The sequence below is a fragment of the Delphinus delphis genome, chromosome 6 (assembly GCF_949987515.2).
Source record: "Delphinus delphis chromosome 6, mDelDel1.2, whole genome shotgun sequence".
Lineage (NCBI taxonomy): Eukaryota > Metazoa > Chordata > Mammalia > Artiodactyla > Delphinidae > Delphinus > Delphinus delphis.
In genome coordinates, this window is record NC_082688.1 from 85,591,523 (window position 1) to 85,649,507 (window position 57,985).

A 57,985-nucleotide genomic window follows, 5' to 3' on the forward strand; every position below is an offset into this window, starting at 1 on the left:
TTCCCAGGAGGGCTTAAAAGCATTGCTCATGTTGATTCTGCACACCCAGACCTGAACAGACAACACACAGGAGAAACGATTCATTAACTCCGAGTTTAGTGGCCAGACTGCCTGGGTTCATATCCCAGCTCTGTCGCTCATGGGCTGGTGACCTTGGGCAGATTACCTCACCTCTCGGTCCTCCATTTCATCAACTGCAAAATGGGTTATTCACAGTGCCCAATTCATAAGGTTGTTATGAAGATTAAATGAGTTATCTAATGATATAGGCATTAGCTGTTATTATTATTACTGTTATTTGGCACAAAGCAATGAAGACTTTTTTTTTTTTAGAAAAAGGAAGAATATGTTTATTTCTCCTCTATCCACTCAAAACATATCGTGACCATCTGTGGCATTACTGAGATAGCATTTTGGTTAGGCAGCATAAGGCATTACACAGCATTTGATGGTGAAAATATCCATACTTTTTATTTCTATGTCTAGGAATATCTGATGCACAGTCAGAATCGGGTAGCACCCTGTGAGATCAAAGGTCCAGATAAAAGGCAATTCTGTTTGGTGTGGGCAAGGCCAGCTCTTCATTTGGCAGCGTGCTTCTTATATAGCTCCAGGAACTCAGTCACGTCTTCAGGAGACCCCAAGATGATTGGCGCCCTCTGGTGGATGTCAGTGGGAACAATGTCCAATACAGCTTCCTTCCCAGTGGTAGCCAATCCTCCTGCCTTCTCCATGACATAGGCCATGGGGTTACATTCATACAATAGTCTCAACTGGAAAACAAGAGCAGCATTCTCAGAACAGACTAGATTACACAGAAAAGAGATCTGCTTCATAGCAAAATAGTGCAGAGCTGATCAAATGAACTGATACTTTCCCTTACTTTCCATCACAAGGTTGCATCTAAGACTGGATGGTTAATTTAACCATTTGGTTAAATTAAGCCATCCATCAAGAGCCAGCAATAGATTGCCTGATGCAGATGTGAGGCAGACCACCTGGGCTCAGGACCGAATGACATTTTGGCAGAACCGATGTTTCCCTTCTCTTTATAGCACGGAAACTGGACCTAATGAGTGATTCTGTGTGTGTTTTGGATGGACCTTTGCCTATTCTATAAGCATTTAAAAGTCCATGGTAGTGTCTGGCTGCAGACATCTGGAAAGCAGACTGGCTCCTCCAAACAGTATAATATTGTTTGCAACTCTGTACACATTCCTTTTACAATTCTCCTAAGGCTTGAGGGTTGGGATTTAGTATGTTATACATCTTGGAATTTACTTTTAAATATTCACTTTTTCATTGTATGCATTTTCATGCAGTCTGCCTACTGAGTAGACAGCTTTTTGCAGGTGTTTCCTGACTCTATTTCCATACAGGTGTCAGGGTCAGATTTGCAAAACTGAAAAAAAAGGAAAAGGAGGAACCTCAATATTTGTGTTAAGGAACAATTTTTTGAGGCATTAGAGAAAAGTGCTATAAAGCAGGCTAATCACATAGGTTGGGATGCCCGAGGTAGGTGGCTATGGTAAGAGTGAATGTTTTAATGTTTTCAGTGAACTGGACGCCACATGCCATAAACAGAGATCTGAGCACATCTGAAATACACCCATTTCTAACTATGGGGATTATTCCTATTCCTTCTCTCACATTAAAAATAAAATAAAATAAGAAAAACCTGTCTGTCCTTTGGGAAAAACAAAGGGACAATACTTGAGAAGGAAACACACTGTCCCTCTGTGTCGAAGAAAAGTGGGTGTCCCTTCTCCAGCATAAGCAAGCACAGCCCACCCCCTGGCTTGTAAGAAGGTTGTGGGCATGAGCCCAATGCATCAGTTGCAGCTTACCTGAAAGCTCTAGGTGTCCCCAGAGATGCTTTCCTTCCCTAGAAATGTAGCATTTTCTAAGCAGCAAATGTCAGCTCACTAGTCATTTCAATGTTATGCCTTTTGAAAACCATCAAAGAAGACCTCTGTTTGGGATGCATATGTGATTTGCTGCCTTGGTAATGAGGCTGGACTGTTTCATTTCATTTTATGAATGGCATTCATTTTGCCCAAGCCAAACCACGTGTAGCCAGTGGAAGCAGAAAGCACTTTTAGTACCCTCTGACCATAGCATCATCACTTACCTTTAGCAATGAAAGGGCTCTCAAGAGATCATCTTTAGCTGATATCACCTGGCTTTAACCAGGACAGCCTTTAATCTAGAAAAGAATATGCCACAGACATCCTTGGCACCCTACTGCAGAGCATAACAGCTACCATGACCTTTCTTCCTCAGTCAAATCTCCCAGGCTGCAAAGGAAATCCACTGCTTCTCAACCACTCTTCAGGGGATTTATTTACCTTTCCGTTGGGACTTTTCTTGTTAGCTGGGTACAAAAAGATCCCTCCGTAGACCAGGGTGCGGTGGACATCAGCCACCATGGAGCCCACGTACCTGGCACCGTAGGGGGCTGAGTTGTCCTACAAGGTTAAGACCAGCAATAGTTAGGGTTACAGAAGAGAGAGCTCTCTTCATGTCCTCTATGCTTATTTGATTCAATAGTCAAACAGAGCACCATCAAGGTGTGTGTTTGGGGCTGTGCTAGGAAATGGGATGAAAATTCTGTCCCCAAGCAGCAGAAAATGGAATCATGGAGACAGCCTCTTACATCTTACAATAGCTCACATTACCTGAGGAGGCCCTAAGGATTCAGGCTCCGGGGTGGGGCAGGCATTTAGCAGGACCCTGAAGGAGAAGAAAGATTTCGCAGAGCTAAGGAGAGGGGGCAAGGGTGGGGTTTTCATCTCTGCAGGAGCAGGAACTGCCCAGCCAAAGGTGGGACAACTAGAGAAGCACCTGCAGTCTGCCTTGGGCCCTGGGAGGAGCCTGGTGCAGCTGGGGGCAGGAAGGGATCTCTAGGGAAAGGTGGAAGGAGACATAATAAGGCTGGAGAGAGAGCCTGGGGCCAGCTTGGAGGGCCCTGAATGCCAAACCAACAACATCTGGGCTTCTTCCTCAGAACACAGCAGCCTTCCATGGCATTAAGCAAGAGTGAAAATGAGTGAGGCCCGGTGGGGCTCCCAGGCATGGAGGCCCTTTTGTCCCCCGTTTCTTGTAGGCAAGACTCCAGCCTCCATGACCTTCCCTGAGTTCCAAAGGGCAGATTTAAACAGTTGCTAATCAAGGGAGAAATGGCTAAAAAACCACCTGAGGCAAGATTAAAGGGACCAGAGAAGCTGGTCAAGATTAGGAAACCACCTGAGACGAGATTAAGGCGGGCAGGCCCTGCTCACACCCTAATCTTGTCAGAGACCCCAGCCTCAAACCACTGTTATATAACCCTCATCAAATCCTCCCAGGGTGGGACATATAGTTTTCTTTCTTTCTTTTTCTTTCTTTTTTCTATACAACTTTTTAAAAAATATTTATTTATTCTAGCTGAGCCGGGTCTTAGTTGCAACATGCGGGATCTTCACTGTGGCCTGCGGGATCTAGTTCCCTGACCAGGGATTGAACCCGGGCCCCCTGTATTGGAAGCGCAGAGTCTTACCCGCTGGACAACCAGGGAAGTCCCTGGGACACACAGTTTTCGAGGGCAGGAGCCCAGTGTGTCCCCCTTTGACTGGCACAGCAATAAAGCTATCCTTTTCTACTTCACCCAAAACTCTGTCTCCGAGATTTGCTTCGGCACCGGTGTGTACAGAGAGGCCGAGCTTTCAGTTTGTTACTCTTGTTGAGTAGGACAAGATTGGATATTCCTACATAGAACCGTCTCTACAAACAGCCATTTCTTCTCTTCGTGTTCAGTGATTTGTAACCTCTTTAGAGAGATGCCACGATGGATCCTCTGAGTCTAGAGGTGACGGATAGAAATCCTTCAGGTGCCACAGGGCTGGGGCCTGGGCTGCAAGGACCACGTTTCGTACCAACTGGGATCAGGGACCCCAGCAGTGAAGCATGTTTTGTTGCCATGACTTCATTCATCTGACGGACTTTACAGTCCTGATTTTCTTCTGCCAAGAGAAAGTGGCAAAGGGGTTGCCGTCTCAGGGCAGAGGTTCCAGTCCCCAGCACAGTGGAATCCACCCGCTTCTGTCCCTGCCGCCTTTCTCTCCAGGGTAGATCATGAATCAACACATAACTCAGGGGCCCTCCCCCAACCCCGACCCCGCAGCCCTCACTTACTGGGGGGAACTTCTTCCTCTGGACATACTCCGCGACAGCAGGGTCGAAGTCCTTGGTGTAGCCCTCATTGAGGCTGTAGATACTCCCTTTCTTTTTGATCTTCACATCCCTGTCCACCAAGATGAACTCTCCAATGGCCTGTGAAACAGGAAGGAAAGGTGGAGCCGTGACATCTCCTTCAGGCCTGTGGGAGGGGGTGGCGTGAGGCCTGAGGTCACGTGTGTCCTTCAGCACAAAGAGCTTGGTTTTTATCTTTTTGTTTTTTCAACTGACGTATAATTGACATAGCATTCTGTTACTCTCAGGTGTACAACATAATGATTCAATATTTGTAACATTGTGAAATGATTTCATTGTGAAATGATTTCTCCTTGGCCTGGGACACCCATGCCTTTGGGAAAAAAAAAAAATAATTGGTGCATACAGGAGGTAGGATATCGGGAGAGATGGGCAGCTGAGTTACACCAAAGTGTTCATGGCTGCTCTTAGCTTTCCATTTGTTCGTTTCTATCTTGATGTCACTTTCCCCGAGCACCGTGAGTTTCGATTCACAGCATATATAGCTTCTGGTGCCTTTGCTCACTGATCTACAGAGTGCTTCTCAGAACTCAGCCTCCCACAAAGTCCCAGTGCTAAGCTGATGCCTTTAAGGCTTAGGTTCTTCAAAGGAGATTCGAGCTTTGGAGTAAGGTGTCACATAACTCCTATAGCTCTGGACTGAGGACTGTTTGGGGCTCCTACGTGTCCCTGATAAGAGAGTGATTGAGGCTCCGCCCATCTGGGGAGGAGACAGAGTTAAGAAGGGAGGTCCCACCTTGGACACCTCTCTCCCCAGCCACTTATTCCCATAGCAAAGCTTGGTTCCTGTTGGAAGTAGAGAGGAAGTGGGGGAGGGAGAGAGGAGGGTAGGGGGAGAAAAGAGACTAGAATTAACAGTGGTCACTGAAAGGTGTCATTGTGAGTGATTCTTTTCTTTTTTTCTTTTATGGTTTTTTGGGTAAAAGTCTGGAAAATGAAGGCATCACACAACAGGTGCTCATGAAGCCATGCATTGCGGGCACCCCGCCCTGGTACCTGGCCAGAACATCCTAGCTGTGAAGGAGGTTAGTCCCTTGTATGGGAGAAAGAGACTGAAAAGCTTTTCAAACCTTAAAGCCTGCTAGAAATGCAAATAAAGCTGCTGTGGTCTTCTTAGCGGAAGCTGTCAGCCAAAATGAAAAGAAAGCACTAGGTTGACCCCTACCCTGCAGGCATTCATCAGCTCTGGGAGGTCAGCCAGCAGGGGGTAGCGCAGCCTCCAAACACTGAGTGGCCATTAAGTGTGAGGTGGACAAAAGACTATCAAACACACAGAGACTTACTCCCCGACACAAGGTCTGCAATCTGGAAATAAGAAGAGGTTTCATGTTTTCCACACATCTATCAACTGAAAGGTAACAGAGAAGTTACCAGAGGAATGTCTGGGGAAGCGGTAAACGCCTGCTGAGAGGATAAACCCAAAACATCAGTGATTTCGGAAACTGTACCCTGGGCTCAGAGTGAACTTCGCTCGGGTTCTGCCACTACTTTACCCTGAAATCACCTCCTTTGGAGGCTTAAACTCGTGCTGTTTCCCTACCCTTGTTGATTTATTAAGCTCGGGTGCTTCCAAGGAGGCAAAGTCCAGTTGTGCAAGCGTGCGGGAGACAGAGGCAGCCTACCTTCCGATTTCTCCCACCCGCCACCCACAAACCTCGAGGCCCCACCACCAGCAACCGGCCCCTCCCAGGATTCTAGCAGCTGACCGTACCTGGTGTTCGGTCTGTCAGCAAAAAGCACCAAATAAATAGTTTCATTAATGTCATCTGAGGACATTTCTAAAACTGAAAGGTATCTATAACCTCAATTCTTTTTCCCTTGGGACACTGGACCCAATGCACAATGAATGTGCCGACCTACGGAAGATGATTCTGTGGAGTTCATTTCAATGGTGGGTTTAGTTATGCCAAATATGTAAAGAGATTTCTTTGCTCAATTCATCTGCTCTGTCGAAACTATCATCTAACAGAATAAATAAAGAAGTCCAATTAATACACATGTGGAAGAAATTATCCACAAATTAAAAATTGTTAATGAATATTTTTCATGGCACCTTGGGCTCCTCTCCGTGAGGAATTTGTTTCGTTTTTTGTTTTCTGGCCGAACCACGTGGCTTGTGGGATCTTAGTCTTGTCAGGGACTGAACCTGGGGCCCAGCAGTGAAAGCGCTGAGTCCTAACCACTGGACCACCAGGGAGCTCCCGAGGGTGTTTTTCTCTATAAGTTGGACAGACTAAGGAATTATCTTCATTTCCTTCTTTATTTTCACTTCCTTGAGTTCGTCAAAGCCTTTCAAAACCACAAGGGTTCACTGAAGGTTTGCGTGCTCGTGCACATCAAATGAATTTCGGAGCTAATTTTGAAGAAATGAGGTGGTCCACTGCTTCAGCCGGGACACCCATTCACCTCAGGAAAATAAGCTAGTAATGGATAGCGTGGGTGGCAAACAGACCATCTATGGGCCCCATCTGGTCCACAAATGTGTTTTAATTGGCTAGCACAGTGTTTTACACATCCAGAAACATTACATTTTCTAAAAATCCAGTGTTTCTTGAAACATTGGAAGCCTTGGCAAGACTGAGCCTCTATTCCCAAGGAGTAACAACTGACAGACCTCCCCAGTTCCCCAGTGCCCCGCCACTGCCCTGCCACCACCCTGACCATCCTTTCCCAGCACACTCCACTCATCTGTGTGGCCTGCTCAGCCCAGTGGGCATCTGAGTCAGCTGAGTCACGTCCACTCTAAAGAATTCATTGTGGAAGAAACACTCCTTATGGACAGACACCATTTCTCACCTCGATAATCTTCTCATGGTGGTCCCTCCATCTCCCTTCCCCCCTTCCCCAACCCATCATCTCTGCCCCTTCACGGGCCTCATCTTCCACCTCTAGGTACTGCCTCTCCCCCAACACACACACACAATAAACACTCACTCACAGCCACCAGCGAAGCACCCAGCTTCCCCTGGGGTCTCTCACCGGGTCCAGCATGAAGCCGTTGACTCCATTCGCCGTGGCCAGGACCAACATGGTGGCACTGCCGTAGAGTGCATAGCCAGCAGCCACCAGGTTCCGGCCGGGCTGCAGTGCATCCTTCTCAGAAGGGTCATCCGTTGAAATCTAGGACGAGAAAGAAAACACAACACGTTTTTTGTTGTGTTCTGTTTTGTGGTTCTTTTTTGCAGTTCATCCATTAGCAAGATGCATTATCAAGGTGCTCTCGTAATGAAATAGGGCATCTTCCCAGAGAGGCCTTCCTCCTCACATCAGTAATATCCTGATTATATTACCACAGCGGCCTTCCCACCAAACCCCAAATTTCGTGCATCTGGATCCTTCTTTCCCATCAGGGTCCTCCTCCAATTTTACTAATTTGATATTCCCTCATCTCTCCATTATCACTCTCAAAAAAAGAGCATGCCTCCTTGCCAGCTCCTACTAATTTAATCTCATTACAGTCATCAATGTCTTTCCCCTGCCTACTCTATCTTTATTTAAACAAATTAAAACTGGGCTGCAGGGCTTCAAGTCTGGTAAGGAAATCAATTTCATGAGCTCCTGCCAGTTGCAGCACATACTCCAGTGAGCAGTGTGGTCCATACTCACACACCAAAGAAAGTCTCAGAAATACGGCAACTGAGAATCTCTCTCCAGAGTTGTTACAGTGTAGGGCAAATGCTTTCCCTTTTTTTGACCATGACCCACAGCAAACAAAAAATACATTTTGCATCACAAACCAGTACCAACACACATGCACCCGCACACACAACTACAAAAATTTAATGAAACAATACTTACATTTAGAACATGACATGTGCTCTAATCTTTTCTTTGTTTTTTATTAAAAACACAGCCCACTGGGTCTTGTGACTGTTTGTTCCCTAATACTAAGGAAAGGAAAAACTTAAGGGCATGGCTCCTAATCAATGATTACTAACTGATAATTACCTTCTTAACACTTGACAATTGGCTTCTATGGTTCTCAAAACAGCCTCAAACAAATCTTTCAGCTTGAATATTCTCTACTTGAATTTAAACAGAAGTGAAAATGGGCAGTTTCTGCCAATTTCATTTATTCTCTCCCCAACCACAGATTCCAGGGGCTGAGAATAAGTAAGGGCATCTATCTATATCATGATACCAGAGATGGAGGTCATCTCAGCAAAAACATTCCTGGTGTGGGACTTCCCTGGTGGTCCAGTGGGTAAGACTCCATGCTCCCAATGCAGGAGGTCTGGGTTAGACCCCTGGTCAGGGAACTAGATCCCTCACGCATGCTGCAACTAAGAGTTCGCATGCTGCAATTAATAGTCCGCATGCCGCAGCTAAAGATCTCATGTGTCACAACTAAGACCCAGTGCAGCCTAAATAAATAAATATTTTTAAAAAGAAATACATTCCTGGTAATTTCTTCCTATAACTTTTGAAAGTGTGGTCCAGAGACCATGTACATCAGAATCACTTGAGATGCTTATTTAAAATGCAATTCTGGGGCTGCAGCCTTGACTTACTAAGTCAGACTTTCTAAGGTGGGCCCTGGGAGTATTTTACCGTGCACCATAGCTGACTCTTGCACTGAAGCTTAAGAACTACTCATGTAAAAGGAAATGTCACAAAAGCCGTTTCTCTCTTTTTTTCCTCTTGTCTCCAATCTTTGTGTTTAACAGTTTTCATCTAGGTGGTTGGCTGCTTGCTTGGCTGGTTGTGTTGGGTCAAATTATTTAATTTAGTTTGGTTTGTATTCACAGGGTAGTGCAGTGCAGTTAAACACAGACTAAACACAGTATCAGAAATTTGAGTTGTTTCTCAGACTCCAAATTTTGCCAGTGTACAACCTTGAAAAAGGAACCAGCTTCCTTCAAAGCCAGTGACATAGTGGGAGGAAAACAGTCAGGCTCTAACCGCTTCCTCTGTCGTAACTACTTAACCCTGAAAGCGCAGCACAAAATAAGACAAAGACAACATGTAAATAAGTAAGTTGACTGGAAGCCCCTAGGCTTGGAGTAGTCAGTTCTCCACCAAGAAAAGTCCCCCAGAGGTTCACCTCATCCAGAACCACCCATGTCTGTCTGTGGCACAAGGATGAACAGCCTTTCTCTGAAACACTGTCACCAAATAATCTCAGCCTTCAACTTCCTTGCATGGAATAAGAAATGGTAACATTATCTATGATCCATATACTCAAAAGAAAGACAAAATAATTCCATCTAGTCATTCATTTGGAGGAATATTTTTCTACCCCGTCCCCCTTTCTAATGCATGAATTCCCTCCTCCAAACCCTCAGCAATGAATGCCTCTGTTCCAAGGGAATCCACTACAGTCTCATGCGGAGGCTCATGGACCAATGTGCAGAAAGCACTTGACAAAATTAAAAAGCGTCTGGACCCTACCTTTACTCATCCCAGGCCACCACCTGCTGTAGGTGTTGCTCTGTTTTAATCCACGTCACTCCATATAGAGTACGAAAGACACCATGGATTCTGGAGACTTGAGGTGGTGGAGGAGAAAGTCAGGCAGAAGTGGGGTGGGGTTGTCCTATCATCAGATGGTCTTCCCTCAGAGCGGCAGCCAAACCCTCCCTAGAAGGTCTCATAGGGCATATGGCAGAGTGTCCAGTAACTCAGCCACTATTGTTCACCTACTATTGTACCAGGCTGCCTAGCAGACAAAAAAATATATAAGAGAAGGTCCCTGCTCTCAAGGTATTTATAATCTGCAGTGAACATCCATTGATTTTGCCTGGCCAGCACCCATCACCCTTCTGCTGATAAATGCACCTTAACCTTCATCAAAATACTACCCCCCTGGCCCTCAGCTCCAGGAGTGAGCACATGACCCTGGTCTGGCCAATCAGATCACTGCATGCCTCAGGCCGTAGTGATTGGTTGAGAGATGGACACATGACCTAAAGCCAAGACAATCAGGGCCAATGAGATGATATTCTTGTTGGAATTGTTGGAAAAGAGGTTTGCATCTCCTGTTTGAGTTGCTGAAAGGATTGGATGTGGGCCCAGACCTACTGGGAGCCATTTTGCCACCAGAGAGGAGGGAGCAATAGAGACGGAGAGGAAGTGTGTCCCATTTATGTCATCTGAGTCCTTGAATGAGCTACCCACTGGACTTTCTAGTTAACATGAACCGATAATTTTCCTTTCCTTTCCTCCCTCCTCTCTCTCCTCCCTCCCTCCCTCCTTTCCTTCCTCAAGCTAGTTTGACTTGTGATACTCTCTGTTGAATCTTAATACAAAAAATAAGACAAGTAATATTAATAGCTACCATTTATAGAGCACTTTTTATGTGCCAGGCACTATTTTCATTGCCGTTATGCTTAATTTTCAGTATCTCCCCTTTATGGATACGGAAACAAGAGGTTACCTTGCCCAAGGTCCCACAGAGCTAGTAAGCATCAATGTCAGGAAACCACACTCCATATGGCTATTACATCTCCCTGTGCCCAGTTAAGGGAAGTGAATTGGATTCCGAAGCTTCTAGAGCACTTTTGAAACTCTGCTTTTAGTCGTGGGGACTGGATATTTTTAAAGGGTGTTGAAAATTAGAATGGTATCCAATAGAGGGTGACCACACTAGAAAGGTCGAAAAACCATCTCACATGAAAGATATTCAACTTAAAGAAGATTTAAAAGAAGGGGAGGGGAAGGCAGAAAAGCCATTTCCAAGCATGTAAAAGAGTCTTATTTTCTGATGCTCTAAAAGGCCATATGAGCAACAGGGAGACAGATTTTGACCCAATATTTGGACTAACACTCTAGAATTCTACCTTTTCTGAATGTCTCCAGCCAGAGGTGGGGTGACCCTTCCGAAGGTACTGTGGTAGGAACTTCGTAGAAACACTGGACCACAGGCCCTAAGAGATCCCTTTGGAGCCTATTTTCAGGCACCATGTGGGCAAGACCAGATCACTGTTTCCGAGTTCCAGTTACCAACTAATGTTATGCCACTGAGCGGCTGCACCAGGGAGCTGAACTCCAGCCCAGATCCAGCTCTACGGAAAGCAGGAAAGGTCTCCGTTAAAGCATCAGACGGTCAATATTTATGCCCCATAAATCCTCAAACAATCAATAAGGCTTTTGAAAACTGAAGTGACTTAAAGGGAATGGTGACACTCATCACCTCTTTCGGTCTTTTAAGAGAGTCACTTCAGGTCTATTGAGAAGAGTGTGGAGACTCATTGTTGAGTTGTTCTGGCATTTGTAATTCGAGTTGCTGTTGCAGGCTGTTTTGATTTTTTTTTTAGTTGATAGCCAGTGTCAGTTTTCTAGGTTTTTTTTTCCCTTAAAAAGAGTCTTTATTTGGGGGGTTAAGGTGGAAACTGGGGCTGGCAAACATTAGTGTTGCTTTAGCTCTGGTTGAGTCATTACCAGAAGTCTTCCTCTACATGAAGAATTTTGCTGCGAAGTTCTCTTGCTATACTATATAGACCTGATAACTTGCAGGTAAAATTACATGCCTCCTTGTCTATAACAAGAATGGGATGTTTCGTGGTATGACTTGGAAAACAGATTAATTACTTTGCCTTTGTCTTTCTGGTATGAGTATTAGAACTTTCAGTTACTCACACTGATCCGCCTCCCGGCCAAGACAAACACAAGATACATTTCAATGAGGAAAGAGAACTGTCCCATGGCGGTCCTACTTCCCATGTTTGAAAGGAGATTATGTGCAATGGTAGACAACAAGTCACTTTGAAAAACAAAGCACGAATTGCGGTCTCGCTTCTTAAGTTATGGCCTCTGTATCCCAGAATAGGAAAGTTGGAGGAACCTCAGAGGTTGGCTGAACTAGCCACCTCGTCCATTAAGATGAAGGAAAGGGCTCAGCCTCAAAGGCATCTGTGAGGTTTTATTTCTAAAATAAACAAGAAGGCTGAAGCCAAGATGACATATTTTAGATTTCATCACTTTTTACGATGGGCCCGTGGCTATTCATTCCATTTTCACTTGTATATATCTGAATGCACTTCCACCAAACTGCCCCCCTCCACCCCCAAACACACACACACACACTTAAAGTAAGAGAAGGGAAGAGAGACTTTTGAGGTAGAGTTACCTGCTCAGGTCACCCAAGTAGAAAAGACCCAGGGCAGGAGCCTGGATCCCCTCACTGTACCAGTGTGCTTTCTATAATTTATAGCAGAGTCAGCAAACTCTTTCCATAAACCAACAGATAGTAAATATTCTAGGCTCTACTGTCACACAGTCTTTATCAAAATCCCTTAACCCTGCCTGTGCAGTGCAAAATCAGCCAGAGGCAACATAGGAAACAAGTGAGCTGACCATATGGCATTAAAACTTTATGGACAGTGAAAATTAAATTTCATATAAATGTCACAGGTCATGAAATATTATTCTTTAGATTTTCTTTTTAGCCATTCAAAAATTCAAAAGAGTTATTTTTTGCTCACAGGCCATAACAATCAGGCAATGAGCTGGATTTCGCCCAGGGAGACCATAGTTTGCAGACCCCTGATTTAGAGGATTTAAAGGACAATTTTGATATAAGTACTCTCGATGGTTGTCACACTCTCACAGTTCTCAGTTCACGTAGTTACATCATTGCAGCTACCCTACACTGTCTCTTTTGTTTTTAATTTTATTTTCTGTCACAAAAGGAAGCAAGGTACAGTTAAAAGAGTGAAATATCTTTCTCTTCCCACCCACCTTTAACTACATTTTCTTTTAACAACCTAATAGATTTTCACCATGCTGTTAAGGCAGAACTTAAAAAGTCAGAACTTGACATATAAACCTATTTCAAGCCTCACAAGGTTTCACGATGTACATTCTGGCTGTGCCACCAATAGTGAAACGGGACTGGATGTTCAACCTTAACTCTCCTTTTGGTCCCAAACCAGGAGCTTGATCCATGACATCTTACCTTTCTGTAGATGCCAAAGATGGTTCCAATGGATACAAGGCAGTCGATGTTGGAAGATCCGTCAAGAGGATCAAAACAGACCACATATTTACCCTGAGCAAAAAAAAAAAGAAAACACAGCTTTACACTTAAAATGAACACATTGGGACTTCCCTGGTGGCGCCGTGGTTAAGAATCCGCCTGCCAATGCAGGGGACACGGGTTTGATCCCCGGTCCGGGAAGATCCCACATGCCATGGAGCAACTAAGCCTGTGAGCCACAACTACTGAGCCTGTGTGCTGCAACTACTGAAGTCCGTGCACCTAGAGCCCATGCTCCGCAACAAGCAAAGCCACTGCAACAAGAAGCCCGTGCACTGCAACGAAGAGCAGCCACTGCTCGCTGCAACTAGAGAAAGCCTGCGCACAGCAACAGAGACCCAGTGCAGCCAAAAAAGAAAAAAAGAACACATTGTAACGAAATAAAGAGTATACGCTAAGGGGTTAAAAGAGGGAATCTAGGCGAAAATTCAAGAAATGTGTCTTATTTATACTCTGTCAGGGAAGGTATGAGGTGGTATACAGAGTGAAAATAACAACAAGAAATATATATCAAAAGATCATTAGGCAGAGGAAACACAACTTAGAATAGGAGGCATAGATATAGATGAAGGCGAGGAATACAGATAATTAAGTAAGAATTTCCTATATCATTGATTTGAATGAATCATAATTTTGGTTGGAGTTTCCTGGCAGTCAAAGGAAGAAGAGAAACAAAACTTCATTCATAAGGGCAAAACACAGTATCTCAGGTGAAGCAAAGACAACATTAAGATCTCTAAGAGGGCTTCCTTGGTGGCCTGGTGGTTGGGAGTCCGCCTGCCGATGCAGGGGACGCGGGTTCGTGCCCTGGTCCGGGAGGGTCCCACGTGCCGCGGGGCGGCTGGGCCCGTGAGCCGTGGCCGCTGGGCCTGCGCGTCCGGAGCCTGTGCTCCGCAACGGGAGGGGCTGCAGCGGTGACAGGCCCGCGTACCGCAAAAAAAAAAAAAAAGAAAGAAAAAGGAAAAGATCTCTAAGAATATTTTCATGCAGTTCTTATAGATGATACTTGGGGTTACAGTGCACAGAGTTCTCAGCCATATCCCTACTGTAATTCCCAAAGGAAATAACCCTCAGCTGTTGTAGGACTACTAAAGACTAATTCTTTCGATAGGATTTTCAGGGGTATGTGGGAGCTGGCTGGAGTCAGCTCTCAAGGGCCAATGGTGCACATCTCTTCCCAACTCTGTTTTCAGTGATGTCGTGTTGGTAGCTCAAAATCAACTCTGGGGGACCATTTGCACAGTTGAAAGTGGCAAGTGCTACAAATCAGAGGGTTTTTTTTCTAATAGAGAGCCAGTTTACCAGCACACCACTGGAGATTTTCCACCTCCAAATTAGCCACTTTAAGAGGTGGTTGTTAAATTTCTGCATCATATTAAGGCAATTCTTTGATTCCCTGACCGCTTGCTCTTAACAAATCACCTTGGTTGACGCAGGAGAAACTGTCATCAGGAAAACAGGAACACGCTTACCACGAAGGCACACTGTACTCAGAGAAGTTGGGCAGACCCATAGAGAATACTAAACAACAAATTCAATCCACGTGCCTAAAACTGCCAAGTACCTTCAGAGGCCCAGCAGAGAACAACATGAACTTTGAATCTGACACGTAGTGTATTTTAAGAATGATGTAGGGCTTCCCTGGTGGCGCAGTGGTTGAGAGTCCACCTGCCGATGCAGGGGACACAGGTTCGTGCCCCGGTCCGGGAAGATCCCACATGCCGCGGAGCGGCTGGGCCCGTGAACCATGGCCGCTGAGCCTGCGCGTCCAGATCCTGTGCTCCGCAACGGGAGAGGCCACAGCAGTGAGAGGCCCGCATACCGCAAAAAAAAAAAAAAAAAAAAAAAAAAAAGAATGATGTAAAACAAGTTAATCAGATGTGGCTCCCCATCCCTCTTATAAAGGTCAGACTGGATATCAGGCAGTCTCTTTAAATTCATCTTCTGATTGATTTTCTTCTCATCCTACTCCTTCATATCCCCAGTTCATCTCAAACAGGGAAAAATAGTAACCCATCTCAAATGGGGGTTTTTTGTTATTATTATTACATGATTTTTGCTGTTCAGTGAAAGCTGGATATACTCTTTCATTCACTTTTTCAACGATAATTTTTTGTTGATCCCCTACAATGTTGTGCTAGAGGCTGGGATACAGAGAAGAATATAATTCATTCTCTACCCTCAAGAAGCAATCAGACCGTAACTGAGCAGGACCCTACAGGGCTTTCTTAAGACAGATTCCCCCCACCCCAATGTCCTCTGCCTGCCTCTTGTCTGTAGAAAAACATTAGCCAAAGAATAAGTTTAACCAGAGAAGTGAGAAAATGAAAAAACAAAGGAAAACAATCAAATAAGACAAAATAATAATAGTTTAGTCATTAAACAAACTCAGGAACCTTTAGTTCCTCCTCATGGGGTATAGATAATATTCTGAGCCGTATCCTTTAAGCTGTTTTGCAGATACTGAATTCCCCACAGGTGGAAGAAGTTAACTACATGATGACCAGACTAGAAATGACAAAAGCTCCTCCATCTTACACAGTTCTTTTTAAGAACTGGCCTCAAGGAGATGGGAACAAACTGACCCTGGAGTTGAAGATTAGCTGTACTTAAAAACAATCAAGATGACACTGATCAGACCACCACATGGCCAATTTCAAGATGATTATCAGAGCTAACTGTGCTGTTCTGCATGTAGCCCCCTCCCTCTGCTTATACACCCCTGAAACTCCCCTTTAAAAACTCTTGCCCCCAGATCGGCAACAGGGAGTTGGTTCTTTGGGACATGAGTCTACCTTCTCCCCAGGATCGCTGGCTTCCTCAATAAGGCTATCTTTCCTTTTACCCAACACTTGTCTCTCAGTATTGGATTCTTGAGCATCCTGAGTTCGGTAACAAGATTAATAGGATTCCAATGCATGAATCACTGATACGAACAGCTTAGATTGGCAGGAAGGTTGGTTATGAAGGTTGGGAATTGGGTGGATGGAAGGACGTAGTTAACAGAGCCAGACTTTGAAGAGCCTTGAACATGACAATAAAAAGTTAGAAGTGGAGACGAGTATGAGTATATTTGAGTCTCTCCCATGTATGAGCACGCAGGAGAGATGATAATGGCATGGACTGTGGTGGAAGTGTGGATAGGAGAGGACAGTTTGAGATATGGCAGTGAAGTGGAATCTGTGAAATGATGACTGATGGTTCAGGAGGGATCTAGGCTGTGTCTTAGGAATCCAGCTTGGCTGAACAAGTGGAGTCCTTTATGAAGCCAGAAAGAAAAATGATTACATTAAAATCCTCAATAGTGCAGCAGACCCACCCTTTTCTCAGGTTCTACTATTATGGCGTGTTTATCTTCTTCCGACACAAGAACACAGGTAGCAAAAGATGACTTTAACACATTAATAACCAGGTCATTGGAGAGGACATCCAGCTTCTTCACCTGATCACCCGTCACGTTGGTAGAGCCAGCAATTCCATAGCTACAGGGAAGAAAAGATACAAAAATATAAGCCATGACCACCAGAATATGTCAATGCATCTATAAACTCACTCAAAGAGGGCATTTGGTGAGATTTAGAAGAAAGGAAAGGAGACACATGGTTTGGGAGAAATAGAACGAGAAAGGTGGTCATCCAACTGGATTGGCTCCTGGAGGGAAGGAGATATTGTCATTCACCTGTCCAGTGCCTATCATGGTACCCAGCACACCTTTGTGGTTAAATCGATGTTTCTCAAGCTTTTTTTTCATTATGGCCCCTAAAGAGGTTTTTTTTCCCTAACACACTCCCCCATGAAATTTTAATATTGCAGATAAAGTGTGTATCTGTTTATGCACCGTATGTACATATATTTCACACCCAAAAAGATTGATTTTTTTTCACCTGCCCCAAGAACCAATTTTCACTCCCAAATGCATGAGGTAATGCATAATGAATCAGCTGACAGACACAGCAAGCAAAGAAACCTTCTGGGTGGGAAGGAGCCTGAGAGGGAAACTAAGCCACGGGATCTATGGTTTTATAGCTGATGAGACCCTAAAAGAAAAGAAATTTGACAGATCCCACTACCCCATTTTATGGAGGAGGATGCTCACTCCAAGACACCAATGGGCTCCTCTACACTGGAGCAGCAGAGCGGAGGTGAGAAGCTCACTTTGACTTTCAAGCCAGGCCTCTCCTAAGGGCACCTCACTGCCTCTGGCAGGAGTCCTAGGGGCTGAAGGGATTGGGAAGTCTGGAGTCCTTACTTTATTTTCAAGGTATCTGCAAGTCAGTAATTGTGGAGCTTCCAGAATCCAAGTGGCTGGTCCATAATGGAGCCTAGTTTGTTAGAATGAAGGAAGAGGAGGGTTGTCATAACCTGGGGTTGAGGAAGAACACTGAAAGGAGGGGAAATGTTTTAGAAGGAGGATGCACTGAACCAGATAAGAGACTGGAGGTGGGAAGGGAAAGAGTAGGGGCATTGAAGATACCACCAGACAGCTGAGAATGGGAGAGAAGGGGTACCATGACGCCCTTCGCTGAGATTGCTGGGAGCACTTGCCTGGGGACTGATTGTCATGGCATTCACTGCTCAACTCCTGAAAATGCATTTTCTCTAAACATAACTTGCATGTCTCTTGCTGGACAAAACTCAGCCAACATCAGAAACTGTCTGAACCCAAACGGTTCGCCTGGCCTGACTCTCCAGGAGGTAACTCCAGTTAGCATCAAGCCCATTCTCCAGTGTTGCCTCTTTCAGCATCGTTCCCTCGCCCACCTGGAAAACAGCGTCTTGTCCCTCCAGCCCTCCTCCCACTTCTTTTCATCATGTCACTCCTGTTTCATGAGTAGAAGACCAAGGGATCTATCAGACTTGCAGCTGGGTTTTCCCTTCTCTTTCCATATAGTCTCTTTCTCATTTCAATTGTGAGGCCGACACTGATGAAGAAAGAAGGCAGCCGAATTCCGGATGGAACTAGGGCTTGGCAGGGGCCAACATCTCAATGCCTGCATCTTCCTCAGTGGCCCTGCTGGTACCCACTGGCTCTCCTTCCTAGCCCGACACTTCCACCATTAAAGTCACTACTGACTTCAGGAGGGTGAATAACGCTGATGGAAAAGAACATGGGCTTCGCGGCAGAGACCTGGCTCAGCCCTCAGCTCTGCAAGTCCCCTGCTCTCTCCGAGTCCTCCTTCTCAATCATGACCATGGAGGGTAATGATGCTTCATGGGGCTGTTGGAGGATTATACACTTATCACACATACACAAAGGGTTTAGCACAGCCCTTCACGCCTCATGTTAAGTCCCTTGTTTGGTCGCTAAAGGAAGCACTCATTAGGGATCTGCAATACTGTGGGAGGGTCAAGATCCCCCAGGCTTCATCATCTTCGTGTTGGCATGGCTGTTTAATCTGTACTTCCATGAGGATGAGGACAGAGGGTATGTTTTCCCTCACTGTGTCCCAACTTCCAGCACACAGTAGGCCCTCTAGCAATACTTGCTGAAAAGCATCTGCTGAAGAGAAGGGAAACCCAAGCCTGAAGGAATAAGTATAGGAGCGGCACCTTGGAGTTTGGAGGAAGCCACTGGCACAGTCCCCAGAGGGACCGGCCTATAGGGACAGTTCCAGGGAGGCCTGGGAGGCTGGGACAGCTGGACAAGGCACTGAGGCAGGCACGGGAAAAGCCTACTTTACACTTTGTTCTGGGTATCTGGCTCAGCGAGAGAGGTGAAGAACAGTCAGGCCTCAGTTCCTCTTACTCAAAAGCTTCCTAGAGGCCTGTGTGAGTGATCATTTATTCCACAAATATCTATTGTCCCCACTGTGCTGAGTGCTGGGGTTACAGTGCTGAGTAAGATGGATGAGATCCCTGCCCTCATGGAGCTTATATTCTAGTGAGTGAGGCAAACAAGAAACAAGCAAGTGCTTTTGAATGAATAAGATCATGTTGGACAGTGACGGGTGCTCTAATAAAATGAAACAAGATGCTGGGGGATGGCAGGGCAAGGGGTTTAGATGGTCAAGGAAGATCTCACTGCAAAGGAGCAGTTCCGGCTGAAGGATACTTTGAATGTTTTTCAAACGAAAATGAAGCTATAACAAAGCCTTAAAAGAGCCCAAATAAGCCAGCCAGTAATGATTCCAAAGAACAGGTCTGGGTCAGTAATTTATCCAAAGGAACAGGGAATTTGTTTTTCACATATTTCCAAATGGGAGGAGTTACTCTGTGCACATTTATATAAGTAACTTTTTTTTTTTTTTTTTTTTTTTGCTGTACGCGGGCCTCTCACCGCTGCCGCCCCTCCCGTTGCGGAGCACAGGCTCCAGACGCACAGGTTCAGCGGCCATGGCTCACGGGCCCAGCCGCTCCGCGACATGTGGGATCTTCCCGGACCTGGGCACGAACCCGTGTCCCCTGCATCGGCAGGCGGACTCTCAACCACTGCGCCACCAGGGAAGCCCTATATAAGTAACTTTTTAAACCTCAAAGTCTTTTTCCCATGCGGTGGGCTACAAGAGGTTACAGTCAGCGTCAGGGCAGCTGGATTGTCCAGCCAAGACCACCAGCCAGGTTCCTCAATGCTGTTCCAGGGTTCTGAGGTGGATCCTGCCCTTGGGTCACAGAGAGTGGCACCACCTGTCCACGGAGAGTCGGGAGGGGCCATATAACAGCTGCAGGATGAACACTGTAGGGGACACTCACCACACCAGAACCGAAATGGCCATCTTCATGGCCAAACCATGCAGACCACTGGATGGCTCCGCCTCCCTGCCTGGTTGGGTGGTCACCCCTCCTTCCTCCTCTTTACTCCCATGGAGGGTCCCTCCTCTGTTCTAACCAGAAGGACCTTTCTCCATCTACCCTCCAGTTGCTTGTGAAGCATAAAAAACATGGGGATAGATGATTCTGGGACCCTCAAACTCAAAATTCAGGCACTTTATAACTCTTCTAGGTCATCTTCTGGGAGGGTTTCCCTTGGTGAGACCTTGTGTTAGGAAAGTCTTCGAGAAGGCCCAGGAAAGTGATTCTAAGGTAGAAGCAGGATTCAGGAGAATGAATTCCCAGCTTTCCATGTCAATAGTGACAATATCTGAGCCTATACCCAATCACCTCAGATTCTGTACGTTGCACCTTAGCGCAGGAAGTTAGCCATGACACGAGGAGTTTCTCACACAGCCCTGTGTCATCCCGCCCAGGGATGATGAGGCAGGACTAGGCAAACGCTCAGTCAGGCTTCTCCCAAGATGCCTCCAGAAGGGAAGCAAGACCTCCAAGGGAACACATTCCATGGATCAATGAAAAGCCGGAAGCAGGAAAGGCTTCTACAACTTTGACAGAAGAGAAAAGCCCTAAGAAAATCCTCAAGGAACTAATTAGCCGAAGAGCACATAGTTTATTTTCTTCCTAAGTTTTCAGAAAATCCCTTAGAAACAATACTCTTCTGCATTCTGATCAGTCATCATTCCATCAAAGGCCCCAAAGGATAGAAGAAGAGCCTTTACTGTATAACCCGATGGGCACGTGCAGGAGCAGTGGGGAAAAGGCAGCATCATCAGGCACTTTCCTCCATGGGCTGGGACTCTAGACCCTGGGGTTCAAATCCCAGCTCTGTCACATGTTAACCAACCCTGTGCAAATCTCTTAGCTTCTCTGATCTTTGGTAAAATGGGAATTTAGCGTATCTATGTCATAGTATGTAGAGAGGGGGAGTAAATGAGTTGACATAGGTAAAGGGCTTAGAACAGAGACTGGCACCAAGGTAGTGAACAAGAAATGGTATCATTCTCTTGCATCCCTAACTCCCCGCAGCAGTAATACAACCATGCTGAGAAGCAAGGTGGGTGCTGACAAGAACACAGCACCAGGGATCTGGGTTCAAATTCTGCCTTTCCTCTTACTGATTATATGACTTCCATCAAGTTGTCTCAGCTCCCTGATTGTTTCCAGGCTTTGTAAGGGTGACGGCTAACCCACGTGATACACCTGATCCATAGCAGACAATGGCAGCCATCATTGTTCTTAACGGAGCCCACAGATTGGTTGTACAGGTTGGTTGATGAAGGGGAGGGGAAATGACTTCTAAACCAGTTTTTCAGGCAGCTTCTGGGAAGACAGGCAATGCGGAACAGTGTCACAGGTAACTAAGTGACAAGAAAAGGAAGTGCTCAAAGTTCACATTTGACTGAAGTCTCCCTGGGAATATTATTTCATTTGAGATGCTTATGATATGTCACTTCAATTTTATTCATGCTAGTTGGCCCTGCAGCCCAAGTAGTTCAGGGCAGCACAGCATCCTGTAGTTTATGCTGTCAGGGTTTATGCCCCTGTGACTGTTTGTTTTTCAACCCCCAGAGACACAAAATTTCTCTTTCTGGAGTTTGGGGAGAAAAATCAATTTGAGAAGCTGCTGTCTGTAATATCTCTTCTTTTTGTTTTGTTTTGGTTTTTTTGGCCACAACACAGGGCGAGTATTGTAATATCTCCTCTTATGCTTACTATAAAAACCTCACTGAAAATTTGAAACAACTGTTAAGTCATTTTAATTCATATGATGGGAAACTCTTTAGAAGGATGGGTTAATTTGGCCAGTATTTTTAAATCCTTAGATATTTGGACTAAATATTAGCATGGTTTTTCAAATTTGCATACGGTTTCTACAGCCATTTCACAGCCATAAAGTCTGTAATTAATGATGGTCAGGGGAAAGGCTCCTTTCACATTTCTGAAGCAGATCCCTAGACACAAGGACCGGAGCCAGGGCCACACTTAGGGAAGAACTTTCGATGACTTCCTTGATTTGCTAACTAACTAGACCTTTTCCTTCTGATGTCAGCATGGCAGTGTAAAGCAGGCCACCCTTTAGATAGCATGCACGAGAGCCAAGTGGAAGAGCTCATTTTTAGAAGAAAAAGGGACGCAGATTACTATTTAATCCTTATCACTGAAGTTGAAGGTAACATGACTTGTTACTGATTGATTCTGAAGTAAATGACCAACCATTCACCCACCCCAGAACATCCAAAGGTCGGATGAGAAATACAGGCCACCCTCGGTATCCTGGGTTCTGCATCTGCGAATTTCCCCCCGTAGTTAGTTGAATCCGAGATCACGCAGGGCGGACGGTACTCAGCCATTTTACCTAAAGGACTTAAGCATTCGCGATTTTGGTATCTGCTGGGTGTTCTGGAACCAATCCCTGGTGGATACCTAGGGACGACTAAACATTGAAGAAGAGGTGTCAACCGGAGCAGCTTCAAAGGCCCCAAGCCCCAAGGTTCGCTTGAGTTCATGCCAGCCCCACGTGAGCAAATAGGATGGTATGTGGCTGGCTCTGCTTTTGGTGTGGAAAGGAAGTTACAATTCCTTTTTGGTAACATGGAGATGATAATTCAAGAATATAAGACACCTATGATAAAATTTCCAGAAGTTTAAGATTGTAAACTCTGCAAACTTGAAGATAAGCTCAAGTATGTGTTAACTGACCTGTAATTCCAAAATTAAAACTGAAGTTATTTATTATTTTCTTCCACCAAACAACAGAAGTGTTTGGTGGAAGACAAAGAAAGTTTTCCCGATGTCACGTGAGCATGATGGGAAGTTTCCGGTAACCAATCTGAGGGAGCAAAGTCATCTTAATATATAATATCCTAGCCTGGAATATATCCCTGTTGAAATGCATGTGGGCAACTACTAAGGAATGAAAAGCAGGATACAGGCTATCTGTTTTCTAGAAACAAAAAGCTTCAACCTAGGAAAACAATGATGACAGTATCAATTGAATGAACTCAGTTCCTCCGCATACAACTCTTTGAGGATTAAAAAAAAAGTTGTCTCCATCTTACAGGTGGGGAAGCTGAGGCTCAGAGATGTTACGCCAATTGCCTAAATCCTCACAGAAGTTAAATAGCAGAGGCAGGAATTTGAGCCCAGCCCCACCTCTCTCCAAAATGTGCTCTTAGGGCTTCCCTGGTGGCGCAGTGGTTGAGAGTCCACCTGCCGATGCAGGGGACACGGGTTCGTGCCCCGGTCCGGGAAGATCCCACATGCCGCGGAGTGCCTGGGCCCGTGAGCCATGGCCACTGAGCCTGCACGTCCGGAGCCTGTGCTCCGCAACGGGACAGGCCACAACAGTGAGAGGTCCGCGTACCGCAAAAAAAAAAATGTGCTCTTAAAGCCTTGCATGTTCCCGTTCTGCTAAACCGGATCCTAATTTTCTTCTCCTCTTCCTCTTGCCTGAGGGTGAATGTGCCAAAGTCCAGTGGCCTAATCTTCAGTCAGCTCTTCACACCCAAATTCCGCAACTAACTGCAGCCTGGACAACATCCCCAGCTGTATGGCCCTCTAACACCTCAAGTTCCACATCACCAAAATGTCAGCATCATCTTCTTACCCTTCTCCAGCCTCTAAAACTCAGCTCCTCCTTTGGAATTCTGGGTTTTGCGGGGGGGGGGGGGGGGGTTCTTTGTTTTTTCATTTTTGTTTGTTTTTGTTTTTGAATAGCACAGCCCTGCTCTCGGGATTCTTTGAGAACCTCCCTTGCTGTCCTTCTCCCCCATCCCCACCCAGACTTCTCCCAGGTCCTCCCCCTCTTCCCCTCTAATCCCCTAGCTCTGAATGCTGCTTTCCTCAGCTCTCCGGAGCCTCTTCAGTTGGTGTTCCACATGTCCTAGCTTTCTCTCTTTTAACTCTATACTTCCAGCCATAACTGCCCCAGATGAATCTCCATTCATTCCACCACCCCATTCAAAAACCTGTACCGGGCTTCCCTGGTGGCGCAGTGGTTGAGAGTCCGCCTGCCGATGCAGGGGACACAGGTTCGTGCCCTGGTCCGGGAAGATCCCACATGCCGCGGAGCGGCTGGGCCCGTGAGTCATGGCCGCTGAGCCTGCGCGTCCGGAGCCTGTGCTCCGCAACGGGAGAGGCCACAACAGTGAGAGGCCCACATACAGCAAAAAAAAGAAAAAAAACAAAACCTGTACCTCTCCCCTTTGCTTATCCCCCCAAATATAAAGTATTCACCCTTGCCATTTGATGTTCCCCCAATGCAGCCACAATTTAACACCCGCAAATGCCCCACCACTACAATACTTGAAGGCTTCAGTCAAACTGAATGAGCAACTTTTCCAGCAACATCTTCCTACTTTGTACATTTCCTCACATGATGGCCCAGCCTAAAATGCTCTCCAGCCATCAAGCCTATGACCATCTTTTCCTGACCATTGCAAATGCCTATCTTGATACTCCACAGTCCTCTGCATCCACGTCATATTTTTGGTACCTCTAGGAAAGTATCTTTCAGATCTCTATTGTTTTATAATTCTATACTTGTACTATTTTTCCTACAGCATAAACTCTGTATCATTCTCATCTCTCAGTCTCTTCTAGAACTAAAGAGACAGAGAGAGAGAGAGAGAGAGAGAGAGAGAGAGAGAGAGCTCTCCAGGCTCTACGTTTAAACTCCTGATCTGTCCCTAATGAGGAGTCAGGGCTGAGCTCCATAAACTGGTTCCGCAAGGCTCCTGCAGTCTGCAATCATCTTGTCCCTCTGGTTAGACGCCCTTCTAGGGCAAGTCATCAGCACTAACAAGTTATTTGCAGGCATGCTGGCCTCTTCATCCAGGATATCGAAGTCATGAGTGTACTCTGGAGGCCTAGGTTAAGATCTTGTCTTATTGCCCCCTGCTCAACTGCATGTGATACTGAGACAGTCAAACTTATTTTCCCACAGGAGTACTTAATGTCCTCCTCTGCCAGCCACCCACATGGCCATGCATCAACACCCATTTCACAGGTACAATGCTGTTTGAAATAGTCAAAGACCAGTGGCATGCCCAAACATATGGGAGATGTCAAATAGCTCATGACGTGTCCATGCAGTGGAACACAATGCAGCAATTAAAAAGGAGGAGGTGGATTTCCATGTCCTGACATTGAAGGATGTGGAATATATATATTGTTGAATAATGAAGGCAAACTGCAGAAGAATACATTAAGTGTGATTCCATTCTGTTTGCTATTTACAAAGAGTCATATGGAAATATGTATCCATGTATAAATTTATATTAATGTAAAGAAGTATCTAGTATAACTGACTCACTTTGCTGTACACCCAGAAACTAACACAACACTGTAAATCAACTATACTCCCATTTTAAAAAAAAGACATAAAAAAAAGAAGTATCTAGTAAAATAACCAGTAAATTATGAATAGTGGATACCCCAGGGAATGGGTAGAGGTGGGTTTCACTTTTCCCGTTGTGTCCTTCTGAGTGGTTTGAATGTTTGTTGAGTGCAACTTATTAAGGAATTTATAATTATAGCAACAACAATATTTTTTTAACCTGGTATTTACAGGTACCTAGTGTAAAAATATACATAATTTATATAGCCAACATTAGCACCCTTTGTCCAGGACCCACTATCAAAATCCCACTACCTAAGGTCCCACTATCGGACATTACTTAAAAGGTGGGAAAGATGCACCTCAAAGCAGATCTTGTGTTTCTGAGTCTCTTTGGGGTTGTGAAAGGTGCTGACACAGTTTAAAATAATACAAGAAATGACAAGCACTCTTTTTGAAGAAGCTCCCTGGTTTTCAAAGGCAGATAAAGCTGTTAGGACACTTTTACTTATTGTAAATTAAATTTGAAGTAAGATTTTAATTGAGTGTGTTTCCTAACGCACAGCCTCCTTAGAAATGTATTAAGAGGGACCATAGGTGAAATAGTAATGGAATCACCACCTTCCTAACGTACTGTCCCATCCCTGCTTGACATCTGAAAATAAATGCGATGTTACACTCCTTCCTTAACAGTTAGCTCGGATAGGTTGGGAGTTTGGGATTGACATGTACACACTGCTATATTTAAAATAGATAGCCAACAAGCACTCACTGTATAGCACAGAGAACTCTGCTCAATACTCTGTAATAACCTAAATGGGAAAAGAATTTGAAAAAGAATAGATACATGTATATGTATGACTGACTCACTTTGCTGTACACCTGAAACTATTACAACATTGTTAATCAATTATACTCCAATATAAAATAAAAATTAAAAAAAAAAGAGTTAGCTCTACCAAGCCATACTGTGGGACCAAAGGCAAAAAGCTGACCAGAAAAGGAAACTAGGTTACAGGGGTTATACTTTTTCAGATCAGCTAAGAGCACTGTGCACAATGTTTAAGGTGTTCCTAAGTGTGGGAAATATTAGGAAGGAGTGTGGGCAATCTGAAAACCCAGGCACCCTTCAGCTATACTGAGGACCAGTCTAAACATAAAATGCTCGTGCACACCAGAATAAACCAAAGGGCACTTGTGTTACTTACAACAAGCCACACAAGAAGGTACTCTTTGAATCCCCATGTCCTGTGATTGCTCTGCTAAACACAATGTGATCTGCGGACCAGCGGTCTCAGCACCACCTACCACAGAAGAACGTCTTAGAAATACAGCATCTCAAGCCCCACTCCAGACCTCCTGCAGCCCTGTGCACACCAGCACTGCCGCCCCTGAAAGCTCTGGACGGAGGGCCTCCTCGCAGTGGGGGTTCCACTCACTGCTCCTAACAGGACTTGTCTAGGGTCAAGGAGATACTGAATTAGAAACCTGACTTGGGACCCCAATTCCAAAGGGAGTGAAGGAGGTCGAAGAAAAGAAAGGGAAAGGAAGGCACCTGGGCCAGCACTTTCCTGTTTGAGGCTAGGATGGGTATGGCAGTCAGGCCAGGTGCCCACCTGGCCAGCCAATTTCATCAGGAGGAAGCCAGAGGGGTGCTAAGGCAGGCTGCTCAGCCCAGGGGAGCAGGCGGCAGGGTGGATGCAGCTGTGGACTGTGAGACAGGCCCCCAGGTGGGAAGCTTAATGGAAGGCGGAACTAGGCTTGAGTGCCGCTTGAGCTTCCGCAGAGGGGCAGAGAGGGAGGGAGGGAGGGAGAGAGAGGGAGAGAGAGTTCCAGATGTCAGACAGAGAGACTGACAGCAGGGGCAGAGGATCAGACATCGGACTGCTCGGCAGATCCCCTGCCAGAGAGAGAGAGGCCAAGGTGAGGGGTCCGGGGGTACAGAGGCCTGACTCACAGGTGCGCGATGCCCGCCTTGCGCACAGCGGAGGAGATGGCTTTGACCGCGGTGCAGAGCGAGTTGAGCAGTTGGGTCATCTCGCCCGTGCCGCGGGCCTTCCTGCCCTCCTCCATGACGAAGCGGGTCAGGGTGATGATATTGGTGTCGAAGGCCGCCTGGTCCGTCATGCTGTGGCCGGGCTGCTGAGCGCTGGGCGGCAGGTGCAGGCGGCGGGACGCGGTGGGACGCGGCTGGAGCGCAGACAGACGGAGGGTCAGCACCGCTCGGAGTGGGCCCGGTCCCAGCGGGGTGTCCCGCGGAGCCTATAGGCGCGGGTCACCGCCTTCCGCCCACAGGAACACCTCCGCGCCCTGGCCCCGCCCCTCCAACTGCAGCCCCGCCCACTCCGCCCTCCACCCCCACCCCCCGTCCGGGATCCTTGTCCAGTCTCAGTTCCTCCAACAGCGGGGCTGCTCCCTCACCCGCGGCCCACCGCCACCTCAGGTTCCTCCCCTGTCGCCGCGCCACGCCTCCTCAAAGCACTGCCACTGGCGTAGTGGAGTGCTGCCCTGGGCCACCTACATGGTCTTTTTCAGTCCCCACAACGACCGTGCCACAGAGGTGCAATCATGATTTTCTCCCCAAGATATAAAACGTAAGTTGGGAAGGGTAGGCGTGGTGCTCAGTGCAGCGCTGCAGCCCAGCTGCTCCCGGGTTCCGGCAGGAGGCTCTAACCGCTGCGGTTCCCTCCCCCACCGTGGCCACCTGCCATCTGCTCCCTGCCCTCTGTCCACCCCTGCTTGGCCTGTCACCTGGCTCTTCTGACCAACTTCAGGAGACGTGGATTCCCTTGTTCCTTACCTGTCTGATGACCCGGCTTTGGTTCCTTAATTCAGGCCTCTTCTCAAGATTCCTGTAATTTGAGAGCTGTTGGGGACCTTCCTTTCCAACAACTGCATTTTGCAGAGAAAACAGTCACAGACACAGGAAAGTGTCTCCTGGATACCATACTGAGGACAGGGGCTCCGAGGCCACATCTTGACTGCTTTGTAGGCACATTGCTGCAGTCCTAAGGCAGTTCGTACACTGATTCATAGAACAACATTTATTGAGCACTTACTCTTAGTGAGACAGTGCTTTGAGAACTATCCCGTCTCCTTGTCACACGTAACAAATGCTTCTGTTTAATCAAAGTACTTGGTGTGGGGACTTCCCTGGTGGCATAGTGGATAAGACTCCACGCTCCCAGTGCAGGGGGCCTGGGTTCCATCCCTGGTCAGGAAACTAGATCCCACATGCATGCCGCAACTAAGAGTTCACATGCCGCACTCAACACCCAGTGCAACCATATATATATATTTTTTTTTTTTAAGTACTTGGTGTGTTCATTGGCTAAGCACCCCAAAAGATGGACCCATTGAGTCCAGTACAATTTCTGGCAACTCTGGTAGGACGTGTGCCCTGACCAGGGACAAGGGGAGCTGGCCACACTGGAGTGAAGTAGACTTATTCGCTTCTGGTATTGGTCAGATCATCCGGGTTCTCTTGGTCAAACACTGTTCTTCTGGGCATCAATTGGTTCAGAGACTGCTCGCCCCCTGGATCTCTGTGGGCAAAGTGGTCACGCGAACGACTCTGTTCAGTGCTAGTGTTATCGAGGCCAGTGAATCGGAGAAGAGCTGTTGAGGCAAGGAATACGACTTTATTTGGAAAGCTGGCAGACCGAGAAGATGGCAGACTAGTGTCCCTGAAAAACCGTCTTATCAGGGTTTGGATGCCAGTTTCTTTTATCGCACAGAGAAGGGGAGGAGATGAGGAAGTAAAGTAAAAAGGCCATAAGTTTTGCAAATATCCCCTAAAATGGCCAGCCTCAGGGAGGGGATGTGTTAATTTCTTCTTTCTTGCAGCCATCCACCAGTGGGCAGGGTCAGATTGTCTCCCTGTGAGCTGAACAGAGGCACTTTAGTTTAACATTCAGGCAGAGGGGCAGGGTTCCCTGAGGCAGGCCATTATGTATGATTATAATAACAAAAGCAACGAAAAGCAAAGGTTAAAGTCAAAGAAACAGATCGAACATGGAATCCGATTTAGCTCTTCCATGTTACGCCAGCAGACTTCAGAGCGTGTGTAGAATTCGGGACCGGTGCTATAATAGGTGGGGATATCAGGATAGCCTCACTTTTGATTAAAGCAGAATTTGAGAAACACACAACTGGGCTTGGGTATTTGATTTCACCCTGGGTTTGAGTCCAGGGGTTCTGATTTTTATAACTGGGAGGTTGCATTCCTGTCGGTAAGGAACCGCAGGTCTCTGTGAGTGGGAACTCCATTCCTACTATTCTGGAAGGTTGCATTCCTTCCTGTGGGAAACTAGAGACCTCTGGGCTTAGAAGCCACCTTTTCTGTGACTGGAGGGGGGCGAGGGTTGAGTTCCTTTTTAATGAGAAACAAGAGATCTCTGGGTGCAGGGAACACAGGTGTGAACAGGGTCCCTGAAATCACTCTTCCAGATGGCAGAAACTGACTGCCAAACTTGGGTCTGATTATCTTATATGTTTAAAAACATTAGTTGAGGGCTTCCCTGGTGGCGCCGTGGCTGAGAGTCCGCCTGCCGATGCAGGGGACATGGGTTCGTGCCCCGGTCCGGGAAGATCGCACATGCCATGGAGCGGCAGGGCCTGTGAGCCATGGCTGCTGAGCCTGTGTGTCCGGAGCCTGTGCTCTGCAACGGGAGAGGCCACAACAGTGAGAGGCCCATGTACCACAAAAAAAACAAAAACAAAACAGAGGGCTGTAGTCACAACCTTTCATTAACCTGGCAGCCCTGTCAGGTGGCTTCCACTCATGCTCCTATCTTTCCAGATGAGGGAACTGAGGCTGTTCAAGGTCAAAGAACTTGTCCACGCCTGTGGCCAGCCAGGAAGTGGTAGAGCCAAGCCTCAAACCCTGGGCTCTCTGATTTTAAACCCCACATTCCCGCTGGCCTGTTGGTTCCACAGTTGCCTTGGTGGTGAGGCTCTAAGCTTGCCAACCACAGCTGCAAAAATCTGCTCTACAAATTCTCTACCCATTAGCTCTAGACCTACTTCTTAGGCCTGTGTTCATTCATTCACTCAACAAATAAGTTATTGAACACCTGCTGTGTGCTAAAACTGTACCACACGCTGGGGTTACAGTGGTGAACTAGACAGACCCATCTCTGTCCATATGAGGCTTACATTCTCAGGAAACAGAATCACAGAATAGACAGGGGGCAAAGAGTGCTATGAAGCATGTGAAACAGGGCAACGAGGTGGAAACTGATCACAGAAAGATTTCTTAGGAAATGACCTTTGATTCAAGACTGAACAACAGAAGGAATGGGACAAATGAGCATATAGAAGAACAAGCAGAGGGCAGCAGGTGTAAAGGCCCGGAGGTAGAAATAGGCTGGAGTATTCAAGGACCAGAAAGAAGAAGATCAGTGTGGCTAGAGGGGTGGGGGAGGTTGGGGCAGAGCCATAGGAGATAAGGTTGAAAAGAGAAGCAACAGCCAGATGATGAAAGGCCTGAGAATAAACTGTAGGCGGTCAAGGTGGAAGTGGGAAGACCAGCAGAAGGAGTTTGATCCAGCCTCTACTTGATTGCCTGTCAAATGTGTGAAGACTGGGGCTTCCCTCGTGGCGCAGTGGTTAAGAATCCGCCTGCCAATGCAGGGGACACGGGTTCAAGCCCTGGTCCAGGAATATCCCACATGCTGTGGAGCAACAAAGCCTGTGCACCACAACTACTGAGCCTGCGCTCTAGAGCCCGCGAGCCACAACTACTGAAGCCCACATGCCACAACTACTGAAGCCTGCGTGCCTAGAGCCTGTGCTCTGAAACAAGCCAAGCCACCGCAATGAGAAGCCTACACACTGCAACGAACAGTATCCCCCGCTCGCCACAACTAGAGAAAGCCTGGGCACAGCAACGAAGACCCAACGCAGCCAAAAAAAAAAAAAAAAAATGTGTGAAGACTGCTGTCATATTCCTCAGAAATCTTTACTTCTCCGCTACACAGTTTCAGTTCCTTCAACTGATGCTCATATGGCAAGGTTCTGAAGTGTCTTCCTGTCCTGCTCTGAACCCACTGACTCCTTGAGACTCCTTCCCACACCATGCTCCATTTCTATGATGCCTCCCCCTCTCCTTCTGTTCCACCCCACTCCCCAGTGATCCATTCTCCTACCTAAAAAGTCAGCTTTCTTTTCTTACCCCTGATGGTAGTAAACAGGCTGATTATTGCAGCAGCAGGATGGAGCTCATGGTGCAGTCACAGGAGAGGGCTCAGCCAGCCCTGTGGGGACCTCTGAAGCTGGGGTGACCCTTCAGAGTAGCCTGTAGCTGGGGCAAGGGGGCCAGAATTTCTATCCCCGTGTCAACCTGTCATTGGCTCTAGGCTGCTGTGGGAGGGGTCATGACATAGGAGAGGTAGCTTTCTTCTGCCCAGGCAATAGTCTCAGGAGCTGGAGAACAAGTTCTTTGACTTCAGTGAGGAACTGGGTGAATAATAACCAAAGAAGTCTAGGAACTGGGGTGAGGCAAGCGTCTCTCTGCATCTCTCAGTCTTCTTTTCCTCCGTGTGTCGTCACTCAGACACTCTCCCCCTTGAAGGCGCGTGTATGGCCAAAGGCATTTCCAGACCTATGTTCTACCAGCTTAGCTACTCCCCACCCCCCGGTTCCAGCCAAAATCCAATGTTGAACTCTCACTGGTCCAGATAAGTGATCATTCCTCAGCCAGTGATTGTCATTATTGGGATAACACTGAATCTCCTCTAATCTACAAAAAATGTAAATAATTATTAACATTTTGCCTGTTATACAGGTTCAATGAAATCATGCATAAAAGCTTAGCTCCTGAAAATTAATAGATGCTTAATCTACTGCTATTGTTAGGATCTAGATAGGTATTGAGGGTTGATATCCAGGATGGAACATTCTAGAGTTAAAAAGAATGAGAAATAGCATAAGAAAACTGAGTCGAGTTTGAGGGACAGTGAGCCAACCAGACTTACAAGGTGGAAGGTTGTGATGAGAGAAGAATAGTGGAGAAGCCTGGAGAGTAGATTGGCTGAGACTATGGAGGGTTTGAACATCAGAGTAAGGCGTTTGAACGTAGTTCTGGAGGCCATTGCCACTGCAGGTGGGGTCTGGTCTGCAGCGTTCATTACCTGTCTACGATAAGTATAGAGATTGGGAGTAAAAAGTCACAGCAATTTGACAACAAGTGTATGTCTAAGGAACCTAATAATAAAAAATTGGGACCTGGGCTTCCCTGGTGGTGCATTGGTTGAGAGTCCGCCTGCCGATGCAGGGGACACGGGTTCATGCCCCGGTCCGGGAAGATTCCACATGCCGCGGAGCGGCTGGGCCCGTGAGCCATGGCCGCTGAGCCTGCGTGTCTGGAGCCTGTGCTCCGCAATGGGAGAGGCCACAACAGTGAGAGGCGCGCGTACCGCAAAAAAAAAAAAAAAAAAAAAAAAAATTGGGACCTGTATTTTATGTCTTTTTAATCTCATTTTTCTTGAAATTCACTTTTATTGTATTCTACAGAAGCAATGACCCATGATGGATTGGGAATGTTTTTTAAAACCAGTCTTTCACCACAAATAGTTTGAGAAGCACCACTGAGGATGGCAGAGGACCTTCAAAGTTTTATGACAAATGACATGTGACAAGATTCTACTTTTCCTAGATGTAACGCTTGGGGTAGATTGAAGTGGAGAGAAAATTGAGAAAGAGACACCAAGTGGGAAGCTCCCAGGACCGTCTGGGTGGGAGCCAATAAAGGCCAGTGGGAGCAGAGATCAATATTCTGTTATAATCTAAATGGGAAAAGAATTTGAAAAAGAATAGATACATGTATATGTATAACTGAATCACTTTGCTGTACACCTGAAACTAACACAACATAGTTAATCAACTACACTCCAATATAAAATAAACATTTAAATGATGAAGTCATAAAAAAATTTAAAAGACAAAACCAAAAACAAACCACTCACAAGATTATCACCTGGAGATTCTTTTAGCTAATGGAAAGTGTTTCACTCTATGAGTATACCAAAATACTTCTCACTAGACTCTTACTGATGATATCCATTGAACTGTTTCTGTTTTTAAAAATAATAATGGGGACTTCCCTGGTGGCACAGTGGTTAAGAATCCACCTGCCAAAGCAGGGGACATGGGTTTGATCCCTGGTCCAGGAAGATCCCACATGCCACGGAGCAACTAAGCCCATGAGCCAAAACTACTGAGCCCATGCACCGCAACTACTGAAGCCCCTGCACTCTAGGGCCTGCGTGGTGCAACTACTTAAGCCCGTGCGCCTACAGCCCATGCTCCACAACAAGAGGAGCCACTGCAATGAGAAGCTCACGCACTGCGATGAAGAGTAGCCCCTGCTCACCGCAACTGGAGAAAGCCCGCCACAGCAACAAAGACGCAATGCAGACAAAAAAAAAAAAGTGATAATAATAATAATAACGTATGATGCAGTGATGTCTATTCATGTACACCAAGTGTTGCCCGTATATCCAAATCTTTCCTTTTAATAAATTCTTCCAAGCATAATTTCTCTAGAAAAAAAAAGAAATAAATAAAAAAAGAAAAAGGGCATAATGGAACATCCATGGGCTGGGTTTCTTGAATATGTCTTCACTGCCTATGACAGTGATTAATCCCTATGACAATCTCCTGAGGTTCTTAGCTCCATTTTCATAAAGCTTAGACAGGTTTACTCTCCTGCCCAATGCCATACAGTAATAAGTAGCTGAGTGGGGATTTGAACCCAAGCACTAAACATACTGCTACTGGATCATGGGATGAGACTAAGAAGGAAAACACCCAGATTCCAGGACCAGCTCTGCTAGAAACCAGCTTATCTTATGAATGTCACTTAATCTCTTTGGGCCAAGCTTCCTTACTTGTAAAATAAGGAGGTGAAACTAAATGTTTTTGCAAGATTCCTTACTTCTTTTACATTCTTTGACTCTGAGTAATAATCATAGCTAATGTTTGTTGAGTTCTTATCAAATGCCTAGCAGTGTGGCTTTAAACAAATTATCTCATTTGATCCCACACACCCTTATGAATAAATGCAGCTGCGATTCCACTTTGACAAATGAGGAAACTGTGGTTTGGAGACATTAAGTAGCCCTCCCAAGGTCACACAGCTAAGCAGCCGGGTTAGAAGGTTCTAACTCAGAGAAGCTGCCTCAGGAGTCTACTTCTTAGCCTGTGTGGCTTCCAAGATCTCTGTAGCCCAGTTCCCTCCTGCCTCAAGCCTGGGCCACTTGCCTGAAACAGTTCACCCCTCTCCCTGAGCTCACTTGCCCCTGGTAATTCTTGGCCACCAGACAGGTCTCTGAGGCCCAGCTCCCTGGAGCTGGGTCAGCTCCCCTCCTGTGGGCCCTCACTGCCCTTTGGACCTCCTCCATCATCTACTTATTCCAGTGCTCGGTACCTTTGCTGCCCCCCACACTGGGCTACAAGCTCCAAGGAGGGCAGGAACTGCCCTTGCTGCCCCAGGACGTAGAACAATGCATCGTACTGTAAAAGGGTAATGTTTTTACTTAGAGCTGCACTCGCTGAGGAGATATCAAGATGGAATGCTGCTTCACCTCAACTCATTCTAACTGGCTGAAGAGACCCAGGATGCTAGACCCATAGTAGAACTCACTGAAGACGCTTCTGTGACCAATGAACAAGGGACTTTTTTCTAAGTCATCCTATCCAGGGTACATGCTGTCAATCCTCAATTAGCATAGCTACCACGAAACCTATTTTTTCTAATTCCTGAAACAAAAGAACCCTGAGTTTTCTCCTCCCAGAAAACAAGTGAGTGAATTTCTTCCCTTGCCTGACAAGTAAATAAGTTCAGCATTATTATAATTAGTAGCAGTAGTAGTATAGTTACGTATGTGTGGCTCTCTCTGATGGTCATTGTATTATTCTTTGACAGCACATAGTAAGTGCAATAAATATTTGTTGAGTGTCATAAATACAAATAACTGTTGCATCAGGTGAGGAATGATATGCACATGGATTCCTCAGGAGCCAGGGGGAAGGCAGAATCACTTCTCCATGAGGTAACCGGGGAAGCGTTCACAGAGGAAGTGAGGGGTGAACTTGGGTTTGGTAGTCATCCTCTACTCTTTCCTCATCTACCAGCCTCTTTGTTCCAGACTTCCTTTTCCAGCAGAGATCCCACAAGGCATCATTTCACTGACATTCTTGGCAATATTCTCAACTCCTTGCCCTCCTGTGTTTTCATCACCTCCGCCAGGATAAACCCAGCTATTTGCTCTCTCCGCTGATCACTCCACTGGAGAAAGTCATACCAGCTGGCTCACCATAGATTCATAAAGCCATACTTTGCCCTCAACACCGTTGGACATTTCTCCAGTCAATTCACCCACCTATTCTCAAACCTCCAGCCCCTCACCTCCAACTTTATTGATGAAATAAAAGCTTTAGATAGGAGCTCTTCAACTTCTGCCTAAGTGAGAAATCGAACTACATCTGCCTCTAATCTGACCCTCCTAAAACCAATCCTGCATCTGAGCCTTGGAGCCCATCTGTTTGCTGTCTCAGCAAACCCTGCCCCACTGTTGACTGTCTGCTGCTTGTTCATTCAACTACCTCCTCTCAAATGGATCTGTCTTATTATCTTATTATGTTCAAATCCCTCATATCTTAAAAGGAAAACAAACAAAATCCTTCCCTTGCCCCCCCTCACTCCTCTCCAGCTACCATTTCACAGTCAAGATTCTTGAGAAAATGTAAAAAGGGTCAACGACTGTAAAAACTTGCTCCATTTTCACAGCCTATTGTTGGTTAGCTTTGAACCCGATTTGCCCATTGAATAAACCCTCGCCAGGGTCACTGATGACTTCCATGTTGCTAAACCCAGCATACGTTTCCAGTTCTCTTCTTGACTTCTCAGGAACATTAGACATTGTCAACTGCTCCCTTTTTCTTGCAACACTCTCTTGGTTCCTTTGTCACACGCCCTCCTGCTTTGTCTTCTACCCTCTGGAGCTCTTCATGGACCCTCTGGGTAGTAGTCTCCCAAGGCCAGCCCACGGCTTTAATTACCATCTGTTTTCTAATGGCTACTAAACTCCCATCTCTATCCCAGATCTCCCCTTGGAGCTCCAGATTCCTACGTTCAGTTGCTTCATATTTTCAAAAAGACCCCATTTTTTCTTTTTAGAGAAGTTTTAGGTTCACAACAAAATTGAGAGGAAGGTATAGAGATTTCCCATACACCCTCTGCCCCACACATGCACGGCCACCCCATTATCAACATCACTCACTAGAGTGGTATATGTGTTACCAAGGATGAACCTACATTGACACATCATCACTCAAAATCCATAGTTCAGGGCTTCCCTGGTGGTGCAGTGGTTGAGAGTCCGCCTGCCGATGCAGGGCACACGGGTTCGTGCCCCGGTCCGGGAAGATCCCACATGGCGCGGAGCGGCTGGACCCGTGAGCCGTGGCCGCTGAGCCTGCGCGTCCGGAGCCTGTGCTCCGCAACAGGAGAGGCCACAACAGTGAGAGGCCCGCGTACCGCAAAAAAAAAAAAAAAAATCCATAGTTCACATTAAGGTTCACTCTTGGTGTTGTACATTCTATGGGTTTGGACAAATGTATAATGACATATATTCATGATTATATTATACAGAATATTCTCATTACCCTAAAAATCCTCTGTTTTGCCTATTTATTCCTCCCCACCACCTTGCCATTGGCAACCACTGATCTTTTTACTGTCTCTATAGTCTTGCCCATTCCCCAAATGTCATAGTTCGAATTATACACAACGTGGCTTTTTCAGATTAGCTTGTTTCTCTTAATAATATTCATTCAAGTTTCGTCATGTCTTTTCATGGCCTGATAGCTCTTTCCTTTTTAGTGCTGAATAATATCCCATTGTCTGAAAGAACCACAGTTTACTCAACCATTCACCTACTGAAGGACATCTTGGTTGCTTCCAAGTTTGGGCAATAATGAACAAAACTGCTATAAACATCCTCTTGCAGGTTTTTTTGTGGACATAACTTTTCAACTCCTTTAAGTAAATACCAAGGACCATGATTGCTGGTTTGTATGGTAAGTGTACGTTAGTTTTGTAAGAAACCACCAAACTGCCTTCCAGAGAGGCTGTACCATTTTGCATTCCCACCAGCAATGTATGAGAGTTCCTGTTGTTTCACATCCTGAAGAGAGAGGCAGAGGCTAGAGTGATGCAGCCAGAAGCCAAGGAACACCTGGAACCCCCAGAAGTGGTAAGTGTCAAGGAGGGTTTCTCCCCTCCAACCATCAAAGGAAATACAGCTCTGACAACCCCATGATTTCAGATATAGCCTCCAGAAATATGCAGGAATACATTTCTGTTGTTTTAAGTCACCCAATTTGTGGTACTTTGTCATGGCAGCCATAGGGAACTAATACAGGGACAATTCAAATCCCCTGATCGAATTCCTTCATTTTACAGATGAGAAAAATAATATCTTTGCAAGTAGGAAATGTTTCCACACAGCCGATCACATTCAATAATCATAGCAACTCTCCAAGATAGCGGTTGTTGTGCAAGAGGAGGGAACTGAAAGCAGTTCAAGGATTTGCCTGATAACAAGCAGCTAAGCACTGGAGCAGCACGTGGATTCTTCCTGCAAAGTTCATACTCTTCCCCCCAATTCTCCTGCCTATGTCTCAGAGGGGTCCAACGACATATCCACATCACACCGCTGATGAGAAACAGTCTACAATAGAGGACTTCTTTCCCTCCTATTTCTGCTCCAGGTACAATAGGCTGCATCTCAAAACTGTCGAACCATCGAGAGACTGGTTCTGCGGGATGACCTCAGAGCTCATAACCTAGATCCTTGGGCTAAATAAAAATTGATGTCTCCAAACAACAGGGGTCATAAGCTGCAAGTTACTTGAACGAATTGTATGGGCTGTTCATTTCTTTCTGAAATATGCTTTAAGATTCTCCAAACACTCGGAAAGTCCAGATAATCAACAGCTCTCCGAGGCCGAGCAGGTTTGGGGGACCCTCCATTCCAGTCTGTCTTATAAAATATTTATGAGATGCAAGGGGCACTACATCAAAGTCCCAATGGTTCTAATGGTAATGAGTGAACAATCCTGTTGAGCAAATAATCAAAGAACAATAACAACTGTTCTTGTGATAAAGCCCCCCAGTTTGCAATTACTTAGCAGTTTAAAGTCACTTCGTTTGGGAAATTTTGCCTCTGAGAAAGGCTGAGGCTCTCATTCAGAGGCCAGTTAAATTAGGAGCAACACATTAGCTGGGGAGTCTTAATTCATTTGGGGTTATTTGCAGCTTTGATTATAATTCAGATACAGCCAGAGCCATCCTTCGGAACATTTTCTTGTCTCAGCGGGCACTGCAGGTGATTGAGTCCCTGGGAGATGCCACCAGCCAAGTGACCCAAGGCTGCTGTGTTACCAGATTCTACTCTAGACCCATTCTCCCTGCTGCTATGGGAGAGTCACAGGAAGTGAGAACCCTTAATAAGATCTTCTGTAAAAACAGCTTTGTTGAGGTATAATTAACAGATAATAAAATGCATACCTTTAAATTAGATAAGCTTTGACATGTGTATATACCTGTGGAAATAACCTCACAATCAAAATAATAAACATATCATCGCTACCTCAAATTTCCTCATGCCCTTTACAATCTACCCCCCCCAAACTACTCCCCCACGCCAGTCCCGCCCCCCACCTGCACACGTGAGAGCACACACATATTCAGGCAACCACTGGTCTGCTTTTCATTGTTATAGATTAACTAGTTTGTATTTTCTAAGATTTCATGTAAATGGAATCATACAATATGCACTCGTTTTATTTTTTCACACAGCATAATTATTTTGAGATTCACCTACATTGTTGCTAGCATCAATCATCTCTTTTTATCACTAAGTAGCATTCCATTGTACAGATATACCACAATCTAGCTCTTCAGCTGTTGAGAAATGTGGGCTGTTCCCAGTTTGGGGCTGTAACAAATAAAGCTGCTGCAAACATTGGTGTGTACATATGCGTTCACGTCTCTTGGGAAAATACCTATGGGTGGAATGGCTGGATCATATGGTAAGCATACAGTTAATTTTTCAAAAATCGCCAAACTGTTTTCCAAAGCCATTGTACCATTTTGTACCCATCAGAAATTTATGAAAGTTACATTGATCTACCTCCTCACCAACACTTGGTATGGTTGCTTAGTAATTTTAATTTTAGCCATTCTAACAGGTTATATGGGTATTTTTAAAATTAATTTTATTTTATTTATTTTATTTTTGGCTGCGTTGGGTCTTCGTTGCTGAGCACGGGCTTTTTCTCTAGTTGCGGTGAGGGGTCTACTCTGTTGTGGTGCACAGGCTTCTCATTGCGGTGACTTCTCTTGTTGCAGAGCACGGGCTCTAGGTGTATGGGCTTCAGTAGTTGTGGCACGGGGGCTCAGTAGTTGTGGCTTGAGGGCTCTAGAGCGCAGGCTCAGTAGCTCACAGTAGTTGTGGCGCACGGGCTTAGTTGCTCCATGGTATGTGGGATCTTCCCAGACCAGAGCTCGAAACTGTGTTCCCTGCATCGGCAGATGGATTTTTAACCACTGTGCCGCCAGGGAAGCCCTGTATGTGTCTCTTATTGTAATTTTAACTTGAGTTTCTGTAATGGCAATGATATTGAGCATCTTTTCATATGCTTATTTGCCAACCGTATGTCTTTCTCAATGAAGTTTCTGTTCAAATCTTTTGCCCATTTTAAAAATTGGGTGGATCGATTGTTTTTATTACTGAGTTTTGAAAATTCTTTAAGTATTCCGCATACAAGCCTTCTATCGAATATATGATTTGCAAATACTTTCTACCAGGTTGCGGTTTGTCTTTTCATTCTCTTAACAGTGTCTTTTGAAGAGCTGAAGTTTTACATTCTGATGAAGTCCTATTATCAATTTTATGTGTTATGGATTACATTTTGCTGTCATATCTAAAAAAAACCTTGACTAGCCCAATATCACAAAATGATCTTCCAAGTTTTCTTCTAGAAGTTTTACAGTTTTAGGTTTATCTTTAGGTCTATGATACATTTTGAATTAATTTTTATATGTGATGCAAGGCATGGATCCAAGTTCAATTTTTTGCCTATGGATACCCAGTTGTTCAGCGCCATCCTTTCTCCACTGAATTGCCTTTGCACCTTTGTGAAAAATTGGTTGTCCATGTATGTGTGCATCTAATTTCTGGACTCCCTATTCTGTTCCATTGATTGATTTGTCTGTCTTATACCAATACCCTATATTTTGATTTTTGTAGCTTTAAAATAAGTCTTGAAATCAGGTAGTGTTAATTGACCAACTTTGTTCTTTTTAAAAGTTGCTTTGGCTATTTTAGCTTCCTGCAATTCCATATGACTTTTAGAGTCAGCTTGTCAATTCTTACAAAATCCTGCAAGAATTTTGATAGGCATTTTGACCCATGATTATAGCATAACTCTCAATTCATTTAGATATTGTTTCATTTCTCTCAGCAATGTTTTGTATTTTTTGAGTGTACCTGTCTTGCTCATCCTTTGTCAGATTTTAGCCTCAGCATTTCATAATTTTTGACGCTATAGGAAATAGCATTTTTTAAAATTTCAACCTCTAATGGTTTATTGTTAGTAAAAAAAAAAGAAACTGGGGTTTTATATTAATCTTGTTATTGATCAATATATATTGTTGGTCTCACCACCTTGCTATTTTGTCCAGATTTTTCCCAGGTGTTTCAGGTGGAAGGATACACCTAGTCCCTGCTCCTCCCTATTGGCTTGGAAGTCCCACCACTCTCTTTGAAAATCCCTAATTAGAACATGGATTTCTTCCTTCTCCTACATGACTGTATCCCTTTCTGTTCATAGCACCTGACTGCCTTTTTAGTATATTATTATTATTACAATTATCATTATTAAACTTTAAAATGTATTCTAATTTCTCACTTGCTGAATTACTGCCTAGAGCCAGGGCAGATGGCAGGCAGCTGAGAAGGAATTTTTAGACCAAGAATGAGGCTTGATTTTCTATTGTTTTAATTCTCCTCTTACTGAAAATTCCTATAGGGTAGTTTTTCTCAAATTCTGAATCAACAGAGGAGTATATTTTTAAAATATAGATTCTCAACACACCCTTTCTCCCACTCAGTGAATCAGAATCCTGGAAATCTGTAGTGTGTTTCAAGCCACTATACGGGAGCTTCTAATGTGTACCAAAATTTAGATGTCTCCATTATAGAGAATTCTTGTGAACCACCCAGCTCAGCACTTGGAAAATTATTAAGTGGTAAAACTTCTCTCCTCAGTATTCTTGTTCTTTGTTTTTTCTCTATACAGGTTCTTAGGTTTCTCAGTTCTCTCCTAGCAAAGCAGACTTCTGCAAATTACTTTCAAGTGTTGTTTTAGGGATATCATGTTGGCATGCTTTCTCACACTTTCTTCCAAAAGAAATTACACAGTCAACAGCCCCTCCTGCCTAGGAGGCCCTGTGACCCTGCCTCCCACCCACCCAGCCACAGTTTATTGGTTCAGGGTGCATATAGCTAGAAGTCAGCCTTGGGCTGACTTAAGTAACCTGAGCAGTGGCTGTAGCTATGGTCTCCTGCAAGAGCAGTGTCAAAGCTGGGACAGTGCAATTCCTGTGCTGTCTACGAAAGGTCCAGAAGAAGGTAATCCATAGAGACAGAAATCAGATTAGTGGTTGCCAGGGGCTATGGGGAGAAGGGATGGGGACTGCTTAGAGTTACAGGATCTCTTACGGGTGATACAAATGTTTTGGAACTAGACAGGGGAGATTCCACAACATCATGAATGCACTAAATACTACTAAATTGTTTACTTAAAAATTTCCACAAAAGGCAGGGAGGGCTTCCCTGGTGACGCAGTGGTTAAGAATCCACCTGCCAACGCAGGGGACATGGGTTCGATCCCTGGTCCGGGAAGATCCCACGTGCCATGGAGCAACAAAGCCTGTGCACCACAACTACTGAGCCTGTGTGCCACAACTACTGAAGCCCACGCGCCTAGACCCCGTGCTCTGCAACAAGAGAAGCCACTGCAATGAGAAGCCTGCGCACCGCCACAAAGAGCAGCCCCCGCTCGCTGCAACCAGAGAAAGCCCGTGCGCAGCAAAGAAGACCCAACTCAGCCAAAAATAAAATAAAGTAAATATATTTATATTTTTAAAAAAGAACAAAAGGCAAGGAAGCGGGTGCTTGAATGAATGTGAGGCCCTGAGAGCCCCCAGTGTGGGGTCCTAGGGGACACACCCTTCACATCAGGACGGGGCTGGGGAGGGGACTCCAGCAACACTAAGCAGTTCTGTGTTGTCCCCTCTGCAGGCAGGGTGGAGGGTAGGAGAGGAAGTCACAGAATTTGCCTGGATGAGAGCAGTGGGGACGACAGGGTCTGAAGCAAAAGAGGCCAGGTGTTGGCGCTTACCTTCCAGAGGTATGAGGGGAGGGTTTCCATGATTACTGTAAGAACCAGCAGTGCCAGAGGGGCAGCCGAAGGGCTTGATTTGAGGGGGGCTGTGCAGATGGGCGTGGCATATATACATAACAAAATAGATGATAAAACACCAAAACCCAACAGGTTCCTTGGAAATTTGGAATAACCCTCAGGTACTCAGACCTTGTTCGGGGAAGCTGGGCACACCGGGTCGTGTTTTGTCATATGTTGATGTGGTTGCCCTGCTGAGCCCATCAGCTACTGGCACAGTTGTGAGGGGGCAGCGGGGAGGTCTCTCCTGAAGATGAGTCCATATCTAGGATTGAATATTGGGTGGAGAGGCAATCCTCAGACAGGAGGCAGAAAGTTAAATGCTGAGCTCCAGGCAGATTGGAGACGGAGATCCTCTATCTGTGTCTTCTTTTCCTTGGTCTGGATTTTGAGAAGTTAGTCCAGTTGTCAGCACTCCTGGATGACAGGGGGTATGGCCCCAGCCATGTGGTGACAGGCCAGCAGCTAGGCCCAGAAACTTCCCCGTGAGGCAGAAGTCCTAAATGTGGGTGTATATCAGAATCCCATGGAAGTTTCAAAATACTATACCTGCTCCGGGGTCCTACCCCCACAAAAGTTCTATTTCAGAAGGTGGAGGAGGGGAAGGGCAGGTGGAAATCAGATTTTCAGACATCAGTCCAGGTGATTTTAAGGCATGTCTTAAAGAGCAGCTGCTTTAAGGAATCCTGTCATGCCAGTGAAGGTGAGTGAGATGCAGACTAGAATGAACAGAGTCCTGGGTGGTGAAGAGGTGCCGATGTACAGCCACAATAAGGGTTTGGATGTTATCCCTCTTGCAAGGAGAAGGCTCTGGAGCATTATAAATGGCGAGTAACAGGATCTGATTCACACTTCAAAAATTAAGCCCTCAGAGCTATTAAAATACCGTGATACTCAAGGGGTATTCTTATCCACTTGTGAAAGAAAGTCAAATTATAAGCTCTTAGGGTCACTCAGGGTGACTTCCTTTCATATCTCCACTGTCTTCTGAGCTTTATCTTAAAGTAAGTGTGAGTTAGTCATTCCAACATTTTACAGTGAATTATAAGACCATACGGTTGGCAAAGGCCTCAAGAGCGCATTTAGTCCAACCCGCAGGCTTCCTGGGAGGTCTATACCTAAATCATCTCAGAGAGAGAAAATCTAGATTACATGTCAATGCTGACCCAGAAGACCAGTTTCCCTCCCATCTTCCCTGGTGTGATGAGAACACTCATCACCACTCTGATGAGAGGTTTGAAAATAATTCTGGTTGTTCTAAAGAAATAAAGCAACAAGAGAAATAAGAAACCGAAAAAACCTTGGGTGCCTTTGCAGGCTTGGAATCTAGTCTCCCTAAACCCCACCTCTGACTACTCAAATCTATTATTTAACTTTTTACATAAAAATGCATCTGTTCAAGTCCAGTCCACAGATATTCATGGAGCACCTAGTAACTGCAAAAGGGGAGTTACTGATACCTAAGACAGGATCCTAAAATGGAAAATTCAACTTCTTAAACATCATTTTGGGACTTCCCTGGTGGCTCAGTGGTTAAGAATCCGCCTGCCAACACAGGGGACACAGGTTCGAGCCCTGGTCCGGGATGATCCCACATGCCGTGGAGCAACTAAGCCTGTGCTCCACAACTGCTGAGCCTGTGCTCTAGAGCCCGCAAGCCACCACTGCTGACCCTGCGCCGCAACTACTGAAGCCCGCGCACCTACAGCCCGTGCTCCGCAGCAAGAGAAGCCACCGCAATGAGAAGCCCGTGCAACGCAACGAAGAATAGCCCCCGCTAGCCCCCACTGGCCGCAACTAGAGAAAGCCCGTGTGTAGCAACGAAGACCCAATGCAGCCAAAAATAAAAAATTTAAAACAAAAATCTCCTTTAACATGATTTTTTATTTTTGGCTGCATTGGGTCTTCGTTGCTGCACACGGGCTTTCTCTAGTTGCGGCCAGCGGGGGCTACTCTTTGTTGCGGTGCACGGGCTTCTCATTGCGGTGGCTTCTCTTGTAGCGGACCACGGGCTCTAGGCGCGCGGGCTTCAGTAGTTGCAACACACGGGCTTCAGTAGTTGCGGCACGAGCTCTAGAGCGCAGGCTCAGTAGCTGTGGCACACGGGCTTAGTTGCTCCACGGCATGTGGGATCTTCCTGGACCAGAGCTTGAACTCGTGTCCCCTGAGTTGGCAGGCAGATTCTTTAACCACTGCGCCACCAGGGAAGCCCTAAAGGAGATATTTTTAAGCAAGGAAAGATGATTGCTATATATGGCTAAGTGAAAATTGTAACGCACTATCTGATACTATTTTTTGCAAAGCAAAAGAACAGAGAGGGAGATTGGAATAATCTTCAAGTTACAGGTTTAAATGAAAAAAGTAAGGTGTATAGGAGTACGTATAGCATTCTTCAATTTGTGTTAAAAAACCAGTGTGTATGAGTGATTGGAAAATCCTATCACAGGACTTCTAGTTTAAATCACTTGCTATTATAAAAAAGGCAACATAATAAGGAGAGAGAGCAAAAAAACAAAATAAGGAAGCCTGTTAGGGGCTATGGAAGGAGAGCAAAGAAACACTGGAAAAAATCTGCCAAGATTCACATCATCCAGGTTTTTTCTCCCATTTTCAAGTATCCTCCTAGTAGCTTTGCTGTCTCAGCCCTGTATCAGCAAATGCCGGTAATGGGAACGTATTACAGAAATAGTACTCTGAGGAATTCGTCCGGCTTTTAAATGTGGTTCCATTATGGGATTACGCGGCGCCTCCAAGTCCAATACCTGCATCCCAAGGATGGGGGATGTGGCCCAGGGAGTGCAGGCAAAACAACAAAGGAGCCGGTGGTTCAGGCTCTACGGGAGCAGATAACATTCCCTTCTTCCAAATAACCACAAAGCCTTTTAAAAAGCAAATGGAGGGCTTCTCTGGTGGCGCAGTGGTTGAGAGTCCGCCTGCCGATGCGGGGGACACGGGTTCGTGCCCCGGTCTGGGAAGATCCCACATGCCGTGGAGCAGCTGGGCCCGTGAGCCATAGCCGCTGAGCCTGCGCGTCCTGAGCCTGTGCTCTGCAATGGGAGAGGCTACAACAGTGAGAGGCCCGCGTACCGCAAATAATAATAATAATATTAAAAATAAAAAGCAAATGGAACAAAGATGTGAGTGAGAAGTCCCCCTTCCTGAGATAAACAGATCCGGGAGAAAGAAAGTAGAAAGCACGTGAACTGCCAAAGAAAAGACAGTAACGTGAAAAACCGTCAAAATTTTGGAGTTAATTACATACCACTCTTCAAGAAATGAGAGATAAGCAGCCAGAAAAATACTAATTTAGTGAAGGTTGAACAAACAATTCTTTTCCCAGTGGCAAAGAAAGGGAGAAGCAAGCATCTCTAAACACTGGCAATTATGCAGATGGCGGAAAGAATAAAGCCTCAATTTCAGCGGCGATGCAAGCCCACATAATAAGGGAGAGTGTTAGGGAGACAAAAAGCAGTCTGAAGTGTTTACAGTTTCAAGTGCGCCAACAGCTCAGCAAGCATTTAGAACACATTATCTCAGTTGTGAAAAACTGCCCTCAGAAATTAAGGAAATTAATCAAGAAGTTAAACATTTATTAAAAACAAGCTTAGAGAATATAGGAGAAAGGTCGTGTCTGAAGGGTCACCGAAAGCCAAATCAGCTATTTCTGTGCTGCAGAGTGGGTGGTGTTTGATTTGGAGTGCAAGGTCCAGATGTAAGGGGAACTTCTGCAGGCCCTGTGGGCTTTGGGGGCCTCGAGCCTGCAACGCAGGAAAATAGCTCTTGGTGTCAGCTATTCTTGCAAAAAGCCGCTGATGCAACCACTGAACAACTGGGACCCGACCCCTCATGACGTCCGTACTCAGGGAAGGGGAGCCAGCATTTGTTTGCAGCCACGTAACTGTTGGACTTGGTATGGGGCAACATTCAAAACTAAACCCAGCCCAAGTCTTCCAGCACCCAGTTGCCAAGGTCTCGACTCCAACGCCCCGGTGAATAAAGCGCTTTGCTGTGGGTGGCAGTCTTGCTTCCCCACACTCCTTTTGTCATAAATGTTGAGCAAACAGGAAAGATCATTTTTCTACAGATAAGGTTATCTCTGAGGCGCCTCTTAGCACAGCACTGAAAACGACGGATGTTGCAGGGATGTGCACAAAGCTACTTTGGGGGATGGAGGTGAGGATGAGGGCTTTTCCTGATGACTAATGAGTTTGCACCTCACACCCACCTGGAGTGAGATCCAGCAAGCGTCAGATCCTAGATCCTCATGAACCTTTGTCAAAATGTGGATGGCACAGAATCCTCAGGTAGTCAAGAGGGAGAAACAAAAAGGCAAATTTCCTGTCCTCCCACCTTGGTCTAGTTTACCTTTCACGAGTACCTATTACTAACACCTCTCTCTAGAACTCCATGAATTAAGACATATATAAAAAGTTTACATGACCAAAATTTTTACCAGGAAAGGGAATAAGATTTTTTTTTTTTTTATTTAAAGGAAGCCATTCCCTTAGCATCCTTTAGTTGCATTAGAACTTACAGCAGACATCTTGAACTTCTTAAAGTTATGTGAAATCCTAAACGTCCTATTCTCTCAGGCAGGTGCTATTTGGGGAGATGATGGTAGAATGCTTATGAGCTTTCGAGTCAAAAAGGAGTAGTTCAAACGCCAGCTTTGTCAATTACTAGTTGTGTACCCTTGAGCAACATGCTTAATCTCACTGAATCTCATTTCCATCATCTGTAAAATGGAAATAATAACATCTCCTTTATGGAAACATTCAACACAATAATGCCCACAAGATAGAATGCACTTAGCACAGTGATTGGAGCATAGAAAATCTCAGTAAATAACAGCTATTATTATTATTATTAAAATAAGCTAGAATTTTGAAATAAATGTTTTCTCTAAATGATTAATTTCAAACCTTTTGAGCCAAATATGCCATATGAATGAATGCAAGCTGCACTGTAAGAAAATAAAAAGGACTCAGCATTAGAAATGTTGCATACAAATGTTCAGAAGAAAAATTGAAATTTTCCTATCCCCCAGTAACTCTTGTTGAGTCAAGTTTATTTGTTCTGTCAGCAAGCACTACTATTTCAAATTAAATGAAACCTCTGACATTTTCCCTGATACCTAGAGTTTTGATGTATGACAATGTTTGTTTATTTTTAAAATTTATTTATTTTAATTATTTTAATTTTGGCTGCGTTGGGTCTTTGCTGCTGCACATGGACTTTTCTCTAGTTGCGGCAGCGGAGGCTACTCTTTGTTGTGGTGCGCAGGCTTCTCACTGCGGTGGCTTCTCTTGTTGTGGAACATGGGCTCTAGGCGTGAAGGCTTCAGTAATTGTGGCACGTGGGCTCAGTAGTTGAGGCTCAGGGGCTCTAGAGCTCAGGCTCAGGAGTTGTGGCGCACGGACTTAGTTGCTCCACAGCATGTGGGATCCTCCCGGACCAGGGCTTGAACCCGTGTCCCCTGCATTGGCAGGTGGACTCCCAACCATTGAGCCACCAGGGAAGCCCTATGACAATGTTTATATTCCAATAACCTACAGTTCCAGGAAGTTTAGGTGACGACATAATATAAATTCCAAAATAATCGTGCGTTGTGAAACATTTGTGTTTCAAATACTGTGTGTTAGTATTCAGAGAGAGAAGGAAAAAATGGGTTTTTGCGCAGCTCCTTCCTAATATAATTTACTGTAAATTTATGCGTCACACTTAAGAGAGTGAATATTTTCATCAGGGTTCAGCAGCAGAAAATAGAAATGCCCTAGGCACATTAAGCACAAAGGGACTTCATACTGTGAGTTATGTGCTTACAGAATCATCAGAGGGTTTGGAGGAATAGCCCTCCAGGAGCTGCTGCCTCAGCAACCTCAGAAATATGGGGAATCAGGAAGCCGCCTGGGACTATAGCCTTGGGGTGTACTTTCGATGCAAGTCAGGGATGAGAAAGCCTCGCGGCAGCCTCAGCCCTCAGAGCCACATCTCTCGTCCTAGATCTGCGCTGGCAAAACTAGTATCCCTCCACGTCTCTTGACTCCCAGGCGGCTGTGCGGCAATCCACCTCCGTTGCTGAGTTTGCCAGCAGAGAGAACAGAAAGATGCGTCGCGCTAATCCACCTTCAGGCATCGTGGGAGTGCATCTAATCCACGTAACCCAAATCGTACCCAGAATCCAACTGTAGGAGAGTCTGAAAAGGAGGTTTCTTACTTCTGAAGGAGGTGCAGGAAAGCATGCTAGAAGGAGCTGGAAATGGCTGCTGAGTACCAGCCCATTCTAGCATCACCTGTGATGTGGGGCCAGACTGGGCTTGGAAGCCAAGGAACCAAATGTGAACACCGACTCTGCCCCTTGTTAGTAGCTGTGTGATCACAGTAAAAGCTCTTGGTTCTTTCCCATGTAAAACAAGGAGGTTGAACTACACCCTTTCTAAAGATCTTGTCAGTTCTTGAAAGAAAAATTCACTTCTGTAAAAAGCACGAGGAGAGATCCTCCTCCTGCCCCTTACCTCCCCCATGAAGCATTGTTTTGGCTTTGCGGTCTTTGTCTTTTCCGGGAAGTTTATACTAGCAGCAGCTGGGGCTCAGCTGTTTTCTATTTATAGGACTCCCCCAGATGCCCTTCAACCCATCCCACCTTGGAACCTTAGAGTACATTGGAATCCGCTGCAGTTAGAAGTAGGAATAGGGCAGGAAAATGTTGGCAGAGCTGAAGTTCTCTGATCCCACACCTGCCTTTCCAAGAGTCCCTAGACAGCCTCTGCTGTCAGCCAACATTCTTTGCGCAAGTTTTGTGAACATACCGAGCTGGATAATGTGTTTCATGGCTTGTAGGTGTTGCACTGGGCTCAAACACACCCTAAGAAAATCCTTCTTTAAAAAAAAAAAAAAGAAAGAAAATCCTTCTTAATAAACTCTTAGAGCAGTGCTTCTCAGACTTTGATGTGCACACAGATCTCCTGGGATCTTGTTAAAATACAGATCCTGAGTCAGTGGGCCTGGGGTGGGGTCTGGTGTTCCCTGTGTCTGACAAACTCAGGTGCTAGATTTACAGGCACCACACTCCCACCCCAGCCTCACCCCAAGTGGATTGAATTAATGCAAATATCTGTGTTAGAATGTCATAAATTGAAGATTCCAACCCTGAAGGGATGTGTGTGTGTGTGTGTGTTTTCCTGTAAATATTCAGTACAACTCTGGCTTAAGTGCTCAGAGACACATATCCCAAGGGGTTTTGTCTGCACAGTTTCTCCCCCTCCCATATCATCCCTATTTCCTTGCACACTCCTTCTGGGTTTGGGCTTCAGTTTCCTCATCTGTAAAGTGGAGATAGAAATGTCTACCTATGGTACAGGTTAGGGGAATAAGTGAGATACGGCATGCCAAGAGCGGTTGCTACATCACTGGAAGCTTCGAGCTGTTACTTGTGTTCTCATCCTTAGTTATTACTGTCATTGTCTCTATCCCATTTCACTTTGGAACCTCCCTTCTATCACATGTAAAGAAAGGTATTATTCACCTCATTTCCATAGCATGGAAAAGCTGCCATTCACTCTTGAATGGTATAGGATAGAGAGTTTTAAAAGCTTTCAAATATTTATACTAAAATGGTACCCTGTGAATTTATAGAATTGCTTGGTATAGTAAGTTATGGTAAGAAAAACAGAAAAAGTCAGTGACAAAAAAAGAAGAAATTGAACAAATACTCAAAAAAGGAAACATGAATTAAGAATGAGGATATTCGGGCTTCCCTGGTGGCGCAGTGGTTGAGAGTCTGCCTGCCGATGCAGGGGACACGGGTTCGTGCCCCGGTCCGGGAAGACCCCACATGCCGCGGAGCGGCTAGGCCCATAAGCCATGGCCGCTGAGCCAGCACGTCCGGCGCCTGTGCTCCGCAACGAGAGAGGCCACGACAGTGAGAGGCCCACATAACGCAAAAAAAAAAAAAAAAAAAAAGAATGAGGATATTCATGACAGCTTTGTATAGAATGACAAAGGAAACAACCTAAACGTCCAGCATTCTAGATACAGGTATGTAAAGCATAGCGTGTCTATACACAGAATACTGTGTAGCCTTTAATGCTTTGTTTAGATTTTTAGTGGATGAAAAATGCTTATGACATGATGTTTAGAGTAAAAAGAAAATTTGGCTACAAATGATGTCTACCCAATTAAAATACACAGAGAAAATAAGGCAGGAAGGAAGCATGCTACAGTAAAAAATAGTGGTTGCATCTGTTTTTTTTTTCTGTTTCTTCATACTTTTCTGTACTTCCCAAACTCTCAGTAATGCTAGTATATTACGAGCACAGACTGTGGAGCCAGACTGTTGCCACTGCTGGTGTTTTACCCTCTCTGCTGCCTGCCAGCTGGGCTAGTCCTCACACACAGCTCTCTGTCTCTATTTCACCATCGGAAAAATGGAGATAGTAATCACATCTAACTCTTGGAATTCAGTTAGGATGAAATGAGTGAATACTGATTAAGTGTTTAGAGCAGTGCTTTGCATAAAATAAATGCTTTGCAATTATTAGCTCTGGTTTTCATAGCTATTGCTCATATTAGCAAAAGAAGATCAAGTGAAACTTAGAAAAAGATGAAAGATTGGAGAAAAACATTTACAAATGTTAGGATGAGATTTGGATTTGGCTTGTTTTGTTTTGTCTTTTAAATATTAATTAATTAATTAATTAATGTATTGGGCTGCGCCGGGTCTTAGTATCGGCATGTGGGATCTTCAGCTGTGGCACGCAAGATCTTTAGTCGCAGCATGTGAGATCTAGCTCTCTGACCAGGGATTGAACCCAGGGCCCCTGCTTTGGGAGCACGGAGTCTTAACCACTGGACCACCAGGGAAGTCCCAGGATGAGATTTGTTTAAAATGAAATTTTTATTTTGAACTAATTTCACATTTATTGAAAGCTACAGAGTTCAGAGAGACTTCATATATCCCTCACCCAGTTTCCTTGATTTTTTTTGGTTTTATTTTGTTGTTTTTTGTTTGCTTTTTACTTTTTTTTCTTTTTTAAAAAAATATCTTTATTGGAGTATAATTGCTTTACATTGTTGTGTTAGTTGCTGCTGTATAACAAAGTGAATCAGCTATATGTATACATATATCCCCATATCCCCTCCATCTTGCGTCTCCCTCCCTCCCTCCCTATCCCACCCCCCTAGGTTGTCACAAAACACTGAGTTGATCTCCCTGTGCTATGTGGCTGCTTCCCACTAGCTATCTATTCTATATTTCATAGTGTATATATGTCAATGCCACTCTCTCACTTCATCCCAGCTTACCCTTCCCCCTCCCCATGTACTCAAGTCCATTCTCTACGTCTGTGTCTTTATTCCTGTCCTGCCCTTAGGTTCTTCAGATCACTTTTTTTTTTTGGACTCCATATATATGTGTTAGCATATGGTATTTGTTTTTATCTTTCTGACTTACTTCAGCCTGTATGACAAACTCTATGTCCATCCACCTCGCTACAAATAACTCAATATCGCTTTTTCTATGGCTGAGTAATATTCCATTGTATGTATGTGCCACATCTTCTTTATCCATTCATCTGTCATTGGACACTTAGGTTGCTTCCATGTCCTGGCTATTGTAAAGAGTGCTGCAGTGAACATTGTGGTACATGACTCTTTTGGAATTATGGTATATGCCCAGTAGTGGGATTACTGGGTCATATGGTAGTTCTATTTTTATTTTCTTAAGGAGCCTTCATACTGTTCTCCACAGTGACTGTATCAATTTACATTCCCATCAACAGTGCAAGAGGGCTCCGTTTTCAACACACCCTCTCCAGAATTTACTGTTTGTAGATTTTCTGATGATGGCCATTCTGACCGGTGTGAGGTGATACCTCATTGTAGTTTTGATTTACATTTCTCTGATGATTACTGATGTTGAGCATCCTTTCATGTGTTTGTTTGCAATCTGTATATCTTCTTTGGAGAAATGTCTATTTAGGTCTTCCACCCATTTTTGGATTGGGTTGTTGGTTTTTTGATATTGAGCTGCATGAACTGCTTGTATATTCTGGAGATTAATCCTTTGTCAGTTGCTTTGTTTGCAAATATCTTCTCCCATTTTGAGGGTTGTCTTTTCGTCTTGTTTATGTTTTACTTTGGTGTGCAAAAGCTTTTAAGTTTCATTAGGTCCCATTTGTTTATTTTTTTTAAATTTCCATTTCTCTAGGAGGTGGGTCAAAAAGGATCTTGCTGTGATTTATGTCATAGAGTGTTCTGCCTATGTTTTCCTCTAAGAGTTTTAGAGTGTCTGGCCTTACATTTAGGTCTTTAATCCATTTCGAGTTTATTTTTCTGTATGGTGTTAGGGAGTGTTCTAATTTCATTCTTTTACATGTAGCTGTCCAGTTTTCCCAGCACCACTTATTGAAGAGGCTGTCTTGTCCATTGTATATTCTTGCCACCTTTATCAAAGATAAGATAACCATATGTATGTGGGTTTACCTCTGGGCTTTCAATCCTGTTCCATTGATCTATATTTCTGTTTTTGTGCCAGCACCATACTATCTTGATTACTGTAGCTTCGCAGTACAGTCTGCAGTCAGGGAACCTGATTCCTCCAGCTCCGTTTTTCTTTCTCAACATTGCTTAGGCTATTCGGGGTCTTTTGTGTTACCATACAAATTGTGAAATTTTTTCTTCTAGTTCTGTGAAAAATGCCATTGGTAGTTTGATAGGAATTGCATTGAATCTGTAGATTGTTTTGGGTAGTGTAGTCATTTTCACAATGTTGATTCTTCCAATCCACGAACATGGTATATCTCTCCATCCGTTTGTATCACCTTTAATTTCTTTCATCAGTGTCTTATAGTTTTCTTCACACAGGTCTTTTGTCTCCTCAGCTAGGTTTATTGTAAGGTATTTTATTCTTTTTGTTGCAGTGGTAAATGGGAGTGTTTCCTTAATTTCTCTTTCAGGTTTTCCATCATTCGTGTATAGGAATGCAAGAGATTTCTGGGCATTAATTTTGTATCCTGCTACTTTACCAAATTCATTTATTAGCTCTACTAGTTTTCTGGTAGCATCTTTAGGATTCTCTACATATAGTATCATGTCATCTGCAAACAGTGACAGCTTTACTTCTTTTCCGATTTGGGTTCCTTTGATTTCTTTTTCTTCTCTGATTGCTGTGGCTTATATAAATATATTGAATAATAGTGGTGAGAGTGGGCAACCTTGTCTTGTTCCTGATCTTAGAGGAAATGGTTTCAGTTTTTCACCATTGAGAATGATGTTGGCTGTGGGTTTGTCATATATGGCCTTTATTATGTTGAGGTAAGTTCCCTCTATGTCTACTTTCTGGAGGGTTTTTATCATAAATGAGTGTTGAATTTTGTCAAAAGCTTTTTCTGCATCTATTGAGATGATCATATGATTTTTATTCTTCAATTTGTTAATATGGTATATCACATGCATTGATTTTCGCATATTGAAGTATCCTTGAATTCCTGGGATAAACTCCACTTGATCACGGTGTATGATCCTTTTAATGTACTGCTGGATTCTGTTTGCTAGTATTTTGTTGAGGATTTGCATCTATGTTCATTAGTGATATTGGCCTGTAGTTTTTTTTGTGTGTGTGTGTGACATCTTTGTCTGGTTTTGGTATCAGTGTGATGGTGGCCTCATAGAATGAGTTTGGGAGTGTTCCTCTCTGTGCTATATTTTGGAAGAGTTTGAGAAGGATAGGTGTTAGCTCTTCTCTAAATGTTTGATAGAATGCACCTGTGAAGCCATCTGGTCCTGGGCTTTTGTTTGTTGGAAGATTTTTAATCACAGTTTCAATTTCAGTGCTTGTGTTTGGTCTGTTTATATTTTCTATTTCTTCCTCGTTCAGTCTTGGAAGGTTGTGCTTTTCCTAAGAATTTGTCCATTTCTTCCAGGTTGTCCATTTTATTGGCATATAGTTCCTTGTAGTTATCTCATATCATCCTTTGTATTTCTGCAGGGTCAGTTGTTACTTCTCCTTTTTCATTTCTAATTCTGTTGATTTGAGTCTTCTCTCTTTTTTTCTTGATGAGTCTGGCTAATGGTTTATCAATTTTGCTTATCTTCTCAAAGAGCCAGCTTTTAGTTTTATTGATCTTTGGTATCATTTCCTTCATTTCTTTTTCATTTATTTCTGATCTGATCTCTATGATTTCTTTCCTTCTGCTAACTTTGGGTGTTTTTTCTTCTTTTTTCTCTAATTGCTTTAGGTGTAAGGTTAGGTTGTCTATTTGAAATGTTTCTTGTTTCTTGAGGTGGGATTGTATTGCTATAAATTTCCCTCTTAGAACTGCTTTTGCTGCATCCCATAGGTTTTGGGTCGTCTTGTTTTCATTGTCATTTGTTTCTAGGTACTTTTTTGTTTCCTCTTTGATTTCTTCAGTGATATCTTGGTTATTTAGTTGCATATTGTTTAGGGTCCATGTGTTTGTAATTTTTACAGATTTTTTTCCTGTAATTGATATTTCGGCTCATAGCGTTGTGATCAGAAAAGATACTTAATACAATTTCAATTTTCTTAAATTTACTAAGGCTTGATTTGTGACCCAAGATGTGATCTATCCTGAAAAATATTCCATGAGCACTTGAGAAGAAAGTGTAATCTGCTGTTTTTGGATGGAATGTCCTACAAATATCAATTAAGTCCATCTTATTTAATGTATCATTTAAAGCTTGTGTCTCCTTATTTATTTTCATTTTGGATGATCTGCCCATTGGTGAAAGTGGGGTGTTAAAGTCCCCTACTATGATTGTGTTACTGTCGATTTCCCCTTTATGGCTGTTAGCATTTGCCTTATGTATTGAGGTGCTCCTATGTTGGGTGCATAAATATTTACAATTGTTATATCTTCTTCTTGGATTGATCCCTTGATCGTTATGTAGTGTCCTTCTTTGTCTCCTGTAATAGTCTTTATATCAAAGTCTATTTTTGTCTGATATGGTAATTGCTTCTGCAGCTTTCTTTTGATTTCCACTTGCATGGAATATCTTTTCCCATCCCTTTACTTTCTGTCTGTATGTGTCCCTAGGTCTGAAGTGGGTCTCTTGTAGACAGCATATATACGGGTCTTGTTTTTGTATCCATTCAGCCAGTCTATGTCTTTTGGTTGGAGTATTTAATCCATTTACATTTAAGGTAATTATTGATATGTATGTTCCTATTACCATTTTCTTAATTGTTTTGAGTTTGTTATTGTAGGCCTTTTCCTTCTATTGTGTTTCCTGCCTTGAGAAGTTCCTTTAGCATTTGTTGTAAAGATGGTTTGGTGGTGCTGAATTCTCTTAGCTTTTGCTTGTCTGTAAAGGTTTTAATTTCTCTGTCGAATCTGAATGAGATCCCTGCTAGGTAGAGTAATCTTGCTTGTAGGTTTTTCCCTTTCATCACTTTAAATATGTCCTGCCACTCCCTTCTGGCTTTCAGAGTTTCTGCTGAAAGATCAGCTGTTACCCTTATGGGGATTCCCTTGGATGTTATTTGTTGCTTTTCCCTTGCTGCTTTTAATATTTTTTCTTTGTATTTAATTTTTGTTAGTTTGATTAATATGTATCTTGGTGTGTTTCTCCTTGAATTTATCCTGTATGGGACTCTCTGTGATTCCTGGAGTTGATTGACTATTTTCTTTCCCATATTAGGGAATTTTTCAACTATAATCTCTTCAAATATTTTCTCAGTCCCTTTCTTTTTCTCTTCTTCTGGAACCCCTATAATTCGAATGTTAGTGCATTTAATGTTGTGACAGAGGTCTCTGAGACTCTCCTCAATTCTTTTCATTCTTTTTCTTTAATCTGCTCTGTGATAGTTATTTCCACTATTTTATCTTCCAGGTTACTTATCCATTTTTCTGCCTCAGTTATTTTGCTATTGATTCCTTCTAGAGAATTTTAAATTTCATTTATTGTGTTTTTCATCACTGTTTGCTCTTTAGTTCTTCTAGGTCCTTGTTAAATGCTTCTTGTATTTTCTCCATTCTATTTCCAAGATTTTGGATCATCTTTACTATCATTACTCTGAATTTGTTTTCAGGTAGACTGCCTATTTCCTCTTCATGTTTGGTCTGGTGGGTTTTTACCTTGCTCCTTCATCTGCTGTGTATTTCTCCATCTTATTTTGCTTAATTTACTGTGTTTGGGGTCTCCTTTTCGCAGGCTGCAGGTTCATAGTTTCTGTTGTTTTTGGTGTCTGTCCCTAGTGGGTAAGGATGGTTCCGTGGGTTGTGTAGCCTTCCTGGTGGAGTGGACTGGTGCCTGTGTTCTGGTGGATGAGGCTGGATCATGTCTTTCTGGTGGGCAGGACCACGTCCGGTGGTGTGTTTTGGGGTATCTGTGAACTTACTATGATTTTAGGCAGTTTCTCTGCTAATGAGTGGGGTTGTGTTCCTGTCTTGCTAGTTTTTTAGCATGGGGTGTCCGGCACTGTAGCTTGCTGGTCTTTGAGTGGAGCTGGGTCTTAGCGTTGACATGGAGATCTCTGGGACAGCTCTCGCCAATTGATGTCACGTGCAGCTGGGAGGTCTCTGGTGGTCCAATGTCCTGAACTCAGCTCTCCCACTTCAGAGGCTGGGGCTTGACACCCAGCCAGAGCAACAAAACCCTGTCAGCCACACGGCCAGGTACGTGGGGAGTTTCTTGCCTTTTGGGAAGTCTAAGGTCTTCTGCCAGCATTCAGTAGGTGTTCTGTAGGAGTTGTTTCACATGTAGATGTGTTTTTGATGTATTTGTGGGCAGGAAGTTGATCTCCATATCTTACTCCTCTGCCATCTTGAAGGTCCTCCTGTGTCCTTCCTTGTTCCTCTGTTGGTGCTTTCTTGTAAACTCTAACATTTACAGTCTCCAGTGGTGCTGTGGTTTTCCTATGCCCAGTTTTGTTGGCTTCTCAGACAGATTGAAGCACCTTTCTGCTCCTGACGCCAAAAATCCTCCTAGATTTTTAACATCTTACACACCATAGGACATGCATCAAAACTGTGAGATTAACACTGGTACATTATTAATTACACCTCAGATTTTACTTGAAATTCATCTATTTTTCTATTTATGTACTTTTTTGTTCCAAGAGGATAAGATTTTTGAATTTTGACTAATGTGGT

General features: G+C 44.6%; 1 protein-coding gene across 1 annotated transcript; it reads right to left on the minus strand.

Annotated features, from left to right (window-relative positions):
* Window positions 1-336: 336 nt before the first annotated feature.
* FBP1 (fructose-bisphosphatase 1) lies at window positions 337-28,190 on the minus strand. The gene is made up of 8 exons (XM_060014997.1): window positions 28,138-28,190; window positions 27,295-27,527; window positions 16,548-16,710; window positions 13,148-13,240; window positions 7,231-7,371; window positions 4,174-4,311; window positions 2,349-2,468; window positions 337-773 (listed from the first exon to the last, which is right to left on the minus strand). The coding sequence occupies exons 2-8, from the start codon at window positions 27,462-27,464 to the stop codon at window positions 582-584; spliced, it is 1,017 nt and encodes a 338-aa protein (XP_059870980.1). The 5' UTR covers window positions 27,465-27,527; window positions 28,138-28,190; the 3' UTR covers window positions 337-581.
* Between the last annotated feature and the right edge of the window lie 29,795 nt (window positions 28,191-57,985).

What these genes read in the sequence shown, in the direction of transcription:
- FBP1 (XM_060014997.1), bottom strand. Translation starts at nt 27,464, where the DNA reads ATGACGGACCAGGCGGCCTTCGACACCAATATCATCACCCTGACCCGC. An exon ending in TCTTTGGCATCTACAGAAAG is followed by an intron (nt 7,372 to 13,147) that starts GTAAGATGTCAT and finishes TTCTCGTCCTAG; the next exon opens with ATTTCAACGGATGACCCTTC. An exon ending in AGAGGAAGAAGTTCCCCCCA is followed by an intron (nt 2,469 to 4,173) that starts GTAAGTGAGGGC and finishes TTAACCTTGTAG; the next exon opens with GACAACTCAGCCCCCTACGG.